This window comes from Cryptotermes secundus, unplaced genomic scaffold (genome assembly GCF_002891405.2).
Source record: "Cryptotermes secundus unplaced genomic scaffold, Csec_1.0 scaffold1323, whole genome shotgun sequence".
Taxonomy (NCBI): Eukaryota; Metazoa; Arthropoda; class Insecta; order Blattodea; family Kalotermitidae; genus Cryptotermes; species Cryptotermes secundus.
Genome location: NW_019727122.1, coordinates 421,243 through 489,715, shown reverse-complemented (window position 1 = coordinate 489,715; position 68,473 = coordinate 421,243). Strand labels below are relative to the sequence as shown.

The following is a 68,473-nucleotide window of genomic DNA, read 5'->3' as shown; positions in this document are numbered from 1 at the left end:
TTCGAACAAATGTATATTTATTGGACAGTCACTTATAAACTCACAGGTACAGTTATTATCAACTTATAAGGTCCTTAGACGTTTGAAGGCAACAATAGGAGTGTAGCGTTTTCTATGCAGTCGGCGCCATGGCCGCTGCTAAGCGATCGCTCGGTAAACACGTTCCAAAAATAGAAAAGGAGAATCCTTATGTTTGGTCACATCCGCAATTTATTTACATTCATGATGCCCCCTTTTTTGGGGGGGGGGGCTTTTTCAATCATTTCCATGATTACTGTCATCGGCCCGTACTGATGGTGTTTATTTAGTATGTGTTGGGCAAATGCTCATTCGTCCTTCTTTAGTCTTATGTTTCTTACGTGTTCTTTGTATCTTGTTAAATTTCTACCGCTTTGGCCAATGTATACTTTTTGGCAACTTTGGCATGTTATTTCCTATATCCCACTTTGTTCGTAGGGGTTTAGTTCTCGTTTTTCATTTACAGTAGAACTTGGTTATAACGTCATCAAAGGGACCTAAAAATAGTGTCGTTATAAACGAATGTCGTTGTAACCGAAATGGGCACTTCCACAGTAGCCTTATGTTAGTCACGTAAAAATCTACCAAAAACCGAGTTAAAATGTTGCATTTTTTAGTGAAATACGTAGTTAAGTACAGACTAACGTAACATTAACGTGGAATTGCCCAAATGTGTAATATCAAAGACATATTACAGCGCTTTTCACTGACAATACACACCGCACTAATACTGTATATTAAAGGTAGGCCTACTCACCAAATTACAGTAGATTACATCAATTGTTGTGCCTTACTGTACCTAGATACGAGTACAGTAATCAGTTATCTTCATCTGTTTCCTGTTACTTGCCCAATACACACTTTCTAAATTACGTTCAATGTCCATATCAGAGAAATTCAGGAATGAAAATGACGTTACATACGAGGTTGATGCATTTGTGCATGTCGTACTAAGCAAGGTATAAAAACAGTTGCTTTATGAGGAATTAGTTCGTACCATTGAATATTTGACGCAATAGACAAGGTGTCGCAGAAACCGATGTTGCTATAACCAAGTTTTACTGTATTAGTTTACCTATTGTGTTGGCTGTTTTGAAGGCTATCTTTATGTTAGTGCATTTGAATAGTTTTGTGATTTTTCGTATGTAATTTCCTGTGTAAGTAGAAGTGACCCATTTTGTTCTTTTTCGTGTTTATTATCCGGGTTACCCATTTTTCGCTTAAGTTTGTTATATAGATGTGTGATGTCTTCCTTTCTATAGCCATTATTTAGTGTTATATTAATAATAGTATTTAATTATTTGTTTTTAGCATTTTCCTCAAGGGGTAGTGTAAGAATTCTGTGTATCCAAATTTTATATGCTGGCAGTTTTTGTTCTTTAGGGTGGCATGATTTACTATTTATTGTTATGTCTGTCGTTGTGGGTTTTCTGTATATTTTCATTTCTATTTGTCCGTGTCTATTAAATATATTTAAGTCCAGGTAAGCTAAATTTTTTTAATACTTTAAAAGTTTTAATACCAGGAAGGCTGCTGTGATTGTGAAATTTGAATATTGTGTACATTGTGTATTCCAGGCATTATGTGTGTATGTAATTTAGCACCCAGAACACCTATTGTGATGGTTTTCGAATAAATATTGATGTTCCCTCTGAAAATGTTCCGTAAGTGTGTGTCTCTCTCTCTTTCTCTCTGTCTCTCTGTCTCTCTCCTTCTCTCTCTCTCTCTCAAGTATCAATTCTGAGACAGTAAAATATGGTCGCGGGTCCCAAGGGACTCGGACCCGAGAAAGCCTGCGCTGGCAAGAGCCAGCAGCATATACAACAGACAGACCCGTCCTCTCGTCAGAGAAGGCGCCCCACAGAAACAAGACCGTAACTGTCAAACGATAATAATTAATATCTGGTCATGAGCCCCAAATGGGGCTCGACACCAAGACTTACTGACTGACTGACCGTCAGTCCCAATGTAACTCTTACTCTCTGGCCACAACCCGTAGTCGTCGACCGCCTGAGTCTTGTCTCACTTTAAATGGACGAAATGTTCCATTTGTAAATAGTGCAAAATATCTAGGTGTAATCTTCGATAAGAGAGTTACATGGAGATTGCACATAGAAATGATCGAAGCCAAGGCCTTCAGAACATTCATTATGGTATATTCCCTATTCAAAATTGAGCGATTGTGAGCTAACATTAAAATAACCCTCCACAAAGCTCTCATTAGATCCGTAATGACTTATGCTAGTCCCGCCTGCGAGTTTGCGGCAGACACACATCTAGTGAAATTGCAGCGCCTGCAAAACAAGGTTCTCCGCACCATTGGCAATTTTCCGAGGCGCACACCGGTCCACGATTTGCACATGGTATTTAAAATCCCGTACGTTTATGACTTTATAACAGAATTATGCAGGAAACAAGCAGAAGGCATACAAAATCATGAAAATGAGAATGTTCGCAACGTCGGACAAGGCGAAGCCCGACACAGAAAGTNGGGGGCGGGTGATGATGTCCTCTACTTCCGAAGCGTAACATTGGTCCAACTGCGAGATTACGTAGCAGAACTTGGTCTGCTCGCTACTGATACCGGCCAAAGTGAACTGTGCTTCTGCTTGAGCGAACCAAACTGCTGGTCTGTCGGCCCAGAACGGCGGAAGCCGCACGGCAATTCTTGGTGTCTCTGTTGGTACTGGTCTGCTAGTAATACCAGCATCATGCTGTTTTTCTTCCATTTTGTCTTCCTGTTCTCGTTTGGTACGTAGTTCGCCTTGTAAATTCTCCATGTGTGTTACGTACTGCTACAGGAGGTCTTCTATTCGACCGCTGTCCATTATTTGTGTTGTAGAAATGCGTGATAATATGTGGTATGTTCCCACAAGAGGCTTAAACTTGGCGGCGGTCAGGCATACGACCGTTCAAGTGACTAGGCTGCCGTAGTAACGAATACTGGTAGAAATAGGGCAAAATCTGCTGTACCGAACCTGGATTGACAGAGGCCCTGTAATAGGAATTAAGATTAAATTGTAAATATATGTAAATACTGACAATGGACTTACTAACACAGGCTATTACTGACAAATGACAGACCCGACCTCTCATCAGAGAGGGCGCCCCAAATGAACAGGGCAGTAACTTTCATATAAAGAAAAAAAATCTGGTCATAAACCCCAGTCGGGGCTCGACACCAAGACAGACAGACTGACTGACCGTCAGTCGGAATGTGACTTTGACTTTGACTGTGGCCATGTCTGGGCTAACTGTAAACAACCTCCACGCTGTGTGTGGTGCGGAGGCGGCCACCTGCATAAGGAATGCCCAGAGAAGGGAAACGCAGCTTCCACCCCAACATGCTGCAACTGCCGGTTGGCAGAGGGAGACAAGCCACATCCCGCCAACTATGGGGGTTGCAGACACGCCAGGGAAGAGCTGCAAAAAAGAAAGGCGAAGAGAACGCCGAAAACTGCTACGGAGAGGGTGTTCTCATTGAACCTCGTCACCCCAGGCGTGTCCTTCTTGGCAGCACTACGAGGCGACGCAGAACAACAGCGACCACAGGCAAACCCCGCTCCAATGGCTTGCCCTACAGTGACAAAACAACAAAATGTACCGGCCCCTGCACTGCAGAAAGATACAGGCCAGTCAGTTCAAGCTCCTCATGCAAATAGTCAACCTCTGGACAATATGTTGAGAGTTGTGACTGCAGTACAGTAGATCATGACAGAGATCAATGGTGCAGTGCGAAGAGAGAAACAGACTGACTGACCATCAGTCGCAATGTGATTTTGACTTGAAGTCCCAGGTGACTCAGACCTGAGTAAGACTGCGCTGGCAAGAGCCAGCAGCATTAATAGAAGACAGACCCGTCTCCTCATCAGAGAGGGCGCCCCAAAAACAAGAACGTAACTGTCAAGCAGTAATAAATATCTGGTCATGAGCCCACGGGGGGGGGGCTCGACACCAAGACTTACTGACTGACTGACCGTCAGTCGCAATGTGACTTTAACTTTGACTTGAAGAGTTTCAGCGGTGGTCTCAGATCTGAGACAGTAAAATATGGTCAGAGTCCAAAGGGAGTCGGACCCGAGAATGACTGTGCTAGCAAGGGCCGGCAGCATATACAGAATACAGACCCATCCTCTCGTCTGAGGGTCACCCACAAAAATAAGACCGTAACTGTCAAACAGAAATAAATATCTGATCATGAATCCCAGACAGGGCTCGACACGAAGACATACTGACTGTCAGTCGCAATGTGACTTTGACTTGATTCTTAAGCTTTAAAACGTAAGTCTATTTTGGCACTGATCTGAATGCTAAACACCCATTTTTTAATAGTGAATTTTCAGACCCCTCCAGGCGAGAAACTCATGGTCTTACTCGATTTGGGCGAATTCCAAATTTCAGTACCACAATGCCCCACTCATTATTCTCATGCATGAAATTGTGACATGCTGAATATTGTGGTCCATCAAAATATCAGAGTGCCAGATATCATTGTCTCTGATATTTTGGATTCAGGTCACCTACCAATAATATTCCACATAGTGGCTCATGTCAAAATTTGGAATCTTTCGGAACCTTTTGAAATATTCACAGATTGGAATCGGTTTCAATTCCTCGCCTTGGAATTAATATCACCCAGAATCGAAATCAACTCGGGGGGTAGAAGCCGATAAAGCGGCGCGCAACTTTAAAGCATCTACTCCTTCAGCATATAGGCTGGCGACAAGCAAAGCGACAGTTTCGGATATAAGCAACGATCTTCCTGGTCTAGAATGACTATTAAAGCATAAGCGGAGGCTAAGAAAATTGTGGAAGGAAACCAGGGAACCAGCATGTAAAACGGCAGTTAATTGGATCGCGAAACCAATCAGACTAAATGAATCGTAAAAAGGCACTTGAACAGTGGCTAACAAAAACAGGCAACAGTGAAGCCAAACCTCAGGCTATTTGGCTCATTGCGAAATCCCTCCTAAAGAGGCATGAACCAAGGGCACAAACTGCTATTCATGGTCACTGAGGGCTTAAATTTCATCCATCCGAGAAAGCCAACGCAATTGCTGACTGCTTGGAAAATTAGTTCACACACCGTGATTTGTGTGACGAAAACCATGAACGGTGGGTGAAGGCTTAGATTTCAAGCTCTGCTCAAAGCTGTAGACAACAAACCCCTGAAAGAACAAGACCATGTAACTTACAGAAAAAATTAATTCCATGAAATTTAGAGAGGCCTGCGGAATTCATGGTATTCCAAATGAATGCCTCAGACACTTTCCAAGGTCATGGTGCACTTGACACATTTATATAGTCACAGCCTTAGGCTGTCCCATTTGCCAAAGTTTTTGAAGGAAGTAAAAGTTATAAAGTTACCAGAACACAGTAAGCGGCCTCCTTAGTCTAGAGGTAACGTTCCCACCTCATGACTCGTAATACGTGGGTTCAAATACCCGGCGGAGGTCATCGAATTTTTAAGGGTGGAAAAATTCAGGGAACAAGTCCTCCAGGAGGGACTTTAAGCCGTGGGTCCCATGTCGTAGCTTTACGGCATGTAAAAGAACCTCATATCTCCTAAGGAGGTCACTGAGCCAAAATTGCGGACGTTTCCCGCCCAACAGCAGTCTCTAATACCTCTGGTAGATGGGGGAAGCATTATAGATACCTCTCAGCCAATAGAGCCGGTCTAACTGGCTGGGAGGGACTGATGGTAAGTACCAATACCGGTAGGATATAGAGACTGGTAGAAATCATAGAGGGAAGCACAATGGACCTATACAGGTCTAAGTGCATGGGGAAACCCACCCTCTCTAAATAACTAACTAACTACCAGAACACGGTAAGGACCCAAAATTCCCTCAACATTTAATTAGTTAAGTGCAAGGAAAATGCTACCTTTAGCTTTTACTTCTTTAAAAGTTCATTTTCCTAACAAGCCGTATGTAGAATTTTGGATGGGCATTGGAGAGGTATTCCTTCACCTCAGCAGAAAAGGTTTTGAATAACCTCTACCTTTTCAGAAAATCTTACCTCAGCAGGACTAATTTTCAGCAGTAGCAGCCATAAAAAGAAAATATAGCTGTATGATGCACCTGGAAAACAACTTCAGGGCGATCCTTGTTATGATACGTTATGTTCAAAGAGGCAACCACATCCATCCCACTAATCCAGGCATGAAGAGTCCTTTAAATTAAATGCACTGAATTGAAAACTATAGCTAAGTGTTAAGTTAAAACTGTTTGCCCATTTGCTGGAAGGGGGTATGAAATTTATGAAATGTTTTAAGGGGGGCACATTGTATAAAAGTTTTGGAACCTATGTTGTAAAATCAGTTTGATATTATCTGCCATTGACCTCCATTCTTTTGGTCATGTATATGCTGTTTGTTCTGAGGCCCATCCTACCGTTAGCCTGTCCTATTCTCCCTTACATCCTCTGACACTGCTTCAAATTTAGCAGGCACGCAGTTGCGTAGTTGGTTGAGGCACTTGACACGTTTTCACAGAGTACTTTGGTTTCTTCTGCCCATCTTCATTCTAACAATTGCTCCACAATCACCGTCCTCTGTCATCTGGGGCTGGTACAATAGGTAGTGGCTGTAGTACCAATTGGACTCAGTTTCACCCCACTCATTTCTGTTAGAGGCTGAGTCGACCCAAGGGCCGTAGTGAGACTGGAAGGATTAGGTCAATTAAAAATTCCAATGGCTACATTAGATATCGAACCCGTGACCTGTCAACTTGTAGCATAGTGCCTCAACAGCTACGCTACTGTGTGCTCCGTTATATTTGGAGATTTAGTTACTACACAAATAAGAAAGAATTAATTGAGTTACTGTTGTTATTATCTTCTATGTGTTTGTACGTTTATAGTCCTTTTTTGCCACATAATGGCATAACTACTGGATATGTGTGTATCTTACTTTTCTCACATATTAATGAAATATTTAATTTTTCATAAAAGTATTAATAATTTATTGCTATTATGTAGCCTGCCTTATTATGTGTTTTGTTTGTTATTTATTTTTGTGTCCATCTTCATATTAGCTGTAACTTTGTAATTGGTCTTTGGGCTGTTATATTTGTATATAAATAAACAAGAATTAAATTGAATTGAATTATTATTATTATTCTTTCTAAGTATTGTGACATATTAAACTGTTGTTGGACAACGAAAAGGGAAGTCTCAAATCTGAGACAGTGAAATATGGTCTCTAGTCCCAAGGGACTCGGACCTGAGAAAGACTGCACTGGCAACGTCCAGGAGCATATACAAAAGACACACCCTTCCTCTCTTCAGAGAGGGCGCCCCACAGAAACAAGACCGTAACTGTCAAACGGTAATAATTAATATCTGGATCATATATTAATTATTACCGACTGACTGACTGACCATCAGTCACAATGTGACTGACTGACTGACTGTCAGTCGCAATGTGACTGACTTTTTGTACAAAAGGTGTTCGTTTTTGGAAGGAAAACTAAAAAAAAATGTTGATTTTTCTGGTAAGAGTATGGTTTTGAATACAAGTCACTCAGTGTTTCACAAGAAAATCGTAACCGCACTGAGCATTTCCTTCGTGGAATAGAAGTTAACTATGTTACCTATAGAGGTACCATTACCACAATTTCACAATAGTTGTAATACCAGAGTGCCTCTGAAAGATGGCAGGACAGGTGATTCAATGTTGCCAACACGAACTATCGAGCTGATTATTTGCCAGTGGTAGTTGGTGCTCGTAATCGGTCGTAATATGCAATTTGATGGCATATTGTAGTGTTGTATAAGTTGTGTAGTTTTGCAGGGTTAAGCTTATTTCTCATCTTTCTAATTAGTGTGAAAGTCTTCGTCAGTTACAAAAATTTGTACTAACAATTTACACATTTTTGACATTGTTTTTTAAACTACAGTAGTAAACAAGCGGAAATGTTCAATGCATTTTCTTGCATGTTGTATTATCAGTGTCTATTAACCATAGTTTATGACACACAGGTACAGAAGTAGACTTAGGCCACAAGACTTGTTCGAAATCCCGTCTTATATACTAATGACTTAACGTGTTTCTTGCAGTGATAGATAGAAATAGTGTCAACTGTGTGTGAATTAGTAGATGTTATTTACAGAACACAATAAATATGCAGAAAAGAGCATTACACTTAGTTTTCAGTTAATCCATTAGGAGTGAGCTGTAACTGAAAAGTTGGTATGTGTAAGAGAGGAGGTAATATTGTTCAACTATTACTTTTTCTTTACTTAAAAGAATAGGAAGCCCAAGGTTATTAACGGTGTACTTGGCCACAGTTCTTCATAGGAGGGAAGATTTATACCATCAATTATCACTGTCATAAAGGATCAATATATGCAAATTACAACATGATGCACCAAGTATATAAGACACTGCCAGATGATAGGCCAATTATGTCTATACATGTCATTGAAGATCCAGATAAATGTCCCACTGGGTTTGTTGTGGTAAGTGTACTTTTAAATAATAGCACATTTTTTAAACCACATTAAATTGCCAAAAATAATTACAGTTCAGTATCCAAGCTACAGAACTTTAATTTTCAATTTTTTTTTTTTTAGAACTTTGCACTTTAAAAATATAGTTTTATGTTTGTGAACCTGCTTGCTATGAATTAAATAATCCTTCATGAGTGTTCTTCATTGAAATCTATCATTTGCACATTGTATTGTTGGAATGTGTGATAATTTTAATTTTTTTGCCTCTTAACATTATAATTCGCTATAATTCTCTTAATTCCATCAACACAATTATCCATATTAATAGCATTTATTATTCCCAAACTTACCCATCACATATGACTGGAAGATTATGGCCAGGTATCTGCGAAGTGACAGGAGATCAGAAAAGACTTCAGCGTTAATTGTTTATTTTACATTATTATTTTTTTGTATTATTTTAATTGCAATGTCTGAACTCTTGCTTCAGTATCACCCCACGTAAAAATTATGCCTTTGAGATGCATCATGATGTCAGCCTTCAGAGTTTATAAAGATGAACCACTTAGTTTTAGTGATTAAAGGATTATTCAGGTTGTAGGAGGAATAGTTTATGCTGTGTTTTACCAGGTGATATAAAATGTAAGGGAGCTGTCACACAGGACTGTTGCAGTATGGTGGCAACATGATGGTGATATGATTGATGATAACACAATATGGGCCTCACACACTGATGACGATCCACTCAGACGAAATACAGTGGTTCAGTATTGAACATGTAATCAAGCAAAGACGTAATATTGGTTTTTGGATGGACAAGGAGAAGACTGAAAACAAAGAAAATTCTTGTTGTACTCACCCTTCAGCAAAAATAGTGGAGTCTGCAGTTTTGTCATATCTGGAGGACTGGACCAGGGCACTGAAAGAATGGAAAGAATGAAATCCTTTTGCAGGATGGCACCAAGGAACCTTTAAATTGTTAGTAGATCTTGTAGGAGATGAAGTAAAGAAACAGTGTGAACAACAATATGCAGTAGTAGGGGATGCATTGACGTATGAACCTGTGCAGTGTGGCAGTTTCAATTGGTGAACACTTGCCTGAAGATGACCTTGTAAGGATGAAACATTTTGCATGTAAATATGATTTTAATGACATTTTGAAATAAAGGAGGGATTGTGAATGGTTTGTGTTGCATTAGAGGCGGAAGTGATTGGATGACTGGTGCATGAGTGCAACAGGATGCCAAAACATAATATTATTAAAGAAACAGGACACTAACTGGAGAACAGCAGTGCATGTTCAGGAAAGGGTTTTAATTGTGTTAGGTAAAATTACATTACTTTTTATAATTTGTGACTTCTTACATTTATTTCTGTTAAATTTAATGACATATAAAATAATGAAATCTCTTTAGGCCAAGCTAATTTTCTGAGTTGGTCTTAACTCGAAAGTCCTCCCATGCAGTATTGAATACCTGTACTTGGAGGCCAGGGTTGGACACACTCTGATCATTGTGTCTGTGGTGAGGTCCTGTGGTCTAGTGGTCAGAATTCCTGGCTACAGATCCAGAGGCCTGGGTTCGATTCCCGGTGCTACCAGATTTTCTGAGCAGTAGTGGGGTTCACTCGGCCTTTTGAGGATAAATGAGGAGCTATTTCAAGGAAATAGTGGCTCTGGTCTAGAAAACCGAAATTAAGGGGCGTGGGGATTCGTTGCACTGACCATGTGACACCCTTTATCCGCTAAAGTTGTTGCTAACTTCGCCAACAAGTGACGGTTGCTCGGTTGGTATAGTTCACTTATGTATTGAAACTATGGTGGTGGTGTTGTCGTCGTCGTCATCACATTGTATTCAGAGGTTGAATTTGATGACCACAGTGGTGTAGAAGGTTCATTGAGACAGTTGTGACTGAGAATTAGAACGTCGTTCTTGAGTTCCCATTTTTGTTGGGGGTTCATGCTTGAGACATCTGGCAGCAAACACGGAGAATTGCCCTCATTTATAAATGCGGTTCTGATGAAAACGTACTCAGTTGGGTCCAATCAATAGAACTAGCCCCTATCTCTGGAAGCTCAAATAGAATTTTCTTTCTTTTAGGTTTCTCGAACACATGATCAAGATTCGGATGCAGATCTGTGGCGAGAGGGAAGTTTCTTTGGGAAGAAGTGTACGCGTTACATCTGTCTGTCAAAGACTGAGGGTATAACAGATTATATTATAGAGTCAGTAGCCATTATTAATGAAAAGGAAGTGCCACCTGATGGATATGCACTTATCACACGTACAGCTGACACTGGTGAGTAATAGTCTCTTCTCATTATAGCATTACTGACACTCAGTTCCTTTCAAAAAATAGACATGACCTGTCTTGATAGATGTGATCAGTATGGTTGTGTCTTCCCAGCAGGAGACTTGCATGCATGTTTATGGCTGTTGTGACGTGGGAGGATTGTACTCTTGGTAGTTATATATCTTGATGCAGATATACCTGCTTTAACCATTATCATTAGTAGTGTCACTTAAAGTTTCATTCCTAGGTGATGGTTGAAAAATACACTCTCCCCTTGCTTGTACTGAAATGTTGTAACATTTTCTTTCAGTATTAGAGAAGTGATGGGGCATGCGGTAGCGTAGTTGGTTGAGGCACTATGCTACAAGCTGGAAGGTCACAGGTTCAAGTCCTGATGAGGTTATTGGATTTTTTTTTTAATTTACCTAATCCTTCCAGCCGCACTATGACCCTATGGTCGACTCAGCCTCTAACAGAAATGAGTACCAGGAATATTCTTGGAATATTCTTAGGGGAAGAGGGCGGCTGGCGCGTAGAGCTGACAACCTTACCACCATCTGTGAGCCAATTGTGTAGGAAATGTGGGAACCTCAACATCTTGCAACCCTATGGGGCTCCAAGGTCTGTTAACAGGGATACCTTTACTTTTCTTTTTTACTTTACTTATTATGGAAGTGATCAAATCCTCTCATGTAATTTCCAGTAAAGTTGTCTGTCCCTAAGTGATGATTATAATCACACCAATAATTATTGGTCACAATTTGGTAGAAAAATGTGTAACTGTTTGCTGGTCTAATGCCACCCTTGTCCCATCTGACCTCTGTTCTTCTTGCAAAATGTGACTTCTGCTTTACTAATTCTCTTGCTGCTGTTTTCAGTGTTCTATCATATGGAGACTCCTTACATTTGAGAGTACCAAATTTTGTGACCCTTCTTTGTTGCTTAGGCTATTACAAAGAATACATCCAAGTCAGAGGCAGTTGGTCACTTTACATAACATGTTCTTTTATGGTTAGGAATTGTTAACACTCAGCCAATCTCCAAACTGGATGACCATTCTTTGTTGGCTGTCCATAACTGCTTATTCAGTATATTTACAGCTAGCCTCCTTATCTGGAGTGTTACATAAATTTTCATTATTGTGTATCAGTTTAGGTCATACATTTTAACACTTTGCTTCTGGCAATTTAAATATTTAAATCACCCTGGGGACCAGCATTTTTAAACCTACTACCCTAACTTGTGCACTGTTCACTTTAAAAATTAATATAAAATCTCCTAATTAATTTTATGAACTAAAATTTTTTGAGAGCACTTACCAATGCTTCTAAAAGTACTTGAGGGTGTGATATTTCTCGAAACATTCCCCTCTGTGAAGTGGCATTACACAAAACTTGCAAATGTAGGCAGTCCTGCTCCTTTTCTTGTGAATTGCACAAACAAGGCATTGCCTAGAAGGCTGCTTCCCCTTGAAATGTTCACTCTTCACAATTTTTGCGAGGGTATGTTTCCGCATATCACCCGAGAGTCGCCCAGGGGGGTCAAAATGAGGCCTGCGTATGGTGGGAGTAGACGGCCCCGGTCGTACTAATACTGTGTCTGCCGCCACCGTGTGGTCTGTAGCCCAGGCTTTTGCCACATTCAGCAGAAATGCCTTGTATTTCAATTTTGAATGAGGTTTTAGATTTTTGAAAACCTAAAATGAATTGCAAATGGCACAATTTATAAGCCACAAGGCAACTTTCTTTGTCCACTTTAATGTTTTCTGAGGAAGAGAATAATAGGCCAAGTACTGATCGGCTCTATCAGCTCCATTCATGAACATATTATACTCAGAAATACAAACAGGCTTCTTTACCTGTTTATGTCTCCTTTGAACATCAACCATGCTCGAATTGTGAATCGTGGAAATCATATTCACAACACGAGTATCCCTCCAGGACTGAAGAAGAATATCCCCCTTCCTCCTGAATGTGGTTTCACCACGTTTCAGGGATTTACATTTCTCTTTCAGATCTGGAGGAAGGCCTCTGTTCACCCTAATTGTTACACAAACACGTACTTTTCTCAAAAATAGGTGTTCTGCAGTTGCCACACTGTTATAATAATTGTCTTGATAGACATGGTAATTTTGATCAAGATATGGTTCCAAAATGGAAAGAATAGTTTCTTGTAATTTCTTGCCTTCACCAGAATTAATTTCTAAATTTCCAGTATAGCCGAAGTGCTTTCAGTAACTACACGAACAAGTAGGCCATACTTTGTAAGTTTCCCACGATTATATGTTCGCATACGAAGCCTTCCCCTACAAGGAATCACAGATTCGTCCAAAGACAGTTGTTGGTTTGGCTTATAAACTGTCTGAAGTTTTTGAACAAAAAAATTCAATAAGGGCTGAATTTTGAAAAGCCTGCTTATTGATTGTGGTTGGAGTTCATTATCATTGAAATGCAAACCACCAAATTTGCTCAAATCTCTTACGGCTCATTAGTTTGCCGAAAATTGGAATTTCTAAAAATGGATCTGTTGACCAATACTCTTTCAGATTATCCCTCCTTGTATGGCCCATTAGAAAGATTTTGCAAAAAAAATTCTCATTTCTTCTGAAGTGACATCCACCCACTTCAGCGCCTTATAACTTCTGTCATAATGTTCACAGTGTTGGAGATAGTACCTGTTAGTTTCCTGACATAGCGTGTCAAAGAAACTATCTCCAAAAAACAGTTCCGCTATTTCAGACACTTGCATTGGGTCCGATGGAATTTGCTTCACCCCTGGATTTCCAGTAAACTGTCCCAAAGCAGGCGTTTTATCTACTTTTCCCCATGTGGCTCTCCCCGCAATGTTGCTACCTGCACTTTCGTTAGAGCTACCGTCACTTTCACTTTCACTGTCTGTGGCCACAATTTTTTGTTCGCCCCTGCCACACTCACTATCAGATTGTGAGTCACTATCACTAGCAGACTCACAAGAGACGTCAGATAGCTCATCGGAGAACAAGTCAGATATTTCTTCTTCTCCGAGAAAACACTTGGACCTCAACCTCTTCCGACCTTGATCCATTTTGCACTAGTAAGTTCCTGCCTGGTGCATGCAGCTGGAAGATGAAGAAAGGCATTTTCTTTTGGAGTGAGAAAGGAAAACAGTTGGGTCATGTTACTAACTACGAAGCAAACATTCAAGAGGTCTGTCATGCACCAGTCATGTGTCTGCCTGGCGCCAGTGCAAGGTATAGTGTGTTTCAACATAACATGTCCTAAAGTCATAATAATATGCCACCGGTCCGCCACGTTTAAACGCACTGGGCATAAAAATGTGCCACTGGTCCACAAAGTGTTAATGTAATTTATTGTGTTTTACATATTGCTGCAGTGCATGGAATAGTATATTTTTAATGTTTTATAGGCTATGTCAGTATTTATGATATAGGTGATATATAGGAAATTGTGATACAGATGAGTAATTTTGAACTGCCATAACACAAGAAGACTGTTGAGCTCAACTCACATTTAGCATCAAGTCACTTCCATAGCAAGCTAATCAGAGTTCTAGGTTCAGGACACTGCTGAGAGTGCTTTACAGTCGCCAGACTTCTAGAAATATTAACATTACTGCATGTAACAGGGGGTCGAAAAGGTTTTTGAAATTTCTATTGGCCAGAAAAAGGTGGACCTGAAGTTGCCAAGTGAGATTGCCCCAGTTCCAAAAGCCAGCTTTTGAAAGCCACGTGGAACTTAGGCCACAACTTCTGTGCGTGCGTTGTGTGTGTGTGTGTGTGCGTGCGTGCGTGCGTGCGCGCGCGCGTGCGTGCCACTAGGTAACCATATCTTAGAACCTCTCTCAATCGTGTATACCAACCAAATGACTGCCGCTTGTTGGTGACATTAGTGCCAACTTGGTTGTTGCATGGTTAGTGCAATGAACCCCAACAGCCGTTGTTCACTTTTGGACTAAACCCATGGAGTTTATTTTTATTTGTCAGGGGTGTATGGTCTGTGAGTCCTGAGGCTCCAACTGAAGCTGGAGATAGAGTCCAGTCTCCAAAACATTGTTTTAAATAAAAATACAGGACAATGGATAATGTCCAAAAACACAGTAACTTTATCACCTATCTTGTTGTGGAATAGAGTCTGGTGAATAAAAGGAAGATGTTCATTACGACTTTCTTCTAATAAAATTCATGATAAGTTAGTGAATGAGTGGATTTACAGGGGCCTTAATGTCCATGGACATGTGTGCCTGAATATAAGTATATATAAGTATAAGTATATATAAGTATAGTATAAGTATAGTCAAATCATCCTTTACTGAATCCAATATAAAATTTAAAAATTCAACACATCACCTCCAACTAGTGCCAAGGTCAGGAAAATGTGGATCTGTACATCCACTCCCCTGTACATCTTCATGGTGTAGCACTTGAATAGTTAAGCACAGGGACAACTTTACCTTACGAAACTGTATAGTGGCCTAACTAACAGTGCATAAAATTGTGAAAAGCAGCAATGATAAGTAGTGGGTTAAACATGGATAGTAAAACAGGTTATATATGGGCCAGCTATCCCTGTAACAGGTCATGGAGACCCATAGGGTTGTGCGATATCGAGGTTCCCGAATTTTCTAGACAGTCAGTTCACAGATGGCGATAAGGTTGTCAGCCTTACACGCTGGCTTCTCTTTACCGAGCAGGAAGATTCCTGGTACTCATTTCTGTTAGAGACTGAATCGACCTCATGGCCATAGTGCGGCTGGAAGGATTAGGTCAATTGAAGATCTCACTCGCCTCATCAAGAATTGAACCCATGACCTTCTGGCTTGTAGCATAATGTCTCAACCAACCTCACTACCACATGCGTTTCTGCCCATTCTCCTCCTCCTTCCAGCACAGGGCATCCATGAAACACAATAACTGGTAGGATTCCTTGGACAGGGTATCAGCCTCTCACAAGGCTGCTACATGTGTGTACGTACATGTGTGTGTGTGTATGTGTGTGGGGGCTACCTAACACAGACCTATACGCTTTCAGTGGGATTCGAACCCACATTCACAGTGTTCGAGCAGGTGAAGACATTAAATGAATGCCAACAGCATGTGGTGTGCCTTTGCGTTCACTGTATTGAACTCAACTACAGTGAACGCAAAGGTCCCCTTGAAACACAATGATGAGCACACCAGCAAAATACAGAAATAGCTGCACTACATAAAATATATGAAGAAAAAAAATATCGAAAAACAAAATGAAAGTAATAAAAGGAATTACATTTGATTAGTGCACAGTGCATTAGGATTCCTCACATAAGTGTTGCCTGAAGATGGCCTTATAAGGCCGAAACATGTAGTATTATAACAATTCATATATATTTGAATATTTTAATAGTTTTATGTAACATTTTATCAACCACTGTGTGGTATTAGAGTGTGAATCAGCATTGATTGTTGCATTACAGATGGAACATTTGATAGACTGTAAGTGTTACCCCACAGAAGGTATGACCATAGACCAGAATCAAGGAAATTTTGAGGCTGAAGAGCCAGCGCCGACCATAAAAGAAGTAGAACTAGCTATAAAAAATTGAAAAATAATAAAGCTACAGGAATGGATCTCATCATGCCAGAATTAGTTAAATTTGCAGGCCAAGGATATGCTAAGCACTTACATCAGCTAATAGTTAAGATATGGATAACTGAAATAATCCAAGAGGAATGGAACCTGAGTATTGTATGCCCTACCCATAAGAAAGGCGATGTCATTGTATGCTCTAACTATAGAGGAATTAGTCTGTTATGCATAGCATATAAAATATTTTCCAACATTCTATTTAACAGACTCTCTCCCTTTGTGGAAGGTGTAATTGGAGATTACCAATGTGGGTTTCATCAAGGAAGATCAACTAACGATCAGATTTCACTGTCCACCAGGTCCTTGAAAAGTGTAATGAATTCCAAATGAAACACATCATCTTTTCATTGACTTCCGATCAGCCTATGACTCCATAGATAGAGATAGTCTTTTTCTGGCAATGGAAGAGATGCACATTCCACAGAAGTTAATCGCCTTAGTCAGAGCCACTATGAGAAAGACCCAATGCCAAATTAAGATTCAGAATATGTTGTCCAGCCCTATAATAACTAGAAATGGAGTTCGACAAAGGGATTCCCTAGCCTGCCTTTCGTTCAGTATAGCATTAGAGAAGGTAGTTAGAGATGCAGGCATCAACACAAGGGGAACTATATTCTCTAAGTCAGTTCAAATTTTGGCATTTGCAGATGATATTGATATAATTGGTAGAACACAAAATTCTATGAAAGAAGCTTTTCTTAAATTGGACAGAGCAGCAAGAAAGATGAATCTAGAAATTAACCAAAATAAAACAAAGTACATGTCGGTAACCAAGAAAGGCTGTGCTAATGGACCTGCATATATTGAAATTGGCTCATACAAATTTGAGGCTGTATGTAGTTTTACTTACCTTGGATCAGAAGTTAACTGTAAAAATGACATCAGTGATGAAATAAAAAAGTGTGTACTTGCGGCAAATAAATATCTCCATGGCCTTAGGAAACACCTGAAATCCCAATTAATACCCAGGAAAACCAAAACTATGATGTATAAAGTACTTATAAGATCAGTGCTATCTTGTGCCTCTGAGACCTGGCCACTGTCAAGATCGGATGAAAGACTCTTAAGTATATTTGAAAGGAGGATCCTGAGATATATCTTTGGACCAGTGGAAGAAAATGGAATATGGAGGAAGAGGTATAACCATGAGCTATACAAACTGTTTAATGAACGAGACATTATTGGATTTATAAAGGTGAAAATGCTTGAATGGGCTGGACACACAATACGTGCCAGCGAGAATAGAACGATTAAGGAAATAATACTAAACCAGAAGGAAATAGGAGAGTGGGAAGACCAAGATTGAGATGGGAAGAATGTGTGTGGCAGGACATAAGAATTTTAGGTGTAAAGAACTGGAGGAATGTAGCATCGAATGGAGAAGAATGGCGAGCAATCCTGAGGAAGGCCAGGGCTCACAAAGGGCTGTCGTGCCAGTGATGATGATGATGATGATGATGATGATGATAGGTGTTACCCCTACAATGTTTAGGATGATGAGGGTGGTGGTGGTGGCAGCATTAATAATGATGATGAATTTGTGGTATTTTCTATTTATTTTCTGTGGATTATTGTAGCAGTAAAGTAATCAGTTCCCACTTTCTGCAGTTGACTAGTAAATTTTCAATAACATTGGTTATTAGCTTGCATGCAAAATATAGTGTTTCTTGGTTCTGAGATACAGAACTATTTTCCCTACAACAGAAATGTTTATAATTATGTTATGTGTAATAATACATTGTTATGTTAATGTTTGCTTCTAGACCAGCGAGCATGGCGCAAACGACAGCTCTGCTACCGACTGGCAAGACGAAATCAAGCTGCCTCTGCAGTAACAGATATCATCGTGATGGGGCGGCTGAAAAAGGCTCCAAATGGTTTCTCTTTAGCTGGGTATTTCTTACATTTATATGTGATTTTTGTTGCACAGTTGAGCAGAGCATGTAGCATGCATGGGAAAAATGTACAAAATCTGTATTGGAAAACCTCTAAAAGAAAGAGACTGCATCAAAATCTGTGTGTGGATGGGAGAATAATTTTTAAGTGGATCGTGGATAGGCTGTGAGTATGTGGATTGTATTCAGGCAGCTCAGAATAAAGTCCATTGTGGTATGATCTTGTAAAAATTATATTAAAACCGAAGTTTACTGAAATTCAGTGATTGCCACGCCATAGCTCAAGCGGTTAGTTGCTGGCTTCCCATCGCAGCGGCCTGGGTTCGATCCCAGGTCTGGTCAAGTGGGATTCGTGGTGGACAAAGTGACGCTGGGGCAGGTTTTCTCTGAGTACTTCGGTTTCCCCTGCCAATCTTCATTCCACCAATTGCTCCACAATCACCCTCACCTATCATCTGGGGCTGGTACAATAGGCCAGAAGTGTCCACAGTACAAGGGACTTAGTCCCACCCCACTAGCAATAAAACAAAAAGGTCTGTGATTTCCTTGACTAGCTGAGTGACTGTCAACTTCTCAGGAAGGACTCTGTTGCATGGAGGTAGTATGGAACTGATGGATGTTTACTGTGTTAGTACCAGCCCCCATGCTGGACCACATTTGAAAGTCTGAAACAACCTCCAGAACAAATGCCTATGTCATATTTCCAACATTACACTGTAGTAAGTTCTTTTACTGTCTTCTTTAAAACACTATGCTAAAAGATGGAAGGTCGCGGGTTCGATTCCCTGTGGAGTCATTGGATTTTTAAATTGATGTAATCCTTCCAGCCATACTATAGCCCTGGGTTTGACTCAGTCTCTAACAGAAATAGTACCAAAAAATCTTCCTGGGGGTAAAGGGTAGCTGGCGTGTAAGGCTGGCAACCTCACCGCCATCTGTGAACCGATTGTCTGTTACAAGGATAGCTTTACCTCCCCTTCCCCCCACTGTAAGAAGCTTTTTTGCTGTCTTTCCAGTATAGTGTTCCCCTCTGTCTCTCTGTCACTTTACACATGCACTGGGCCCTGCTGCAGATATAATGTGAGCCAATGTCCTGAACTAGCAAGAGTGCCTGCAGACTTGTTTGAGATAGTTCTGCTATTTCAGAGCCCATGTTATTTCTTTGAAAACTGGTGTAATTTCAACATTTTGCACACTATGTTAACATTTACCAGTGAAAGATCAGAAAATGAAACAGCTTTTTCCACTGCTTCTCAAGAGTTCCTTCAGAACAAGTGCTGTGACAGTGTTTGAAGTGTAGTATCCTACTTACAAGAGCATCCTGGTAGTCACCTGGCTCCATAAGGTAACGGACCAGATGACAGAATGTTTTAAGCAAGCTATGGCCTCACAGTCACACAGGATATGTGTGGCTGATTCATCATTTTCTAGGCACCTTTCACAAATGGGGCTATCCATCAATCCAGTTTTGAAGAGGTATCCTGTCAGGTGGCAGTGTCCTGTTAGTAGACCTGTCACCCACCACAAATGGTTTTTGTTTGGTTTTAACAGTTCCTTGGTCCTTCTGACAGAGGGTCCTTGGAAGAATCCCTTTGCCTGTGTGAATCCTGTTAGGGACTCCCAGTATTCGTGATGGTCTCTGTCCAGTCCCTGACAGCTGTCTTGGCAACTCATACTGAGAACCTGCAAGGTGGTTCAGGTCCTATAAAGAGTCATTCAGATCCCGGTTTTGCCACTTGATCAGCAGTTTTATTGCCTTCAGTGATGTTGGACCCCTGCACCCATATTAGTTGAACTTGGTTATGTTCAGCCAGTTTCGTGAGGGACTGATGGCAGTCCCAGACCAGTTTTGAATTGATCTGGTAATTGTGAAGTGCTTTAATTGGAGTGTTGTGCCGCAAATTTTGAGACTAGAAATCAAAATCATTGCCTAAACATTACGAGAGCATTTCACAGTAAGTAGAGCAGTGATGGCCACACATAGGCTGTGGAACGCGGTCAACAAACATCGTAGTCAGCGAAGTCTCATACGATCGCTCCACTTTGTAAGTGGCGTTTGTAAACAACTGGAGACCATGAAATTACAAAATGCAAAGAGGGAGGTGCCGCGATTGCCCGTGACGAGTCAAACTTAGCCAATTAGAATTTCCCGTTTTAGAAATTGAGAATGAAGGGAGAAGTTAACCTCCCTCTCTGCTAGCTGCTGTGACAGCGATTTTAATAATATAAAAATGAGGAAAAAGAAATTGAAACGGAGATCTAAAAACAATCTAAAAACGTAACAGTTAGCTGGAGGCTCTCTCTGACATGGGTACTACAAGTGGTGGTGTCGCTGCGTCTGTATCTCAAGTCATGTTTGCTCATACTAGCCATGCTGTTAAACTTTATGGTTGTTGGTAAATTGTTGTTTGTTAAATGTGAAAAGCAATCTCCATTGCGCCCAGCGAGTTTTCAGGTAGAATATGAAAAATGATGTAACAATTAATAGACAAGGTTGCTAGCGTAGTAAATATGGTTAACGTTAGATAATGTGTCATGATTTACTGGTAGTATGCAGAGCACGCATATTTGTTGTTCATAGTAGTGACCATTGATTTGTGATAAATATACGTTGGCTTTTAGTATGTATAACTTCAGGGGCAGATTATTTTAAGGGTGAAGTATGATGATAGAATAGTGTAGAATTGTGTAATGAGTAGTAGGGAAAAGAGAGAGAGAGACAGACTCAAGTCCTGCACCCTAGAAGGGGAGATCATGATGAAGTCATTGCGTGGTCAAGTAAAGACACTATGTCATCCCGACTGAAAGTTGGCTTTGTTAATACTGTAAATAGGATATAAATTAAAGTGTAAATAGATCAGTGACATAGGGTAGGACGGAGATGGTGTATCGAGTAATAGTAATGAAGGAAGTGACAGTCTCAAGACATCGGCTCTAGGCGAGAGATTAGGATGAAATTCAGAACTAATAATGAAAGGATACCATGTGTAAACCGACAGCACATCGGTATTTCTGTATTGTATATAATAGTCTAAATAGACAGTGTAATTAGGGTAGGAAGTACCCAGAGTATGATTCACACTCACAAACTCCACCCTTTTCCCAGTTCCGACGAAAGGCAGAACTGAGCCCAGGCAGCCAACGGCAGCCGGAAGCAACTTGCAGTAAGGGTTATGAGAGTCCTAGTTAAGGGTGAGAGACTAATAGTATACAAGAGGATGCGTCCTGATGGAACAAGGGACGAGTAATTTAGTATCACTTCATTAGCCTCTTCAGGCATAACAAAGTGATGAGAGAAGTGGGGGATTGGCCAATGAGAGGTGGCTGACACAGAGAATTAGTAATTCTGTTTTACTCACCCCTGCCATCACAACATTACCTATAATACGGTGGTGGGACGAGTCAACGCAGGGTTAACTGACGTAGTGAATGGACTAGCCAAAGAGAGATGGCAGCCGTAATGAATTAGTAGTTGTATTTAACCCACCCCCATCACTAAGACATAATAATTGGTGACAGTGGTGAGATATCCAGTCCACCCCTGTCACAGAGGCATAATATATGGTGTGACAGCCAATGGGTAGAGTCGGGTCAGACCCGACATGCCCGCTCTATGCCATTACAAAGAGGCGCCCGTGATGGCGGGGCCAGCCAACAAAGAACGCTCGACTACCGCACTACCGGCACTTAGTATTTTCATCAACCCCCTTTTAAGATGTAATATATGGTGGCAGCTGTATGCAACGGAGGAGGTCCAGAGCCAGGAGAATCCTGAGAGCAATTTATTATTATTTTCATCAACCCCCCCCCCTTACAGCATAATATGTGGTGGCAGTGGAGGGATACCTACACGCCCCCCTGTCACCACGGCGCAACATGGAGGTTGACTATCTGTTAAAATGTAGATGTTTCTGTTGCTGTAGTTCCTTTTCTCAACTGGGCATGTCTTAACAGCATACACTTCTACCTGGAATGTTGTGGCGTATCGTCGAAGGCTGAAGCTAAACTTCTGCCTTGTGCCAGAACCATACCCTAGCCAGCTCCAGTGCCTTTATTGGTCTTGTTTCCATCTGTGTACCAGTGTAACCCTCTTTTCTTAACGGGTTGAAACCTGTCCTTCCATTCATTTCTCTCAGTCCTCATCTGTAGGATGGGTTCATGCCCTGAGTCATGTGTGTGTGTTCAAAACCTTCGAATGTTGGTTTCTGTTGATTGCCACAGTAAAGTCTGTAAATTCCTGCTCTGGTTTCAGCCTCCAACTCTAAGTGCTTTGGGGAGAGTTGAATGAGGACCTCAGTTGCAGCTGTTGGAGCTGTTTGCACTGCTCCAGTAATGCCCAAGCAGGCCATCCTTTGCAGTTAAGTTTGGCCTTCCTTGTTTTGAGTTTGATCCCAGGCCACCACACAGTAGCAGCATAGGTGACTATGGATCTTACAACCATGGTGTATATCCAGTACATCACCTTTGGTTTCAGCCCCCAAGTTTCTCCAGATGTGTCTCTGTGCATCCAGGTCTTGTTGGTTACCCCATGCAGCTGCTTTTTCAGTGTCAGCCCCTTGTCTAAGGTATTTGACCTCACTGGACAGCTGGATAGTTTCATTGAACAGGGTTCGCTCCTTGGGTCCCCTGATGTCTCTCTTCGTAGTAAAAGTTGTTATTACTGTCTAAATGAGGTTGAGAGACCCATTTGTCATATCGCACCACTGTTGATCTGTACCTGTGGCAAGACCTTGGGCAGGGTCCAAGGGATTTTCCGTTAATTAGGATTGCAGTATCATTTGCATATCCTACTGTATTGTTATTAAGCTTCCATAGAGGTTTGTCCACAACCAGACTCCACAGCAGAGGTGAAAGCACACCTCCCTGCAGGCATCCCCTAACCATGAACACCATCAAGGTTTCTCCTGACAAAGTGGTTATTATGATCTTGCTTTCCATCATAGAGCAGATCCACCTGCAAATAGCAGGCTCAATACCATGCCTTCCAGCAGCCTGTGTTATTACATCAAAAGTTTATGTCAAGGAATGCTCATAGGGCTAATTCCTTGTATCCAGTAGCACTTCTTCTGTGTGTTACCACATTGTGAATTGCAGTTTCAGTGGATTTGCCAGTTTGGTAAGTATTGTGACGTGTTGCGCTATGCAGGACACCCCTCCCCCCACCAGTGGTGACATAACACCATCAGAGCACTGTCGTTACTAGGGTAGCAGGCTAGTCAACACTCCTTCCCCTACCCCGCCTCTCCCCGCGGTGACGTAACATGGGATGCCGCCGTTGCTACACAGCAGGAAACAACTCCCGACAGTGTTGCTAGCAACACGGCGCCAGACAACAGTGGTGCCTATTACGTGGCTGTTTTCTGTGTTGTCCGGAACAAGGCTAAATAAGGAGCAGCGAAGACTATTCACGGTTAGTTCTCGAGTTACGAGTTTACGAGTTAGTTCTCAAGTTCTCGAGTTACAAGTTATGAGTCAGCCAGGCAGTCAACCAGCATGTGCAGTGTAGTATTTGTGATACGGCCGATGGCAGTAATTGTCAGACTGTAATTTGTGTGATTGTAAGAGCGAATGTGAAATAAAATTCGCTATATCCAGTAAGGCGTGAAGTTATTTGTCGCGTTATACACCAACATGTGACAGTACGAAGCGGGACCCAAAAATAACCGGAACCGACCTGTTGCACGCGCATGCTTTGTAGTTACGAGTTGTGCTGCTAGGTGGTGTTAGCTGGGGGTCTCCCGTGACTGTTAGTGAGCTGGCGTCAGTCTGAGTTAAGTGGTTTGTCTATGGTGCTCTGTTGTGTGTGTTCCTGTTTCAACCCTTTGGCGATTAGTGAGATGGCCAACCAGAAGGAACAAAGAGTGTATGTGAAATTTTGCTTTCTGTTAGGGAAAACTGCAGCCGAGACTGTTGGGATGCTTCGGCAAGCCTTTAATGATGATGCTTTGGGGAAATCACAGGTCTGCGAGTGGTTTTCCCATTTCAAATCTGGCAACATGTCAACAGAAGACATGCCACGCCCCGGGTGTCCTTCGACAGGAAGAAATGACGAAAACATTGCCAAAATCAAATGTGCAATTGATGAAGATCGTCGAAAGACCATTGACCAACTTTCTGAGGAAACGAACATCTCATGGAGCACGGTCCAGCGAATTTTAACCGAAGGTTTGCACATGAGACGGGTGTCTGCAAAATTTGTTCCTCGCTTGCTCGAAGATGACCAAAGAGAAAACCGCGTGAATGTTTGCCGCGACTTGAAGAGTGAAGTGCAGAACGATCCAGAATTTCTGAAAAGAATAGTGACTGGCGATGAGTCTTGGTGCTACGGGTACGATCTAGAATCAAAGCAATCATCAAGCCAGTGGAAAACTCCAACTTCACCACGACCGAAGAAAGCGCGTCAAGTGCGATCCAATGTGAAAACAATGTTGATTTTTTTTTATGTGAATGGCTAATATACTAATATACAGTTCAATAAAAATGCAAAAATAGAAAATAACAAAAATAAATTCCAGTTATTTTTGGGTCCCCCCTCATATGTTGGTTTCGGTGAGAGGTTGCTCCTTCAGCACACCTTCTGTAATTTGCCTATCCACCAACTTCTCCATCGTCTTCAAGAGGAAAGCCAAACGGCTGATAGGATGATAAGCCTTAGCCTCAGTGTAATCAGATTTCCAGGGGTTTGCTATGAACATCAAAGAAAACGGTCAGCAGTGTCTTTACTCGACTCTTTTGCGTGCGAACTTTCTTTGATTTCGGCTTCTTTGGGCTGAACCATGCTGCATGCTGCACTCTGCTGCTTTATGAGAGGCTCATATTGAAAACACCATGTCTCATCACCAGTAACTATTGATTTTGTAAATTTTGTATCACTTCGGGCCGACCGTAACATGTCTTTGCAGTGTTCCACTCTGGCATGTTTTTCATCGCCTGACAGCGCTTGCAGTACAAGCTGCTCACAGACCTTCCATTTGCTCAAATCCTCAGTCAAAATTTGATGCACAGTACTTTTTGGTATTCCCAAAAGCTCCTCGATGAGTCTTGCAGAAACACATCTGTCTGATGCAAGTATTTCGGTCACTTGTTTCACATTTTCTTCAGTGCGACTTGTTCTTGCTTTGATGCACGTGGACCGTCTTCAGTGTCCTCCCTGCCGTCATCATTTTGTATGCTTCTCTGGCTGTTTTCCCTAACTTCAGACAAAATTTGATGTTGGCTCTCTGTTCAACCACCATTTTCTGTTGAGCGTCAGAACAGTACTGTTACATTCGAGGTCGGAACACCTAATGCAGCAATGCTTGCGCTTTGAAATTATAGATGGCCACAGGTGATACTTCAAGAATCTTAATGCCACAACTTGCCAACAGATGGCATTGCAGGGCAAAATTAAAAGAAATGAGTCCTAACGGATCCTGGACACACCGTGTACGACAGGCAGGCTGTAAATATGCGGCACAGGTATGGGACTAGGTGCTGTACCCTCCTGCAAAAGTGCTCATACAATTTCATATGTTCCTGGTGATTCAAATAGTTTAAAGGTGCCTAATAACCACCTAATTTTATATTATCAGTTATATTCCTGGCCAGGTTCCAGTCAGTCCCTGTTCATTCTGCCTCTTCATAGGTCCAGGTTCTGCTGCCTCATGTCCATAATTTGAATCATCAGTCAGCATTCATTCAGGAAAGTGAACTCTGAAGATTCGGAGTCTTCCTTCATGTCTGAGTGCACTGCACATCAGGTAGTTTGATAGTGCAGACTGGTACTTTCCAGTTATCCTGATAGGGCAAGATAATGGCCTGTTGCAGCTGGCCAGCAGCCAGGAAGTAAAATGGTAAGGCAAAGTTGTCCCTGTGCTTAACTAATTAAGCACTATGTCATGAAGGCGATTGGGGGAGTGGATGTGTAGATCCACATTTTGTGGACCTCGGCACTAGTTGGAGGTGAGTGGTCAGCTTCACGCCCCTGCCGCTTTATCCCCAGGGAAAGAGTCCCTGGTACCAATTCAGTAGGAGGCTGGGTGAGCCCCAGAGCCAGTCTGGACAACTTGGAGAAGAGAAGATTCTTGACTCTACTGGGACTCGAACCCCGACCCCTCTGTCATCCAGTCCATAGCCAGTCTCTATGCCATCTGTACTATCCCTACTCCCAGGAAAGACAAATTTGGATTAATTCTTGGTATCCCTGGATATTCAGATCTGTTTCCTGTTACAATATCTTCTTTCCAGTTATTTTATCTTGCCACATGACATGCCTTCTTTTACCCTTTCGGCTGACACAGTGAAGATGGAGCTAGTTTGGCTCACTGCTGAGCCTGTTGGATGAATGTTCAAAATCTTGAACAGTGTCATCACTTGCCCCACCTTCATACAGCAGTGTGCTTGTGAGATAGTGTTGGAAGCACTGAGATATTTGCAGTTACTTTCATAAGGTGATTTTCTCTTAAGTCATGTGCATCGGTATGATCTCGGGCATTTTGTAAAAATGATATGGTTACTGTTAGTAGAACTGCCAGATTTTAAAGGACCAATGCTTGTGAATATTTTGTTTAAATCAACAAGACAATTTCAACCATTTGAAGCCTGAAATTCCTCTCAATAATATTTCAAAATTCAATTCCCATGTCACAGAAAATACTGCAATCTCCACTTTAATTTTAAAGTATCCGGTACATGTGCTTTAAAGAGTCTTTATGATTTTTCTGACCTTGTTTCTAATTAAGTTAATATCTGCATTAATTGGTTTTAAAAGAAAATATGAAGGTCACAGTTTCTCCACATGAAAGGTTTTATAACATAATGAGCATTACCTGATATACATATATGGTATGTATAGTTCATATATTTTAATTTATGTGGTACAGAAATATAGCATTTAATGATTTCTTTTGGAAGCAGCGGTTTTAACACAAAACTCAGGAAAATCTTAAACAGAGGTGCATTAACTTTAAGTTTATTGACTTGGGATCCTTGAACGGTGGTGTGTTCATTAAAATATTTAAAGTCAACAATGTGTTGGAAGCTGGATGTGCTTCCATCATCAGGCCTACTTTTTCTTTCTTGGGGTGTGGTGAGACTGAGTCCACTTGGTATGTTGGCCACTAATTGTCCTATTATACCAGCCGCCGATGATAGACGAAGATGAATGTTGAGCAGTTGGTCTAATTAGAACTGGCAGTGTAAACTGAAGTACTCAGAGAAAACCTGCCCCAGTGCCACTTTGTCCACTAAAAATCCCACATGATCTTACCTGGGCTCGAGCCTGGGCTGTCATGGTGGGAAAACGGCAACTAACCGCCTGAGCTATGGCACAGCTGTCATCAGGTGTAAGTAGGACAAGTGATCGTACTTAGTTGGGCTTATCAGAAGGAGCCCATTGATTCAGACCAACTCCTAACATGCTCACCTGACTAGGGTCGTCTCCCCACCCCCCATCATCTGGTGTTGGAAGTGAATCCAGCTTCCCAAATGTGTATTTTAAATATACCCAAATTAATAGCAGCATTCATAGTCTAGGGGTAACATTCCCACCTCATGACTCAAGGTACATGGGTTCAAACCCGGCGGAAGTCGTGGAATTTTTAAGGGTGGAAAAATTCAGGGAACAAGTCCTCTGGGAGGGACTTTAAGCCGTGTGTCCCATGTTGTAGATTTACAGCACGTAAAAGAACCTCATGTCTCTAGGAGACCTCTGAGCTAAATTAAGCAACAGTCTCCAGCCCAAGTAGTTTCCAGTGCCTCTGGTAGAAGGGGGAAGTATCAAGGTACTGAGGGCCGACCTCGTTGGCTCAACGGGTCTGATAGCACGCACCAGTACCAGTAAGGTATGGAGACTGGTAGAATATCAAAGGGGGACGTACAATAGATCAACAACTGGTCACGGTGCATGGGGAAACCCACCCCCTCCAATAATAATAATAATAATACCCAAGTTAATGGACAATGTCTGTCTGTATGTTGACTTGGAATCATTGAAATTGTAGGTTAATAAGGAAAACTTCAAATCAGGGAACATTGGGAGGGTTCCACTGTATTTAATATTGGTGTGTAATACAGCTGGAATTCAGAAAATATTCCACAGTTTGCAGAGTTCCATCATGTGGGCAGATTTATACATACTTCTGACATATGAACTATTACTAACATTGAAGAAAGCGGCCTCCGTAGTCTAGAGGTAACGTTCCCACCTCATGACTCGTGGTACGCGGGTTCAAACCCAGCGGAGGTCGTCGAATTTTTAAGGGCGGAAAAATTCAGGGAACAAGTCCTCCGGGAGGGACTTTAAGCCATGTGTCCCGTGTTGTAGCTTTATGGCACGTAAAAGAACCTCATATCTCCAAAGGAGGTCACTGAGCCAAATTCGAGGACGTTTCCCGCCCAACAGTAGTCCCTAACGCCTCTGATAGATGGGGGAAGCATTATAGACACCACCAAGCAAGTGGAGGCTGAACTCGCTTGCTCGGCAGGACTGATGGTACGCACCATTATCGGTAGGGTATAGAGACTGGTAGAATATCATAGAGGGAAGCACAATGGACCAATACGGTCTAAGTGCATGGGGAAAACCCACCTTCTCCAATAACTAACTAACATTGAAGAAAGCAGTCTTCTGGGATTTGGCATCATATATATGTAGTGTTAACCAACGTTTCGGAGGAAGATATCGCCTCCATCTTCATTGTAGAAGGAAAAATATAAGAAATCCGCAAGCGAAGAGACCGTGAGAACCGGTAAAAGCAGACTGGTGTTGGAAATATAAACAGCTATGTGAGAGCAGTGAAGGAAAGGGGGAAGGGCAAGTATACAAGTGAAATCAGTAGTGTTGGAGGGGGGGGAAGGATCTGGGATGAGCAGGGTTTTGTGTTGGGGGAGAGAAAGGCAAGGTTAAAGGCTGGACACTAACCCTTAAGCTGGGGGTGGGGGCTGGGGGTTGTTATGTTAGTCGGTCATGGCCTGTGTAGCCTTCTGGATCTGGCATCATATTACGGGGTTTTTTAAGAGAACAGATGAGAGGCTTCCATGACTTGCTGAGACAGGATGGAGTTCAATCTCAATGGCTTCCCTAATGATGTGATCCATATAGCGGGTCTTGGGGCAAGGATGGAGATATATCCCAGATTAATGCTGTGTTCAACTATGGCTGACTTGTCCAGATGTTCGAGACAGATGTGCTGCTGATGCTCGTTCAACCTCATGTCCATGGAGCGGCCTGTCTGCCCAATATAGACCTTTCCGCAGTCGCATGGGATACTGTATACACCCGGTGTCCTTAGGCCCAGGCTATCTTTAACCGGCCAGAGGAAATTGGATAATTTGTTTGGAGGCAGACCCACTGTTTTGATGTTGTGCCAGGACAGCACTCTGCTGATATGGTTGAATATGGTCCCGACATAGGGAAGGAAGGCGACTGAGCCTTGTTTGTCTTCAGGCCGGCTGATGTTGGGCCGATGGTTGAGAACTCTGGGGATCTGCCAGTTGTTGTATCTGTTCTTCTTGAATACATCCCTCAGGAGCACCAACTCTGCATGTAGGCTGTCTTGATCATACAGTGCTCTAGCCCTGTGCACCAATATGGGAAGTGCAGCTTGCTTGTTGGAAGGGTGGTGGTGGGATACAGTGTTAAGGTAGAGGTTTGTATGGGTGAATTTGCGGTACACTCTATGGCTCAGAGAACCATCGGGTCCCCTGTAAATATCTATATCGAGGAAGGGGAGGTGGTCTTCAGTGGTGGATACTATTTAGGTGGTTCAGGAAGTCCTTGAGCTTGTCGGGCCTGTGTGGCCAGATGATGAAGGCATCGTCCATGTAGCGAAACCAGCAGCGGGGCTTGTGTGGGGCCAAGTCAAGTGTCCTCTCTTCGAAGTCCACCATATAGAGGTTAGAGATGACCAGAGAAAGTGGTGAGCCCATCGCCACACCATCGTTTTGTTCATAGAACTGGCCATTGAAGTTGAAGTATGAGGTTGTCAGGATATGGCAGAAGAGTCTCAAGATGTCTTCTTCGAAATGTTGTCCTAGCAGATCCATCGTATCCTTTATAGGCACCCTGGTGAAGAGTGACACTACATCGAAACTGACCATTATATCGGGATGAACATGGAGAGAGTCCAATGTGTGGACACATTCCATGGAGTTACTTACGTGGTGTGGACCGTTGCCAGTGTATGTGCTCAGTAGGCCAGCCAAGTGTTTGGCCAGGCGATAGGTAGGAGAGCCAATGGTGCTCACATTGGGCCTTAGTGGAACGTCAGGCTTGTGGATTTTCGGCAACCCATAGAGTCTAGGTGGTCTGGACCATTGAGGTCGTAGCTGTTGGCAGACCTCCTCAGCAATCGGGGACTTTTTCATGAGAAGAACAGTCTTGCTCTCTATGGTATCAGAACCATCGGGTCTCCTGTAAATATCTATATCGAGGAAGGGGAGGTGGCCTTCAGTTTCAGTTTCCATTGTGATCTGAATGCACTGGTGGATACTATTTAGGTGGTTCAGGAAGTCCTTGAGCTTGTTGGGCCTGTGTGGCCAGATGACAAAGGTGTCGTCCATGTAGCGAAACCAGCAGTGGGGCTTGTGTGGGGCCAAGTCAAGTGCCCTCTCCTCGAAGTCCACCATATAGAGGTTAGAGATGACCAGAGAAAGTGGTGAGCCCATCGCCACACCATCGTTTTGTTCATAGAACTGGCCATTGAAGTTGAAGTATGAGGTTGTCAGGATATGGCAGAAGAGTCTCAAGATGTCTTCTTCGAAATGTTGTCCTAGCAGATCCATCGTATCCTTTATAGGCACCCTGGTGAAGAGTGACACTACATCGAAACTGACCATTATATCGGGATGAACATGGAGAGAGTCCAATGTGTGGACACATTCCATGGAGTTACTTACGTGGTGTGGACCGTTGCCAGTGTATGTGCTCAGTAGGCCAGCCAAGTGTTTGGCCAGGCGATAGGTAGGAGAGCCAATGGTGCTCACAGTGGGCCTTAGTGGAACGTCAGGCTTGTGGATTTTCGGCAACCCATAGAGTCTAGGTGGTCTGGAACATTGAGGTCGTGGCTGTTGGCAGACCTCCACAGCAATCGGGGACTTTTTCATGAGAAGAACAGTCTTGCGCTCTATGGTATCANGTCCACACATTGGACTCTCTCCATGTTCATCCCGATATAATGGTCAGTTTTGATGTAGTGTCACTCTTCACCAGGGTGACTATAAAGGATACGATGGATCTGCTAGGACATTTCGGATCCTTCTTCAACTTCCTGTAGGCCTTATCCTCCAAGAGAGCAGCGATCTTTCGGTTGTAGTCAGACATATCCAGTACCACGGCCACATTACCCTTGTCAGTNGACAACCTCATACTTCAACTTCAATGGCCAGTTCTATGAACAAAACGATGGTGTGGCGATGGGCTCACCACTTTCTCTGGTCATCTCTAACCTCTATATGGTGGACTTCGAAGAGAGGACACTTGACTTGGCCCCACACAAGCCCCGCTGCTGGTTTCGCTACATGGACGATGCCTTCATCATCTGGCCACACAGTCCCGACAAGCTCAAGGACTTCCTGAACCACCTAAATAGTATCCACCACTGAAGACCACCTCCCCTTCCTCGATATAGATATTTACAGGGGACCCGATGGTTCTCTGAGCCATAGAGTGTACCGCAAATCCACCCATTCAAACCTCTACCTTAACACTGTATCCCACCACCACCCTTCCAACAAGCAAGCTGCACTTCCCATATTGGTGCACAGGGCTAGAGCACTGTATGATCAAGACAGCCTACATGCAGAGTTGGTGCTCCTGAGGGATGTATTCAAGAAGAACAGATACAACAACTGGCAGATCCCCAGAGTTCTCAACCATCGGCCCAACATCAGCCGGCCTGAAGACAAACCGGGCTCAGTCATCTTCCTTCCCTATGTCGGGACCATATTCAACCGTATCAGCAGAGTGCTGTCCCGGCACAACATCAAAGCAGTGGGTCTGCCTCCAAACAAATTATCCAATTTCCTCCAGCCAGTTAAAGATAGCCTGGGCTTAAGGACGCCGGGTGTATACAGTATCCCATGCGAGTGCGGCAGGTCTATATTGGGCAGACAGGCCGCTCCATGGACATGAGGTTGAAGGAGCATCAGTGGCACATCCGTCTTGAACATCCGGACAAGCCAGCCATAGCTGAACACAACATTGATTTAGGACACCGTATTCAGCTTCAGAATACCTCAATCCATGCCACGAAGACCCGCTATATGGATCACATCATTAGGGAAGCCATTCAGATTGAACTTCATCCCGAAAATATGAACAGAGGGGGGGGGGTTGTCTCAGCAAGTCATGGGAGCCTCTCATCTGGTCTCTTAAAAAAACCCCTGTGATATGATGCCAGATCCAGAAGGCTACACAGGCCATGACCGACTAACATAACAACACCCACCTCCCACCCCCAGCTTAAGGGTTAGTGCCCAGCCTTTAACCTTGCCTTTCTCTCCCCCCAGCACAAAACCCTGCTTGTCCCAGCTCATGCCCCCCTCCGACACTACTGATTTCTCTTGTATACTTGCCCTTCCCCCCTTCCTTCACTGCTCTCACATAACTGTGTATATTTCCAACACCAGTCTGCTTTTACCGGTTCTCACGGTCTCTTCGCTTGCAGATTTTGTGTATTTTCCTCCTACCCTGAAGATGGAGGCGATACATTCCTCCGAAACGTTGGTCAACAGCACATATACACGGTGCCAAATCCTAGAAGACTGCTTTCTTCATAATCACCGCTGTGAAAGCCTCAAATCTTACATATTACTAACATTGTCTGTTTCTGATTGCTTCAATCATTGCACTTTTTTTTTTCATTACTTTATTTCAGAGAAATTAATGGGATGACTGTGTGCTTTAAATGTGGACCAAGTTTAGCACCTGTAAATAAACCCAGTGCAACACAACCATCCCAGTTGCTTTACAGGTATGATGTATGTTATCAGTCATAAGATTGTGCGTATAGTCAGTAGTATGAAAGTTAGCTCAAATTTATTTTCAATGATGGTTCAAGTAGAAGTGGACTTGTCAGGTGGTGAACCATTGTGGCTTTCAGAAGGATGAAGTGAATACGCAGGTCTGTTTGTAGATGGAGTGAGTTTGATTGGCACATATACGTTATAAGCATTTCCATATTTACTGTTCTTAGATTTTATATGGCACAAAACACTAATAGAACTTGCAATTATCTCCCTGTTTCTGTTTCTGTTTCCCTTAGAATTTGAATGCTTACACGTCAAGAGACCAAACTGTCGGTTAATTCATTGTGTATTATTCTTACCAGTTCTCATGATGCATTTTATCATGCATGACTTATATTTTGTTGATGGAGGGAGAAACAGAAGAATACAAAACTCTTCTAAATTTTATCAAAGTATAAAAGGAATGTCACAGAATGTGAATATGGAGGGTGGTGTTTGGACCAACTCAATGACCTCTTTTCTCAAGAGGGATTCTGCTTCATGTAGGTGCTGTGTGTGCGTGCATGTGTGTGTAGTTATGTATCAGGTACATAAATTTGAGTGTGTATATTCTGTATATTGTTATCACAGATCACTCTGTACAGGTCAGGCTCACAGTCATTTGATCACTGTATTTGTATAGAAACTGTACTGTTCTGGGCATGAGCATGAGTGGCAGAGATAAATAAGTTTAGAGGGTTAAAAATTCCTCTCCATTATGCAACAACAAATAAAGTCCTTACAGTTTACTGAAATTTATGTTAAAACAATATATTTGTATCCGTCCACACAACAATTCAGGTAAAAGTAATGGCAAAGGTTATATACATTAATGTTAATCACAGCATGTTTCGACCCCTATGGGGTCATCATCGGGTGTATCTCTATGTATTTAGATGCTAAATTTTTGTTCAAATATGGATCCATATTTTCTTCATATTTGACCATGTGATTGCGTGATTATTGCTGAATAGTGAACCTCTGGTTTGTTTACTCTTTGGCTTTAAGCCATATTGGTATAAAATTAAATTAAATTAAATTAAAATTGAAGTTAGTTGAAAATTAATTAATATGAATGTTAAAAGAATTTTAGTACTACACCGTCGTGTGTATGGGTTTGCATTAAATTGCAAAGTTATGTATATGGATAAATAGTTTGAGTTAGTTGTGAATGCCTGTTTGAACATTCTAACAGTACACTGGCTATCCCTGTCTTGATTCTTCTCTGCTGTTGTGGGTATGATGTAGTTGGGGTGCTGGGTTGTGATGTTATGGGTTTCTTACACTGCACATTCATACATAATAATAATAATAATAATAATAATAATAATAATATTCTGTAGTCCTGTCAGGAGCATAAGTTGTCTACAAGCATTTCCCATTTATCCCGATCTGCTGCTAAACACCTCAGCTCACTCTAACTTCTTCCAGTTTCTCTCAGAGCGTATCTCCTCCAGCTGTTTCTTGGTCTCCCCCTTCATCTGTTTCCTTGAGGATTCCACTGGAGTTCAGCGTTTGATGGCTGTTCATCATTCTTCCTCAGCTTGTGGCCAATCCATCTAAATTTTCGTGTCCTTATCTTCATATTTATATCTACTTGTCCAGGTAACTGCCAGAGCCCTCTATTTGAAATTGTTCTAGGCCACCATATTCTTAAAATATATCTCACACATCTATTAATAAACATTTGAATTTTCCTTCTTAATTCATTTGTAACAAGCCAGGCATATAAAAGCACAGATATAACACAAGCATTGAAAACTTCCATCTTTGTGTCTGTTCACAAGGGTAGACTGCCAGACTTTTTGCAGCTTGGCAAAAGCTCCTTGTGTCTTTCAGATTCTCCTGCTAACATCTAGTATGTTCATATGTGCTGCCTCTCTATACCATATCTGAGTGTAGCCTGACATATCTATTGTTGGGCTGTTTTCTTTATGATATGTATTGCAGCTCATGTCTTGCTCTGTATGTGGTTATTGAGACTCTGCCAAAGCTATCTTTATGTTGTTTTGTAATATATATTGTGCAGACTGGTTCTAATTTAAGTAGTGTTGACTGATTGAGGCAAGTAAATAATGAATAATTCAGCACAACTAACTTGACGAAGTACGCTAAACATGAACATTATATTACTCGAAAAGAGAATAAGAAATGGCCCAGGCCACATTTGTCACTGTAAGGACTAAACCTAGGCTAGGCAGAAAAATTCCAGTTATAATTCACTTGGGACAGACACAGTGAGGTCAGGTGTTCACTCAAAGAACAACAACATTCAAGTCCAAACCTATTTTAGAAATATGAAAACCAGAAAGTTACTTAGAAGTGTCTTTTGTGGCACACAGCGAGAAATGATATGTAGTATTATTATACAACCGTCAACATAACAAATTCATAATAAAGAAAGGGATATTACTACATTAATATTCGTTTATTATGTAAGGTTTTTACATGTTTGACCCAGCTGGGTCATCATCAGGCAAATATTCATGGAATTGTGCTACTTGTATTGAATTGCATTCCTGATGTGGATCCATATTCTCATAAATATAAATTTCATTATGATTCTTGTGTTTCATTAAATTTGAATATTAGTCTNCTGAAACACAGAACAACCTTAAATGTGTAATGCATCATAAGTCTCAAAAGATTCAGAACCGGCTACAAAAACCTGCATTCAGCAATTTGCTTCGAATTTTTTCAGCTTGAGTCCGGCTCCGACCTATCTCCCTCATTTTAATAGTCCACAACCTTACTCAGCTGCTGCAGTTGTCAACAAGGCCCCAATAAATGGTGAGGCAGGAGGAGAGTCTCCACATGAATATGAACAGTTAGTCTCGCTCCAACCGTCACGACCAGCTCCCAAACCTCCTGGTGCAAGCACTCATGGAACATATGCCACAATAGCAGCATATAGTGGTAAGGTGTTATTGTGTGATCGTAGTAAGAGTAGTTACGAAAATAAAAGATAAAGCTATTCCTGCAATAGGCTTTGGGGGTCCATAGGGTTGTGAGGCTCCCACATTTTCTAGACAGTTGGCTCACAGATGACGGTGATGTTGTCAGCCTCACATGCCGACCAGCAGCTCTTTACACTGCAGGAAAAATCCTGGTACTCATTTCTGTTAGAGGCTGCGTCAACCCCAGGGACTTAGTGCGGCTGGAAGGATTAGGTCAATTGAAAAATCCAGTGACCTCATTGAGAATCAAACCCGTGACCTTCCATCCTGCAGCATAGTGCCTCAACCAACCATGCTACCACATTCCCCCAGTAAGAGTAGTTCTTCAAACATAAAACAAAAATGTGTGTGAGTACATAATCTAATACAAAAAACACTTAGCACTGGACTCATCCATCTATTTCTTGTAGTTCTCGTATTTAATGACAGCTCATCATATATGCTGGGTCATTCATAAAGATTCTGCTAAACTTTGTGCATAATTAAAACAAGTCCTGTTAACATGGTCCAATTCAGAAAGCTTGCAGTCTGAGAGTAAGACAAGGTTGTATCAAAAGTGTTTTCAGTGACACCTGAATGTAAAATCTAAAATAAATGTTAAGAAGACTCTCTTCTGTGATGTGACACCATGTAGTCAGATAGAAGTTTACCAACAGTTAAGGGAAACAGCACTGCCCCCATTTTCACTGTTGCAGAGTAAGCTGAACTCATTGTCACGTGTAGGGGTGGTTGTGTGACTTAGAAGGCGGGATCTGGATTGGATGATTGGATGTATTAGCACCTTTTATATTCACGCACCAGAACTACCGGCAATTACGATGCTATCACTGATTTACACACGTTATAATTCACCGTTACACATGCACTATGATTCTCAGTCTTCACTAGCCATATTCTGCCAACGGATTTATCACTGTCTCACTGCCACTTCAAATCACACATGAAGTATTCTAAGTAACCTAATTCCTTCCTTGCCATTTCTCTTCAGTCACCTTCAACTACCATCTCCAGAACTCAACCAGTTCTTCCAACTACTGTTCCATACTCCACCCTGTCTTCTCACTGCCTTCTTACAACTCCTCAGCACGGACCTTCACGGAAAGCACCATCTTCTGTTGTCAAGAATGCATGTTTATTGGTTTGTTACCTAGCAATGGATGTCCTTCTGTTAAGGGCGTATGCATCATGGGAATATGTATACTGACCGCTTGCCTAACAGTGGGTATACACGTCACAATATGCATACTCATGATGGGGTTCCCCTATCAGGCCTGTTTAAACTGACCTTTTCAGGGCAGCAGTCCAACTGGTAGGACCTCCAGCCTTTTCATCATCCACCCAAGTCCTGCCATCAGCCCCCATTAGTCTTATTCATGCTCCCACACACATTGGGTCGCTCCTCCTGCTCCTCGTGTGTCATACTTTGCCGTAAGTGCTGGACAGTGCCTTGTTCTGTCCTCTCTCTTGCACTAGGGCTGTCCTGCATTCTCCCATTTCACCTGTCTCTCCCTTGGGATGACAGATGTGCTGTATGAGGGCCCCAATATTCTTACTCTTTCCCTTTATTTTTATGCCTTGGCCTTCCTGTGCAGCCTTTATCCATATCACTTTCCCCCACTCTACTGCTGCTTAGCTTACTCTGTTACCCTGAAAATGAAAGCAGTACATTCTTCTAAAACTTCAGTAAACTTCTATCAGACTACACCTTGTCACATTTCAGAAGCCAATACTCTTCATGTTCACCCTGTAGGAATCTGAAATCTCACATAACATAGGTATTACTTAATAATGGAAACATGTAAAAAGAAGTATTGGTCAGGATGTCCCTTTGTAACTTTAATGTACATTTGGGCAACAAATTTCATGATGTTTACCACAAAGACAAGAAGTTCTAGGAAGTTCTATTTTACTTTTTGATACAGCAGACAGAAACTAACTTCAGCGTGTATGCATAATGAAGTCAATGAATAAATACAGTTTGAGAGGCTTCACTGTTGGTATTACTCTTGAGAGGGATTTATAGAGTACACTGTTGAGATGGCTTGAGGTGGCATGACGTAAATACCAAGTGACATGATGATCAGTTAATTTATTCAGTTTACATGAAGGTTATTACCTCAACAGTTTGAGAGGTCACAGTGTTGGTATTACTGATGCAGGAATTTATGAAGTATACTATTGGGCTGGCCTCAGGTGGCATTATTTTGTGACATGTATGAGTGACTATAGGTGGGATTTTGGAATGGATATTAGATTTATTGATCACTTTTACACACAACTAGGGACTACACATAATTACAGCGCCATTCATAATCTCCACACTTTACAAATCACCACAGAACATGGTAAGTCTTTTCCAGCATGCTGTGTCTTCCCCAACCATTCCCTTGTAATGGCTTCTAACAGTGAGGTTTTGTCAGCTTCACACGCTCAAGTCCTCTCCAGCTGCCTCATTTCCTCACAGATTCCCATACAGAACTGATTCAGTTGCCACAGTTGTTTATTGTTTATTTAATTATGAGTTGTGTATTAGCAGTTGTGGCAATTCTATATACAGTTTCAACTGTTCATGAATTAAAAGAAAAATATGTAGGTATGAATGCTTTTATATTTTATGGAATACAGTTTGATATTTTATGATATATTTTAGTGATTAAATATTTTTATTCGTATTTGTTTAAGCAAGTAACATAATTAATAACAGAATATAAAAAAAAGGTAAGTTGGTGAAAAATAATGCTAAGATTTTAGTATTCAGTTCTTCCAATGTAATTTATTTCTTTTTTCTCATTAGGTGCTGTGACTTTATTAAGAAATGATGAACTAAAAACTGAAAATATCAGACAAAATTGGGATTAATGAAACTGATTTTATTAATACACTGTTTTTACTTGTCTTCCTTATGACCCCTAGGCATATACCACCATAGGAAACACCTTTTTCAACAGTACCTCTATTGTTGCATGCATATCCATTACCACGGGAATGTGTTTGCCGAGCTGTTGCCTAGAAACAGCTCTACATGCCACAGTGTGCATTCCAAGTTTCATGATGAATGGGTCAGGCATTCAAAAATTGTTAGAGAGGATACACATAGAGACAGACACACACACACACACACAGCAAGGTTATAGCATAAGCCTACATTTATTTTTTTTTTCAAAGTGAGGAAAATGGGGTAGGTGATGGCAGGAAGCTTCATCTCAAAGCACATGCAGAGATAAAGATGTGTATATTCATGTCACAGCATCTGTATTCTGGACAGAATTATAATATACAGGTAGCTAATAAGCCGTTTGGAAATGATGAATGATGAAGGTCAGATGTTTGGGAATGAGAGTAACAAGTCAAAATTACGTGCACAGAGAAATTAAGGGCCGCTTAAATTTGGAGAACACTTATTACCAATCATTTCAGAATCTTTTGTCAACTGTGTACACATGTAAATGCAAAATTATAGAAACACAGTCTTTCATTTGCCATCTATGGATCCGAAACTTTGTGTCTCATATTAAGAGAGAGAACATAGTTATAGATAAGTTGAAGGCCACAGTCTTCTGCATTGTAACATCATTTTCATGTGGTAGAAGTTCATTGACGGTTTTGTCATTTCATCAATATATATTTCCTCCAAAATGCAACACAAAATTGTTACAGTCACTTTAATCTTCATTCACAACATGTATCAGCCATATACGGCCATCATCAGGTGTCCTCGTTATACTAAACTGTTCACTGCACTGCTTATCTCAATTTTACAATTCAAATTAAAATAGGTCACCCTAGTAAATATAGTAAAAACAGTTTCAGTCTCCTTGTGGCATCTTTTAACATAATCTGCAGTGGCGCACATGTGTCTCTTTTGTTGTAGGCCCATTAACCTGCTTGTGTAGAGCATTGTTGTTTTTTGTTGTGTGCATGCAGCCAGTATGAAATACAATATTGTGCCTACTGCTAGCCTCTTGGTTGGCTTACTCTTCAGCCCTGAAAATGGAGACGATATGTACCTATAGAAAATGTTACTCTTCATAGTCACTACTGTGAGAACCCCAAATTTAATGTAGATTATTTGAGAACGGGGTTCTTAGCAGAATATTTGGAAGGAAGTAACTGGAGGAAGTGGCATAATTAGGAACTTCATCACCAAGTATTATTATCGTGACCAATCAGGGAGGAGGTTGCGGGCAAGATATATGGAATGCATGGGAGAGACAATAAATGAATTCACTGTTTTAGCCAGAAAATCTGAAAGAAACCATTTGAAAAGTACATAATTTTAATTATCAGAATGAAAATAACTTAACTTCTTATCTATCATTTTCCTTCTTACAAATTTCTGCTATTGTGAAAGTAATCATTCATTTCAGTGATTACCTCTGTTGATTCATTCATTACAATTATTATTGTTGTTGTTGTTATTGTTGTTGTTATTATTATTATTATTATTATTATTATTCAGGTGCAGTTTTAAATGTCTCAGACTTGCATAATTGTATAATTTCATTTTAGGTCTTGATGGAGTGCCATTTATTTTGAATCCATCTTTACAAAATCTTTCCCATCGACATACAGTAAGTGTATGATACGTTTCCTTTGTTGATGTCGTAATGAGCAAGCATATTGTATTTCAGTTATGTCTTGTAGACAGCCAGAAGTAATATTTTAAATTTTTTGTATTACAGCATCAGATTCCTGTAATTAAATCTAAGACGAAACATGAACTCAACAAAGAAGTAAGCAATTACATCTTCCTTTTATTTCATTGTGTGTAAATATTTAACTATATGAGAAGTCTCCATTTAAATGTAATGAAATTGTGTATCCAAATTTGACATTATAAGAAATCTTAAAAATATTTGCTAATGAATGTTGAGAAATATTGTTGAAATACTAATTGTTTCTTTTCATCTTTTTCAGTATGACTATGATTTCCGAGTCGAACGGGAGACATAGGAAATGTAAGAAATGAGTGACTCTATTCATGTAACAAAAGCTTGATGTGATGAGAGCACTGTGCCATAGCAGTTTCCTTTGATTGTTGTTGTCCAAGCTAAATAACATGCCTAAGTTTCTGCATTTTTTGTTAGTGTGGTAAAGTTTGTCAGGTTCATGTAGACTTTTTCAGAAGTGAGAATTTAGATCAGTGGCCTAGGATGATTTCCTGATGTATTCTGACTTCTTGTGCCTTTCCAGTATTTTGATTTCAGGACAATCCAGAAGTCTTCATATATATAAATGTGAGGGTTTTCACAGAGGTGACTGTTAGGATTGTGACACAATATAGTTTTTGTGAGCAGATATGGATGTTTCAGAGAGATTTGCTGCCTCCATCTTTGAGGTATTTCTCTAAAATGTCGGTATCCAACCACAAAACTATATGATATCACAATCCAGAAACCCACCATCATAGTCTTAGTTTGTTAAAGTTGCTAATTTTGTTTTATTGCTAGTGGGGTGGGACTAAGTCCCTTGTACTGCGGGCACTTCTGGCCTATTGTACCAAAGTTACATAGAAAGTTTGGATCAATTCAGAATTTGACTTATATGCACTACCAAAAATGTGAATGTATGAGTAAAGTAGAGCAATAATTTTTTCCCAATTATGAGCCTTGTTTCTTTTAAACATCATCTTTTATGAAAATAATAAACAAACTCTGTGATAACTCCATATCTATTTGAACATACATTACAATGAAAATTATGGGTGTGAATTCATATATTGGTAATAGCTGTTAGTATCCAAACATTTATTTAGAGTGGAACCCACAATTAATGTTCCTCAGTTTAAGGTTTTCATTCGCTTAGTGTTCAATGTAAATTACTCAAAGTCAGTAATCTCAGTGTTAAATTATTTCCTTTTAGGATTTTCCTCAGTTTAGTATTAAAATTCACCCCTCCCCATAGAAACCTTAAATGGTGGGTTCACTGTATTACCTAGTACTTAGAGTTTTTTAAATTTGTTGACTGGTTCACGGCAACTGGTGTGCTGCTTGCCACAAGGCACATGCAGATTTTGCCAATGAATCAGCATGCCTGGGGGCCAATAACGTTGGAATGAAGGGAAGTAATTAACTTGTGGACTGCTTGACAGCATTATGTTTCACAGCGAGCAGTGCACTTCATGCGTGGGAGTTTGTTTATGATTTGTCAGTAGTAGACTACAGTTATCAGCTCCATTAGCTATTTGTTCTCAGTTATGGTTAGTGAGCAGGGTAGTAGTGGTGCAGTATACTTCAGAGCAACGTGTCTTTCTGTATGACACCTATGTGAAATACGGATCTGCTAGAATGTGTCAGTGAAATTTTCGATGTAAATTTTGTGATTGAGTTTGCAGCAGACAAACAATTTACAATTTGACAAATAAACTTAGAACAACAGGACTCTTAACAGACAAGGAGCAAAAACATAAATGCTGAGTGCTTACTGAGGAGAAGTTAGATGGCACAGGGGCCAGACTTGAACATACACCTAGAAAATTACTGAAATGTCTAGCTCAAGAGACTGGAGTGTCAATGTCTAGTGCAAGAATAGCAATACAATTGCAGAAGCTTGGACCCTATAAAACAACAGTAGTCCACGCATGCTTTGCGTGTACAAAATACAACTAGCAGGGTTCATTTTTGCATTTGGTTTCTACAGTCTGTTGTTGAAGATGAGATCGATCTGCAGTTGATGTTGTTTTCTGATTAAGCATGGTTTCACTTGCAGGGATACATAAATACGCAAAATAATCTGGATTTCACAGAATCTGCATCTAACCCATGAAGTCCCACTCCATCCAATAGAAGTAGGTGCGTGGTGTGCTACAAGTAGAAGAAAGATTGTTATATCTCTGTTTTTTAATTAAACAGTTGTAAAAGATGTCTACATACAGAGGAATAGCATTTTCAGCAACTCCTGTGATCTGTGATTTGTAACTGCTTCATTCCCAACATTACAAGCTGTCAGGCATGTGATTCGTCAGCAAAATTCATATGGCTCACAGCTGGCATTGTACAGGTTGCTGTAAGCACAGAGCCATGGAACCAGTCAACAAAGTAAAAATCCTCCCTGTATTTCTCAGTTTTTTTATCTACATGTTCATATGATAATTTTATAGGTTGATTCCTTTTATGCATCATGTGAATTGACCAAATCTTTAAGGTTCCAGTTAGAAAAATTGTAAAATCCAAATGGGTTTTACTAGTCTAATCAACTCCTGCTGCTTGTTTGTCCTATAATAGCATATATTCAAAATCTTCTTTTTGCAAGTTAGTGTTACTGATCACACTTTTTCAAGTTTGCTAACAAAAGTTATGAAACTTTTTGGTTATGCCATTTACCTTGGATACTTCAATATCATTAACATTAGGTAATGATTATTGTTTGTTTAAAATATTAGTAATTAAGGAAATTGGTACCATCATAAGAATTTGGTTCAAGATCAGACTTTTCTGTCTCTAGTGTTCGATGTATTACTGCCTTGAATTGAGCCTGAAGGAACATAAGATTAAACACTTTAGTTTTATATACATTACAGATCCCATGGATCATTTTATCAAGAAACTACTGTTTATAAAAGTAAATGTTGCAAAAGGAACATATGTATTACTGAAGAGAGTGGTCTTGTGGGATGGGACTTTGCATAGTTTGACTGGTGAGTACAAGTATTCCAGAGGACACTTTTGACTCTTCCCATCTTCCAGACTACATGACAACTCATCCAGAAAAGCCATAATCTTGATGCTCAGTTCTGTGAGAACCTCAGATCTCACCATTATTACTGCCATCTGTTGACCATGATAAGAAGAGGCACAGCTGACAGTTTAGTTTTATATAACACTGTACTCTTTATTTATGTTAACAAACTGCTGATTTATATTCAGAGAGAATTTTGGATTTGGTGTGGAATAGGATGTAATTGCTAGGCTGGTAAAATGTTATTGAAAATTATTAACATTTATCAGAAGGAAGAATTTTGTTATGTCTTCCTCATTGGTTGTCAGTTATTAATCTGTGTACCTTCCTGAGAACTAAGTGTTGTATGGCAGTTGCTCACCATTTTCAGGAGTTATGTTCCAGAAAGTCACTGGATTGTCAAGCCCAACACCTTATAGGAAATATGAGGTTAGGTGAACTTTGTTCGGCCTCTGCCATCATTCATAAAACTTCACTTGATCTAAAAACTAAAAGTACTCGTATGTATGACATATTCCAAACTAATGTCTGTTCATGTGACAGCTGCTGCTGCTCCTCTTTTTCCTTCTCCTCCTCCCCTCCCCTTCCTCCTCCTCCTAGAAACAGTTCCCAGTATGTGTATGTTCTGTTTTAGCCTCAAGACTGAAACATGCGAGTATAATGCACTGGAATGTGTGCAACTTTTGAGTCTAGACAGGTTTGCCATTGTGCATCAGTTCTTTGCCCGTTTCCATACCAGCTGAAAAAGCATTTGGTAACATATTAATTGATATTGAAATTGTTAGCTTTATTATTTACTGCGAGATAGGTGACAGTGACATATGATCTTTCAAGTCATCATGACATGTTTCAGTAATCCCCAGTGGGTGAAAGGATATGATTTATGCAAAGCAGAGGTTGGTTGCAGGTTGCAGGTTTTAAGTGATGGAAGTGACTTAGGCACTGGTGGTTTCTCTGCCCCCCCTCCCCCAAGCATTAGATGGGTGGTTGTCTTATTCCCTGTTGTAATCCTGCAACCCCTGCTTCTAAGTGCTGCATTTGTTCATCCAGACCTTGTTTAAAGGTAAGGCTAAGCTTCATACTTAAATTGATTGATTTCCACAAAATGATTGGTCAGACTGGAAGCAGTCAACTTCTGTTTTTTCTCCGCATCCTAATTGCCCTCCTCGTCACTGAAGAATTTCTTAATCTTCTTAGGTCTTCCAAATGTGACCAAAACGGCGGTCGCACACTTGGTATAATTCACTTGTGGACTCAAGCCACGGAGTTTTTGTTTTGTTTTCTATTATTGTACATCTTCAGGATCCTAAATTAAATGTTGCTACTATGGTTCTCAGTTCAGAAGTTTGCATGCCTGTTACATTCCTATGGCTGGTGGTAAGAAATGAAAATTTAGTGACATCTTGGTAGCCACCAGTGGCATAATGTTTCTGCCACATTTTGTGAAGATCGGTCACGTGGCTCAAATGTTGAATAGATGGGCCACATAGACATGCGTACGCGGGTCACGCAGTAATCTCATAATCTGAGTTTGTTTTCCCCTGAGGAAGGGAAGTTTGCTAATTAAGTATCACAAAAGTGTGTGCTGTAATGGTTACGTGGAAGCTATAAAACTGGTGTTATATTTGCTACAGCCCTGTCCCCCACAAATATAAACCCTTTTTCCTGTGTATGCACAAATTACAAGTTGGGATCATAAAATCAAAACCTGGATACAGACAGAAAATCACAGATTCTTGAAATTCATGATTAGTAAGGGATTACTGCTTCTTCATTTTGTTTTGATATCACTTGATGTACTTTACATGACTGTCAGATATATTAATATGAATAGAGATTAATGTAAAAGATTAAATTGAGGCCCTTGTTAATAACAGAAATAAATACAAGTGGATCATAGTTTAAATAGTATAAATCGAAGTTGGGGGGTGGGGGTGTCATGATTTGTATTCTTGCTTAAAATGCATTTGATGCAACAATAAAAATCTTGAAGGAGTGTAGTGTCTCCAGAAACTTCAAAGGCTGGTTAACAGAGCAGCACTAAGTTACCAGTGTATCACAAAAGTAATTTTTTTTTTCCCCAATGGAAACATGATACCTAATGATTTGAAATCCAGATGTGCATCATTGATCCTTTTTAGAGCGGTAACCATGAAATTTTGCTGTGGTGTTACTGCGACTCAATGTTTATTGTAAATACACTTCCCTGTTTTTTATTATTTGCTAATCATGTTCCACACATGCTATTAGCAAAATAAATTACTGGAATTTACCCTGCTATTAAATCTCAGTTGCATATGAAACAAGACTGAAAGTATACGGTGTACATTTAACGGACCCTTTCAGCCAAGGAAATTCAAAATAATGAGCTAAAATCCATGGCCACATATGTATTTACATAAACTCAAAAAGGAGTTATGGTTTTATGTAAATTGTATTTTAATTGGACATATTGTCACGTGTCTGGGGTTCCATTACAAGTAGTAATGGGTTCTGGATTGGGTGATTGAATTTACTGGAGCTTCCTTGCAGTCACTTTTAATTACAATTGATTATGACAGCTCACAATTAATGACTGTCTCAGACTCGCTCCATTCCTTACTGGACTGTGAGTGTCTTCTCTTCTGTGTGACTGACCTGGTTCCGATTTACAAGTCAGTCACTTCTTCAGCTTTCATTGTCCACAGGTTAACACTCCACAGCTGAACACTGAACTCTCTTACAGCTGAATTACAACTCCCTTACAACTGAACTATGACTACCTTACAACTGTACTCTAAACTAACTCTTTTATAACTTCAGGGGGAACCGAATAAAGTTCTTATGTTATTCTATGTTTATCTGTTGCTACGAAATGTGATTGGCGAGCCATTGGCTATCAGTGGACATCCACGTCTGTTCGTATTTGCGGGAACTTTTGTCACTGAACCATTGCCTAGCAATGATGATAATAATTTATGGAAAAGTGAATGGTGTATAAAATGTGTCAATTTATATCTTATGATTCTATTGAGAACATTCTTTCCTCTTATAAATATTTATTGGGTTTTTCTTTTGTTCCATTCTGGTCCGTCACACTAATAATATGATGAACAGTTAAACTAGATGAAACTGTTTAACTTTTCATAATATTATTGGGTTATGCTTTAGATGCATGCTGATATGTATGTGATTCTTTACGTAAAATTCTCTCTTAGTTTCCATATATAGTGTTACAGGTCTCAGTCATCATGATCCTTAAGGTCTTCTCATAAATGTGAACTCTATTTTGATTTTACAGTACTGTATTGTAACTTCTCCAGCACTATCGATGGAATGGATGGAAGGTCTGTGTCCTAGATAAAAGACATGTCTTTTGATTTGTTGACTCTGTATCAAATACAGAAAGAAATACCTCAGTTTTGCAAATGGCTTCTTTTTATGTGTCTGTAAAATTTGCATTTCAGTCTGCATAAATGTAACAGATATTTTTGGAAGAACTTGTTTTTGTTGGGGGCACGCGGTAGCATAGTTGGTTGAGGGGCTATGCTACAAGCCAAAAGGTCGTGGGTTCAAGTCCCGATGAGGTCATTGGATTTTTTCAATTGACCTAATCCTTCCAGCTGCACTATGGCCCTGGGGTTTACTCATCCTCTAACAGAAATGAGTACCAGGAATTAATTAAATAATTTTCCTGGGGAGTAAAGCGTGGCTGGCGCGTAAGGCCACCATCTTTGAGTCAATTATCTAGATAATGTGGGACCCTCAACATCTCAAAACCCTATGGGCCTTCACAGCCTGTTACATGGATAGCTTTACTTTTTTTTTTTTGTTTTTGTTGTTTACATGGTCAACTTCAGTGGAACTTATGAAAATGCAGTATATGTATAACCAGAAGTCTTGATGACTGGAAAACATACTTAACAGTCATTTTTAACAAGATGAGTGTACCAGTGTGTCGATATGTGAATGCCCATATTCATGGATGTTTCTCCTCTGTTTAAATACATCTGCAGCATTTCCATCACTAGTGTACTATACTGTGAGATATATCATGTATTCTGCCCTTCCTGTGTGTGAAGTAAAGTTTAGTTTATTGAGGTGTGTTTTGTTCGATACATAAATCTGTGTCCACCTAACACTTGGTTTTTGTGGTACACAGTTCAAATAAGTTTAACAATTATTGCTTCTGTGAATAGAAAATCAGTTACAAAATATGCCAACCAGGTGAGGTAAAAAAGGGCATAAATGACAATTGTCAACATGTGGCATTAGAAAGCAAGCAACCAAATATTGCTACTGCTTCTAATACTGTGGCTTCCTCTTCTCTCTGGTTCACATAAATTACCAAAGAAATATTTTTGCATGTGTATGGAAAAACATTGTTTTTCTAAATCTTTGTTGTTACACCTTTCATTTATTATCCTTGCTAATATAATCTATGATACCAAGTCTAGAAGATGTGCTGTGACTTTCTATCACACATATTTGCTTAAATTGTTAGAATTGCAGAGGAATATTTTTTTGTTTCTTGTACTAGTTACTTCTCAGTAGATTGTGAATCAGGAGAGTTGTCCCATTTCCCACAACTTTCTTATATTCTTGCTTTTAATATACGAGATTTCCTCCCATCCCCGTTTGACAGTACAAATCATAGTGCGTAACATAAGAAATAATGATTTCCTCTACCTAATCATTTCACAGTTCTTGGATCAGTGCTGTGACTAACATATTGATCAATCAGACGCATAAATTTAATTTACTCGTGCTGTACTTCATTCCTTTCCATTAAATAATTTTGTTCCTTTGATTTTCTATATTCTTTATTCATCACTCTGGTGTCATGAATTTTGGTTGTTACGCTTCCCAACAACTTGTGTTTTCAATACACAACAAATATTTTTTGTCTTCCAAGTTCATCTTTCATTGCATTTAAAACCTTCTGTAAGGTCACTACTGCGTCACTGGGAGTTAACAAGTAGTGCAAGTACATTATGGAGTATGCTTTTCCCAGCCGTCTTCCAAGTCACCTTGGCTCCATTTGCAGTATACATTTCTACTCCTGGCAGCAAATTAAGTGTCACAGAATTGTGAATGAAGCCGAAAGCAGTTACAGTGATTTAAACTTCTCCATGTAGGAGAAGATGGCAAAATTGTATGCTCATTCTTGATTCACATATGTAATCAAAAATTAAACAACCATATCAGTTACATTAAAATTAATTACAACACAAGAAAGTACAAGCTTTTCAGTGATATAAAATATGATTCTAAATTAATGTCCGGTTTGAAAATTATAGGCCACGGAAACTCTGACAGTAATTTTGATGACTCTGTATAACGCACGTTAATAATTTCAGTGATCAAGAAATTATTGCTGGATAATTTACAAACAGAAAATTTGATCCATGTTATGATAATTCAGCAAATGTCTGTTGTGTGAACATACACACTTTTTACAACAACCTCACTAACCACAAATGTCATGGCTGCCAATGGCAAAATTTTGTGCACTTACCTTAGCTCATTAAGGTGCGTACACTGTTGGATGCTTGACTTGTGGCTTAAAAATCGTGGTTTCAAGACTGACCAGATCCACTTAAATTTTTCTGTATTCGTCACTTATGACAAAGCCAAAACTTTGTGTGAAATTGGGAAGTGGATTCGCAATAATCGCCACTGCCCCATCATTACAAGTAAGCATAATTGGGATCTTGTGTATGGATCTATCTTAGAAATGGATTCCTTCAGTCTTGCCACAAAGGTCAGTAGACCATAACTGGAGACAGTGTAAAAAATATGTAAAAAGAAACCTACAACCTAGAATTGCGAATTTTAATAAAATGAAAAAGTGTGTAGCCAAGGAAATTATCATTTGCCATAACATTACAAAATGTTCATTGTACATACTTGTACATGAAATTCTGTTTTAATTTTTGAACTTAAGAGAAAATTCAAGATGTTGGTAACAGCTCTTGAAATGACGCTGTAAGGAATGTGTTTTTCCTTACAATACCTACAAATCAGAAAAACACATGCATTTACTCACTAGTTAAGAACCATGTTTGTTTACATCATGTCATGTACAGATTACTGTCATCTCGGATGTTATGCCATGTAGTCTAATAGATTCTAAAGTAAACCTAGAAAATGAGTATATGTTGCTGTCTCGTCACCAGAATGTGGGGCAAAATCATGACATGAATATAGCTAACAGATGTTTTGAAAATGTTGAACATTGCAGATATTTGGGAATGATAGTAAATAAAAACCTAATTCAGGAGGAAATTAAGAGGAGATTGAATTTGGATACCATTTGTTACCATTTAGACAAGAGCCTTTTGTCTTCTTCTTTGCTGTCTAAAACCATAAAAATTAGAATATACAGAACTATAATTTAGCTTGTAGTTCTGTATGGATGTGAAACTTTGTCTCTGACATTATGGTAGGAACATAGACTGAGAGTGTTGGGGAACAGGATGCTAACAAGTGTATTTGAATTGAACAGGGATGGAGTTGTGGGAGATTGGGAGAAAACTGCATAATGATGAGCTTCATAACTTGTACTCCTCATCAAACATAATTAGAGTGATCAAGTCAAGGAAGATGAGGTGTGCAGGGCATGTACCATGAATGAGGGAGAAGAAGAATGCATATAGGATACTGGTGGGAAAGCCAGAAGGAAAGAGACCACTGGGAGACCTAGGCGTAGGTGGGTGGACAATATTAAAATGGATCATAGAGATATAGAATGGGATGGTGATCTGGCTCAGGACAGGGACCAGCAGAGGGCTTTTGTGAACACAATAATGAACCCTTGTGTTCCATAAAATGCTAGGAAGTTCTTGAGTAGCTGAACAATTGGCAGCTTCTGAAGAAGGGCTCAGCTCCATGAAGTAAGTTAGATAGTCTGATAGGTATTTACTCAACTTTGTGGCATCACATCTCAGAAGACAGTCTTCTTAGTCACCATCATGAGAACTTCCAGTCTCATGTTCATATCTTGTAGTTGCTCAGCCATTTAATTGAATGAATGCACTGTATTTTAATTACACAGTTGATAACAAGGAACAAAGTAGCATATAAACAAATGACTTAAGAGCCAGTGTTTAATAATCATAATTTATAGACTGAATAGTAAATATGTTCATATTTAGAATTACTGAATAATGAATTACAAAATCAAACTCCAACATCTAGAACTATGATACATCTTTCTTTAACTGCTCTGTGGCAGACACTGTTTGGACATAATACCTTCTACTAAATTTTAAAATCATGATATTTTCTTATAAGTTTTTTATCAGTGGCATTCTATATATAGACTGCCTACATAGCATAGGAGTTGGGAAAATGTTCAGTTTACAGTTAGTTATGATGCCTGTTGTTTTATAATTTCATTAAACATAATTTACATTGTAGGATATAATTTTGTTTTCCTTAAGTCTTTTGTCACATGTTTTTTATATATATTAAGCAATATTTGTGGTTACATGCATGCAAACTGTATGAATTGTATGTAAACAGCTCAAAATGTTGAAAGTTTATATAACAGATGTGTCTGTTTTTACATATATTTTGACATGTGAACAGAAGTTTTGAATTTTGTATGTCACAAGCATTATTCATTTGTGTTCATTGCAATTTCAGATGTTGTTTTTTAATGCAATATATCTATTGGATTGTATGTTTTTACTCATAATACTGCTGCCTACACCACTTGCAACATAGCTGGGTCCTCATGATCCCCTCAGACTTCAGTTTTTGACACTTTCAGGCCTGCATGGTAGCATATATTGTTGCAATATGTTCCTCCAAAACGTCAGTTGACTTTTAGTGGACTACGTCATCTTATATCGCAAAAGATATAACTCTTTGTAACCAATTTTTAGTGCTTGTTTCTCCATCTCACATGCAGCTTGTGTTAAAATCTAAAAATTCACTTTGAACTTTAAAGTGTTTTTCACATCTAGAGCTGGGATAGCACAGTTGATATAGTGACTCATTGTGGGCTAGACAACCAAGGGGTCGGAGTTCGAGACCAGGTAGGCTCAAAAATTTTCCCTTCCCCATGTCATCCAAACTGGCTCTAGGGCCTCTCCAGCCTCCTATCCAATGGGTACCAGGGTCTGTTTCTCTGGGGGTAAGTGGCCAGGGCGAGAAGCTGACCACTCACCTCAAACTAGTGGCGAGATCAAGGAAACATGGGTCTGTACACCCACTTCCCCATACGTCTTCAGGTGTAGTGCTTAATTAGTTAAACAGCACCAACTTTACGTTTTTCACAACACTGGTGCACTACGTGTTTTGACCAATATGGTCATCATCAGGTGGTTCGAATATTGCTGTTGAAACCTAATGCTCTTCCATCAATGAATATACTGAATGAATTTAAGATCTGAACACAAGTTGAATGTGAGACGGTGAAATAAGAAGTGGAAATGAGTGATGTGCTGTGAGAACCTGAAATCCAACTTTTTATATCTTGCATGGTGTGATACAGAGAATCGTGCTGTGTAAAATAGGAACATATTGGCCTCTTAATAATGTCTGTTTGATTGTGTCCTGTAGACCTGATTTAAATTTAATTTTTGAAGATGCTGAAGGCTTTGTCTTTGGAATATAATGCAGTGTAGTCTGCTGAAAGTCAACCAATGCAGAAAGGTCTGTTTGCCACCTGCTTCATGCTGGTTTATTGTTTGGCTTATTACTTGACCCATAAGATGGAGACAACATGTTCCTCCGAAACATCACCTGACTTTCAATGGAATACACAGCATTATATCCCAGAAGATAGAACTGTTCGTAGCCACCGCTGATAGATCCTCAAATCTTACATTTGAAGGTCCTTTTCAGTGGCTTTATGTCATTATAATTAATACGTGCTTCACAAACTATAAGTACCAGTTTAAACAGTGATCTTCCATTGCTAAGTGCTGGTGCAGGTGAGCAGCACTTGTTTCTCTTTCTCTATGTGTTATTGCATTCTTGTAAGAGCATATTTCAGCAGACACATTAATTTACATTCATATGATATTTTATTTATAATAAACTTTGTTCTGTTTTTTGCATTTCCTACTTTTGGATCATGAGAATTTTCTTTTAGAAATACGAGGGTCATACTGAAAGCCATGAGCAACAATTTTTTGTGAAATAACATGCTTTATTATTGACAAACCAAATACACCACCTCAGTCTACAGACCTTTCTTTATTTTTCCACATAATCGCCACTTCTTTGTACACATTTCTCCCAGCGTTCTGGGAGTTTGAAAATTCCCCTTCTGTAAAATTCCGTTCCAGCCATCCGTAGACACTGACGCACTGCTTTCTGAATTGCCTCCCTTGTCTCAAAACGTTGTTCATGCATCTGATCCTTCACAAATCCGGAAAGATGGTAGTCGGAGGGTGCCAGATCAGGCCTATAGGAGGGGTGTGGAAGAACTTACCACCCCATCTTTGCAGTTGCTTCCAGTGTGACCTTTGTGGTCTTTGGTCAATAACCGCGGGACCCAATGAGCGCAAACTTTCCTATTGCCCAAGCTTTCAATCATCTCCTGTACTGCACTGTGCCCTATTCTAAGTTTTCAGGCTATTGTGTCCACAGTCACACGCCTGTCATCTTGGATGATCTCATCCACTATTTCCTTGTTGTGTTCAGTTGAGGCTGTTCGAGGACGACCACTCCGAGGCTCATCTTCGATGCTGGTGTTCCCATCTTTAAAATGTTTCACCCATCTTTGAACACTGCTCGCACCCATGCACACACGTCCATAAGCACGCTGAATTCAGAAAGCAGTGCATAAGTGTCTTCGGATGGCTGGAACGGAATTTTCAAAATCCTAGAACACTGGGAAAAATGCATGCAAAGAAGTGGCGATTATGTGGAAAAATAAAGAAAGGTCTGTAGATTGAGGTGGTATATTTGGTTTGTCAATAATAAAGCATGTTATTTTACAAAAAATTGTTGCTCATGACTTTCAGTACAACCTATGTATTTACTGTGATTTTTACTTTTCATTGTGAATTCTTTCAGTTTTCCATAGTAATATTAACATTATTGAATAAACATAGTAGAATATTAGTACTTTTAAGTTTACAAATTGTACTTTTGCTCATGGAAATTACTTGCTTTTTTAATGTAAATATTATACTTGGAATTACAGATTGGAATGTTGTCTGTTTATTCAGTACAAAAAAAAAAAGAAATATGATGACATTAATTTGGACATGAGGGGGTTCTGAATAAATTATAACATAAATGGACACTTGCAGAATTGGTACAGAGTTGAAATCCTCGGATGAGATGACATGCATATGACTTATTCAGAGTATATATGGGATAGTGATTAAGTGAATAAGTAAAGTATGAAAGAAAGTTGTAATAGAATGTAAGTTTTCTTTACGGACACTGGTGAACTTGCTTTTTTCAGTTACGTGATTATGTAAGTCTAGCATTCTGTGTCCTCCACTTCACTCATCACTCCCATCAGTCAAATGCTACTGGGTCTCCAATGAAACCCCATTTGTTTAACATCTTCATTCTGTAATTCAAGAACACTTTGTTCAGATACAAATTCCTGCACATGTGGGCAGTGTTTTCCATATATCAGACAAAATTACTGCATGTGCATATAGTACCAATACTTAGGTTTGCTTCTAAATAGTATTTATTTTAGTTCTAAAGGGTTCTGACGATAGTGTATAGCATTCAGAATTACAGGTTTTTTGGGCTTTGTCCATCATCTGGTATTCTAGAAATGAGAGAACACAGCGTTTTGCAAACTGGATCTATGTCTGTTTGGTCCTTTAGGAAGAGCTAACCTTAATCACTGGACCATTTATGTGTGACTAAGGTTAGATGTTCGTAAAGAACCCAACAGAGTAGGTATCTCCCTCCTGATCTGAAGATGGAAACAGATTCGGTTTCTGAAACATTGTGTTATATAGTTTTTAGAATACCAGATGATGGACAAAGTCGAAAAAACCAGTAATTCTGAGTATTTCTTTTGTTGAAACCTGTCTCACTGTTTGTCTCCTCTCCAGCACTTAACAGATTTCACAAAATTTTCTTGTCAAGACACCAATCATCTTGCAATTCCTTTAGGTGAATAACCAATTCCATGGAATGGAGTCTTTCTTGAGAAACTGATTAGTGTCTCACCTACCTAAGAAATTCCTAGTCTTTTATGGAACGTGAAGGACTGTTGCAGTGTCCACAAGAGCCTGCCACTAGTCCTTGTCGAGCTGGATGAGTCCCAGTCCACATATTCCTGGCATATTTCTTTAAGATCTATTTTTATAAAATCCTAACATATATGCATAGGTTTTCCAAGTAGTTCCTTTCCTTCAAGTTTTCCAACCAAAACTGTGTATACATTTCTATGTTATGTGCCCCATCCATCCTATCTCATTCTCTTTGACTTGATTATTCTAATAATACTTGAAGAATACAAAATACAGAGTTCCTCATTATGCAGGTTTCTCCAGCCTCCTGTCACTTCATCTCTTTTGAAGTCCTAGTTTCACGCATATACAAAACAGTGGGCAAAATTATAGTTTTGTGTATCTTAATCTCTACATTCTAAATATTAGTTGGGAAGATTGAATTTTCTGGACTGAATGGTAGCCAGCATTTCCAAAATGAATCTGCTCTTAACTGTGATGTGAGCCATTTCCAGAGGATTTATTTTCTAGCTTTGTCATGTTCCCCCTTCCCTCCCACCTTCCTTGGTGGGACATCAGTATGTACTGAGTTCGGTCTTTGTATTCTTTTGGTAGTCTCCTTATTACTGCCTTATAGAGCTGTTGGATGATTAACGAAAAGTAATATTTGACTTACTATCCATACTTCCTTTCTAAATTAATACCGGCAACTTCTGCTGGTTTCTTGCCTGGCTTACTCTTCAGCTGTAAAGATGGATAGGATATGTTCTTCCGAAACGTCGGGATACCCTCAAACTGGTCAACATTACAAACCAGAAGACCGTAATCATCATAGCACCGCCGCGAAAGTTTACATTGTTACTAATGCGAAATATAATAATATTTTTCCCATCTATTTATTCATATGGCTCTACGGCCCTTTTTTGTACCTTTAATCTTTTACACAGTCTGTAGGACACCTTGGACGGGGATCAGCCTGTCGTAAGGCCGCTACCTACACAGAGAACAACACAAACACAGAATAAACTCAGACATCAATGCCTCAAGTGGGATTTGAACCCACGATCCCAATGTTTGAGCGGGCGAAGACAGTTCATGCCTTAACCTCGCGGCCACTTTGATCGGCATTCATTTTGCCATTTGTGTTGTTATGTGAATAGCAGGGCGGGGGGTTGGCAGTGTGTAAACATATGTTGGAATTATTCACTCTTATATACGGCAAATGACACTGCTCTGTCCATTGTCGAAACCAGGACACAGAGGTGAACACAAAACTTGTGACCCTTAAAGTCTGAGATCGACATCGAACACAGGCCCTCTTGATGGCCTAATCTTGCTAACTGTACAAAGGCAACACAGAAACCAGCCCCAAGCAGTATCACGCATTTGTGGATCTCGTCGGGATAACATAACCCCTACTTCCTCTGGCAAAAGGCGCAGCATCTCCGAAGTGTGGCTGTTCGAAGCTTCAGCCACCTGTCAAAAGAACATGTTCCCCGAGGTAGTACCACTGGACGGGCGATGTGCATGACTACTACACAAATGTCTTCCCTGAAATGATCTTCGAAAAGCTTTTTTACAACTGGTCACTTTTTTAAAGGAAGATGAAAGCAATGTATTTTGAGGAACGGAAGAACAGTGGGGGGGGGGTACATGTAACTGGGGGTCGCGTGCTGCTATTTGGGCACTACCAAATTTTAGCCTTCTTCAGATTCTGACAGCTGTTTAACATTAAGAGAAGTAATTTTTGCACCACACGGTATATGGGGCTCGTGTGGCTCCTCAAGTAGTTCAGTTTACCCATCCATTGCTTAAGGAGGTCCACTCATCGCATCTTGAAACTGACATAGTAACTGCATATAGCTGAGCCCTTCTTGAGAATCTGGCACTTGTGGAGCTATTCAAGAACTTGCCAGAGTTTTATGGAACACAATGGTTCATTGTCGTGGTCACAAAAGCTATCCACTGGCCCCAATCCAGCCCATCCTATCTCTCTGAGATCCGTTTTAAGATTGTCCACCCACCTCCTTCTGGTTTTCCCACCAATATCATATATTCACTCCTCCCTCGTTCGTGTTACATGCCCTGCCGATCATTCTATGACAAGGTAAGGTTTCTGTCAACACACCATGCTTGTAGTTACTATAGGATTCTGACGATGTTGTGTAACACACTGATATAATGGGTTTTTGGACTTTATCCATCGTCCTGGTTTTTAATATAACTAATAAAAACACGACGTTTCGGAAACTGGATCTTTTTCCGTCCTCAGGTGAAGGAAAACACCTATTCTGTTGGGTCCGTTAGAAAGAGCTAGTTAGCTAGCTTGCTAGCTCTTTCTAACGGAGTTAGAAAGTTCAAATGACTTCAGTTGTACGATCGTAATACTGCCTGATGATGGTTTCATGAGGACCTAATCTTGTAGCGGTAGAAAAAAAAATAAAATCCAGTCTTAGTATTAATTGATTGTAAAATCACGTTTCTTGTGTTGACGAAAACCTTACCTTGCCATATATCTGACACGCAACAGGATGCCCTCTATGAAAATTTACGTAATCCTTCCAGTCGCACTATGTCCCTGCGGTCGACTGAGCCTCTAACAGAAATGTGTAGGAGGGATCTTCCTGGGGGTAAAGAGCTATCATCTGTGAGCCCATTGTCTAGAAAATGTGGGAGCGTCGACATTTCACAACCCCATGGGCCTTCACGATCTGTTACAGGAATGTCCTTACCTTTTTTTGCTTGTTTCGAGATAACTAGCCATTGTCAGGTGTGTAAGATATATGATTGAAGGAACCTACTTTCCTGCTATTACGTTGTCCTGTTTTTCATTTTTGTAGGTAACCTAAAATAACGTAGAATATTCCGAAGCATTTACAAAACTGAAAAGTAGAACAGGGTTAACAGCTGCAGCATAATATTATGTAAAGTATATCTAATGTTGTATTTTAGCGTCCTGTTGCACTGATTTTCGTCGATGATATTTTTGCCGTGTCCGTCTTGTAGTGCACTCAGTTTCACCTGTTATTTCACAACACGTTTCGGCAACATAGTGCCATTATCAGGTGCTCCATTTACGTTAATCTATTGCATTGCTTGCCATTATGTCTTTGTAAAATTATTTAAAAAGTATTTAAAAATATTCGTCAATTATAATAAATTTTTATACACTAAAATCTTTTTAAGATATTCATCTTATATGTCCCAATTCAAGCCCGCGCATGGTTCCTCCACTATGGGAGTCGTTCCTCTTATATTCCGTGTATATCTGCAACGTGAAAAGGGTACTTATTATTATTACTTTCGGCTTCTATCTGTTATGTGTTGTATTATAATGTTTAGTACTCACCGTGTCTCGTGATGTGTGTTCCCTTTTTGGCTGCGGGTGTTGTAATGTTGGATGTGTGTGTGTCTTCGTATTGATTGAGTTATGATGTTGTGGGGGTAAATGTGGTGGGGTTGTGTTATGTTGTTCTGTGTAAATTGTGTGTAGTTCATGAAATATTGGGTTGTATTTCCTTATTTATATTGTTCATATGCGTGTTTTTCTTTGTTGTTCTGTATATATGATAGTTTTCTAATGTGTTTAAATACTGTCCTTTCTTATTCGTTGCTATGATATCCATAGTGTTTTCTATTGTACCGTATGCATGTCCTGTGTTTAATATGTGTTCTGAGTATCCTGTGTTGCTGTTATTGTGTCTTATGTCATGTATGTGTTCTTTATATCTGGTATTAAATTTCCTCCCTGTTTGTCCTATATGTTCCATGGGGCAATCTAGGCATTTCATTCTATATATGCCACTTTTGTTACATTTACTCGTTTGTGTTTTCGAATAGCTTAACAAGATTTTAGTGTATAAAATTTATTATAATTAACGAATATTTTAAAATATTTTTAAAATAATTTTACAATGACACAATGGCAAGTAATGCAATAGATTAACGTAAATGGAGCACCTGATGATGGCACTATGTTGCCGAAACCTGTTGTGAAATTGAGTGCACTACAAGACGGACACGGCATACATATGTCTAATGGTTGAGATTTGAGGGTAAACCATGCTTCTGTCTTTCGTATTAGGCCCTCTGGCCTGCTCTTGTCACAATTAATCTGAAGCTACGGCTCTTACAGACAGTTGGCAGGACTCCTTGGACGGGTGATCAGCCCTGTCTCAAGGCCGCTACTTACACAGGACAACAACCACAGAAGAAATATCCATGTCTTGAGTTGGATTCGAACCCGCTATCAAGAGACATACGCCATACTAGTGAGAACATGTATACGAAGGGGGCACAAACATGGACGCCGCATAAGGAAAATAACGGGGAAGGCAGAGAGAGTTTAGCTCTCTGACAAACACATGCTGATGTGAACAACGATATGCAAAAGCATGCAGTGCAACGATTTCAGAAAGTGAACATTTGCCTGAAGATGGCCAAGTAGGGCCGAAACATGTAGCAAATGATGTGATTATAATGTTATTTTAATTTTTTGTTTTTAACTCCAATAATTATACAATCTATCCATTAAGTGTGGATAATAAGTACATTTTGTGGTTTACATATAGAAAAGGAAAGAGAACTTGTCGTGGTGAGCATGTTCCAATGAACATGCTCAATACTTATTTTAACTGCTTAGTGATATGCAGTTAAGTGTTGAATTATTCAAATCTGGTGGGTAAATCTGATGGTTTAAATCTGTTTAACCTCCTGATTTCTCCTTCGTCGTCGAGCAGTTTTTGTGCCAAGTCGTTCGGATGGGCCTGGAGTCTGATTTTATACTTTTTGCTGTTTTTTTTATTTCCTCTCGTACTGTTGGTACATCTAGGTCCTTGTGTAGTACCGTGTTCGGCACATACCACGGTGCGTTAACTATTATTCGTAATACTTTGCTTTGAAATCGTTGGAGAATTTCTATGTTTGAGTTACTGGCTGATCCCCATAATGGTATCCCGTACGTCCATATCGGTTTGAGCATGGTTTTGTACAGTAAGATCTTGTTTTCTGTCGATAGCTCCGACTGCCTTCCCAGCATCCAATACATCTGTCGGAATTTTATTCCGAGTTGTTTTCTTTTGGTGTGAATGTGTTTTTGCCATGCCAGTCGTTTATCCAGGTGTATACCAAGGTATTTGGCGTCTTCTGCTTGTGGTATCTGAGATATTTTAAATTAAAGATATATTGTGAATACTTTGTAAGGTGCATTAAAGTTGGAGGTGAATGAGTGACTGAACCACTATCCCAGTGTTTTAGCAGGCGAAAATATTTCATGCGCGGCCAATTTGATCGGCGGGTAAATTATAGTGAAGAACAAAAATAAGCGATGTGTGTCTCCCTGCTTGAAAACGAGCCGGAAGAGAAACAGAAGCTATGACCGACCCTCAGGTAACATTGTCTTTGAGAACCGGAAACTTCAGCAGCAGCGTACCATTGTACGCCACTAAGTCACGTGGGTTGATAGAGCGCTGTAATTGGTGCCCGTGTCATCCTCTGCCGTAGAGCTTTGTAATGTCGCTGTTAGGAGCGTGTTCGTGTAGGGGATATGCTGGCGGTCGGTTAGAAGTGTGTACAAATGAATTGGCTGAGTGTTACTGTGGCTCGAGAGAGGAAATTACGTTGTAGATGTGAGTGAGTGATCGTCTCAATGTTATGGTGGTGTTTCTCATATGTGTGTAGAGGTGTGCAGTGATGGAAGAGATGGCGTATTCGGAGTGGTCGGAGAGGATGGATATTGCAGGGACAAATCATTGGCTTCCCGCTTACGGATTCCAGCAACCCACTCAGCTCCAACAAGCTCTGCTACAGCATCAGGACAGTAACGGTACGTTCAGCCACTTAAGCCAAATGCAGTTGCATTCCAGCATGACGTTGCCAGCACTGATGGCGAAGTGCTTTGTCGTGGGGTTACAGCATGTACAGATTTAATGCGTTTCAGAGTGTAAACATAGGCAATCGCTTTCCTCGTTTCATTTTAGCCCGCGTCACGAAATTTGGTATGAACATCATTCCACTGGATGCTACCTTCAGCGTTTTACTTACTGCAGTTTGTAATAATATGACAGACGCACGAACTTGTGAGGTGGGAGTGGCACCGGCGCAGCTTTTTGGACTCAGAAATGCTAATCTTCAGAAAAGTACCCGACATTAGTTCATACAGTTTTTATTTGTAGAATGTAAAACAGCACACGATGGCAGTATGAAGTTCGTAGCATGTTCTGTAGACAGCGCAGCCATGATACGAACGTATTTGTGCTTATGATGATGACGACAACAACCGGCAGCATATTTACAGTTGCAAGCAGTAAAAGAGCCCTTGCTATGCTAAGATTCCGTTGTGTGACCACCTAACATTCGAGAACACCAAACCCACGAGCTGAAATACATTTTTTACTGGATTATAGGTAATAAAGACGTATGGGAGAGTAGATGTACAGATCCACGGGTTCATGACCTCGGCGCTTGTTAGAAGTGAGGTCTGTATATGATATAAGCTTGAATTACCATTTTCATGATTTACGCTCGTGATTGGTAGGCCAAGCCTCTGTAGTAGTAAAGTATTCGTCTGTGAATGCTACCTGGAACTTCCATGTTTCTCACTGGACTGTGGTCGTATGGGTTAAGATATCGTTGTAGCTGCTTATCTGCTTATTGGAGGAAACTGGTTTCTCAATCTTCTGCCCCGAAGATGGAAGTAGAAAGTACATGTGAAACAAGGTGACCATCAGACTACACTATACTGACCAGAAGACCACAATATATATTTACAAAGCTGCGGAAATCGTATATTTCGTCCGTGTTTCGCTTATTTCCTCATACATTTCCGTGTCCCACTTAAAAAAATTGACGCAGCATTCATGTTGTGATGGGTATGGAGGTTGTTGATGTTTGTTTTTTGGTTGTACGGTTGTTTTAACGGAATTGCGTTGTCTGCTGGAGATATGTATATAGCGTCTGTATAGGATGTCTTGACATGTATAGGTGGTAGGACTGGGGACATCTATGAACTGTCTCAGGATAAGCGGAGTTCGGTCGGGAATGAGCTGGATACTTGCAGAATTTGAGCCGGGTACTTTGCGGGTATCTCCGTGCACTTTCCGGATCCACGGGTATATCTGTCCCATAATCTGTGTTTCGTTATGATATGGACCACTGAAACTTGAGAGATTAACAATAATATCTACACGGCGCCACATCCCAGAAGACTGCTTTCTTCTTAACAAAAAGAAGTCTGCAAGATGAGAGGTTCTCAGTGACTATGGAGAATATTGAGCTGTTACGCTATTTACTCTGATAAACTTCTATCAGACTATAAGGCGTCACATCCAAGAAGATATCAGTCTACTCTTTATTCTTCAAGGACAAATATTCTTTAAAAAATACCAGATTTTTGGATTCGAGTTTACTTCATAAACCAAGTGAAACAGCAGTTCTCACGATTTCGAAACGGAAACTTTTTTAGAGTTAAACTGTAGTGGTTCCCAACTTCACATAGCGGCCCAAAATCAGCTGCCCGTTCCAGAGGGAGGGCAAGCCGCTAACAGCCAGTATTATTTTTATTATTAGTGGGGTGAGACTGAGTCCACTCGGTACTGCGGCTACTACTGGCTTATTGAACAGTATCAGCCCCGGATGAGAGGAGATGATTGTGGAGAAATTGGTGGAATGAAGATTGGCAGGGAAAAACCGAAGTGCTCTGAGAAAACCTGCCCACACCACAAGTCCACATGAACACACCTGGGCTCGAACCCGGGCCGCCGCGGTGGGAAGCCAACGACTAACCATTTGAGCTATGGCGCGGCCCTAACGACCAGTAACCTACACACATTTCAGAGTGTTTCAGAGCGTAGGGCGCGTACCCTTCAGCAATTGAGGGCGTTTAATCATCGAGGAAACCGGGAGATCAGCGTGAGTCGGATACGACATTTCTCACAGATTGCTCAATTTTTTCTCATGTAAAATATAAACCACTCTCTTTTTTCGCAGGTCCGTCAGACAAACAGATGAAAATGAGGAACATCGGCCATATAGGATTGGAAGACGTAAAGATGACTGTTGGGTTCATATACACGTTGGCTAGAGAGTTCCTGTCTGTCATATTATTTTGCAAACAATGAGATGATTTGCCCGTAGGTCCAAATTGTCTTCCAAACATCTCTCAGATTGGGGCACTATGCTACAAGCCGGAAGGTCGCGGGTTCCATTCGCGATGAGGTCATCGGATTTTTTATTCGACCTAATCCTTCCAGCTGCACTGTGGCCCTAGAGTTGGCACAGCCTCTTAACAGAAATGAGTACCAGGAATCTTTCTGTGGTAAAGGGCGTTCAGCCGGCGTGTAAGGCTAACCTCACCGTCGCCTGTGAGCTGGTTGTCTAGAAAATGTGGGAGCCTCGACATCTCACAACCCTATGGGCCTCCACGGCCTGTTAATAGCGATAGCTTTACCTTTTAACCTTCTCTGTAACTTCTCTCATGGATTCAGTGTGATTCTACTGTCAGACGTCCTAGCGCGTTTATTGTTGTTTGTGCCGATTAAAAATGAAATGGAACTTATTTGTATTTGGATAAACTAGGTTGGGGTACCTTTGAATGTCGTTACGAGCACGTGGAAACTCTGTTGTGTGAATAAGTACTCGTAAATGTAGTTGTTACATTACAGCACAACTGACATTCGATGATTTCTTTCGATAAGCAGTCTGGTAAAGGCAAAAAAATAAAGCTCTCCCTGTAACAGGCCGTGGAGGCCCAAAGGGTTGTGAGACATCGAGGCTCTCACATTTTCTAGACAATCGGCTCACAGATGGAGGTAAGTTTGTCAGTCTTACGTGCCAGCTGCCCTTTACGTCCCATGAAGATCCCTGGTACTCGTTTCTGTTAGTGGCTGAGTATACCCCAGGGCCATAGTGCGGCTGAAGGATTAAGTCAATTGAAATATACAGTAACCTTATCTGGAATCGAGCCCGCGACCTTCCGGCTTGTAGCATAGTGCCTCAAGCAACTACGAGTTTTGAATATCAGGAAGCGTCTTCAGCGGTCAACTAACTGTTGGTATAAATACTGGTGACATCTTTTCGAAATAAGCGTTGAGAGTAAAAAACACTATTTTCATGCCTTCCCAGACGTTATGAGGAAGACTGAACTGCTGCGCGTTCCTTCTTAATGTGCCCAGCGATATAGGAGAGGTTTACACGTATTGAATATAGATAGCATCATTGTGTGCCACACGCTTGTCCACATGACTCAGAGTTTGTAACGCATGTTTAGACGTGGGTGGCTGTTTGCAACACAGTGCGATGTGCCTGCAGATATAGTTAGACTTCCCGCGGAGGCTAGTACAAATTATATGGTTATTTACTTACTTATGGAGCTGAGCCCTTCCGGAGGAGCCGCCAATTCTGCAGCTACTCAAGAATTCCCCAGCATTTTATGGAACCCGAAGGTTGATTACTGTGTTCACAAGAGCCCTCCACTGGTCCCTATCCTGAGCCAGATCTATCCAATCCATACCATCCCATCCTATATCTCTAAGATCCATTCTAATATTATCCACCCACCTACGCCTTGGTCTTCCCTGTGGTCTCTTTCCTTCTGGCTTTCCCACCAATACCCTATACGCATTCCTCGTCTCCCCCATTCGTGCTACATGACCTGCCCACCGCATTCTCTTCGACTTGATCATTCTAATTATACTTGGAGAAGAGTACAAGTTATGAAGCTCCTCATTATGCAGTTTTCTCCAACCTCCTGTCACTCCATCTCTCTTAGGTAAAAATAGTCGCCGCAACACCCTGTTCTCAAACACCCTCAGTCTGTGTTCCTCCCTTAATGTCAGAGACCAAGTTTCACACCCATACAGAACCACAGGCAAAATTATAGTTTTGTATATTCTAATTTTTATGTTTTTGGACAACAGATGAGAAGACAAAAGGTTCTGGACTGAATGGTAGCAAGCATTACCCAAGTTCAGTCGCCTCTTAATTTCCTCCTGAATCATGTTTCGATCTGTTATTGTTCCCAAATATCTGGACTGTGCCACATTTTCAGAACATCTGTTTCCTATCTTTATGTCATGATTTTGCCCTGCATTTTGGTGACGAGACCGTAACATATACTTAGTTTTCTCTGTCTTTACTTCTAGACCAACCTCTTTACTTGCGTCAGTTAAAGTTTCTGTGTTTTTCTATATGGTATCTACATTGTCACCCAAATAGATTGACAACATCGGCATAGACCAACAGCTGATGTGTGCCCTTTAATTTCAGTCCCACCTGGTTTCCCTGGACCTTCCTAATTGCATATTCTAAGGCAAAGTTGAAAAGGAATGGCGATAAAGCATCTCCTTGTTTTAGACCATTCTGGATAGGAAATTTATCAGACAGATGTTTACCTACACGGACTTTACTATACGTTTCGTTTAAACACATTTTAATCAACCTAACTAGTTTCATGGGTATACCAAACTCTATCACAATACTGTACAATACTTTCCTCCTAACTGAATCGTAGGCTTTCTTGAAGTCTATGAATAGCTGATGTACTGTCTCATCGTACCTCCATTGTTTCTCCAATATCTGACGAATGCAAAAGATCTGATCTCTAGTTCATCTGTTATGTCGAAACCCACACTGATGATCCCCAATAATTTCATCTATATAGAAGAATATTGGACAAAGTTTTATATGAAGTTGATAGCGGTGATATCCCCCGATAATTACTACAGTCAGTTTTATCACCCTTCTTGTGAACTGGTAACAATAATAGGCTCCTTTCACTGATCATGCAATTCTTCCTTATGCCAAGTAGAAGTAATTAGATTGTGGATCTTAGAACGTAATATTTCGCCTCCTGCTTGAATAAGTTCTGCCGGAATTTGATCACTTCCCGGCGATTTATACCGTTTCAATTTTGCAGTAGCAGTTTCAACCTTCAACGCCCAACCCCCAAGATGGAGGGCCACCCCTTGTCGGTTGTCCGTGACTGCTTATTCAGTATATTGACAGCTTCCCTCCAAAACAGGAGGGCGTCTCCTCCATCTGCAACCTGAGGACGCGCTATGCCGTGGTGACAAGGGACCCACCTAACATGGGTATCTGGTTATAACGCACAGTTATGGCAGTAAACGGAATGTGCCCTAAAGGGCAAGGGTATCCAAAGGCCAGATAACCTGAAAATTTATTTAATCAACGGAATGTGCCTTACAGCGCAGGGGCATCCAAATTTTCAAGAGAGTGAATCAGTTTGTAAAATGCCAGAAGTATTGGGGGGGGGGGCGGTCAGTTAAATGTAACAGTAAGGCTCCCTGCACACGAGCGGTGCGGTGACGTACCGTTACCGGCGTGCGGTTGAGAAGTACCAAAGTGCCTTTTGATACGTTTTGGTTGGGAATAAGGAGTGGATACCCGACTCTCTCCAAGATGGCAGTTAATGTGTTATTGCCATTTTCAACTACATATTTGTGTGAATTGGCGTTCTCGACGTTAACTGAAATTAAGACATCAAAGAGGGAGCGGCTCAAATCCGTCGATGAAGAAATGAGACTTGCGTTGTCAACGATTCCACCTCGGATCAGTCGCCTGTGTGCAGCTACGCAGGCGCAAGTATCACATTGAAGTTATGAGTAGAATTACTGTATATACATACTTTAATAGTAATAGAAGTGTATTTTCTACACTCTACAGTGAATTAAAGTTCATTAATTGTTAATAAAAGCACGAATCGATTTCTGTTTAATGATAATCTATATAAATAAAAATGCAACTGTGTAAATGTTCGTTTGTCTCTTAATGAAAATCTCCGAAAGTTCTTCACCGATTGCTTTGAAATTTTGACACAACGTTGCATTCGAATACACGCGTTTTCTTATGTACCTATTATATAGATGTCACACCTGTGACAGGTAAAAACAGGTAAAAACCTGTCACATGTTCCGAATCCAGCAGTCGTTTCCATAGTAACGCAAAACAGTTGCATAGGATAAGAGGTTCCGTTGCGTAACAACGGAGAAACCGGAAAGTATACTTCCATGGAAACGCAATAACGGTGGGCCGTTGCATAGGAATTGCCGAAACAACAAACGCGTTTCCCCGGAGATGAGAGGATAAGAGGTTCCGTTGCGTAGCAACGGATGAAACTAAACACTTCTACAAGGTGTTCTGTCGTCCATCCAATACCAACAGATCGTTGCCTAGGAATAACCGCGGTAACGAGCACAGAACACGTGAAATCGAACCCTGGGGGAAAGTGCCCTCTATTGCGTCCGAAACCAGGTTATAACAGTCCAGCTCCGAGTAGTTTTTAGTGATACTGGACGTGATAATAATTGTTCTCGCTGGTGTAAAAGTGAGCGTTCAATAACTTATGAATCCGAGACGTACGTGGAAGTTATTTGTCGCACTGAATAGGAGACACGTGACCACAACAACGTTACATAGGTAACACGCGACATATTCTTATTATCAAAGTACACGTAAATAATGCAACACTTTAAAGGACATCAAGCATATGTCACTCACTAAATATGTATTTTAAGACTTTATGATGTTAAAATCATGTGTGACAGGTTGGTTGGTTGGTTGTTAAAATATTAATTGTAAGTAAAGTAAAGCTATCCCTGTAACAGGCCATGATGGCCCATAGGGTTGTGAGACGTTAAGGGTCCCACACTATCTAGACAATCGGCTCAAAGATGGCGGTAAGTTTGTCAGCCATACGCGCCGGCCGCGCTTTAGTCCCCAGGAAAATTATTTATTTAATACCGGTATTCACTCAGCCTCTAACAGAAATGAGTACCAGGTATTAAAATATTAATTGTACTCAGTATTAATATACTGTAACGTGTTATACGTCGTTCATTTCGTGAGAGTAGTTTATTTTTCATTGTTTTTCATTTCGTTTTCTTAACTCTTCTCCTTATTTTTCAGTGCAATTGGCGGTGTGATTGAGCTGTGTAGATTGATCTGCGTTTGAATTGAAATATTTCGTTAGTATTTTTTATTTTATTTTTTTTTTGTTTCTCTGTTTTCCACTTCGTGTTCTTTCCTTTTTAATGTTTTGCAATTTCATATGTTTTTGTTATAACTTTCTTTCTTCTTCTTCAGTGCAGTCGATCTGCTTTAGTTCATTCAAATAATGCCTCGCAGAAGATCAAACTTGGGTCATCGTACTCGCGGAGCGGAAGCAATGCGTCGAGTATTTGCAGATCAAACTGGGGAAGAACGGGCATCTGCATATTAGAAACGTGCGCTTTCACTTTTCTTTCTTTTCCATTTAACCAGACTGAGCCACAGCAACGCGTGGCCGGGTACAGCTAGTAAACTAATAATATTATAGTAATAAGTTGATCACGTTACGTATTTATATTAATTGTCTGATATGTGTTTTTGAGGGGAATAACATTTTGGTGTGCCGTGTTGAGTCATGGATACTTCAT

At 40.5% G+C, this 68,473-nt stretch overlaps 2 protein-coding genes across 9 annotated transcripts in view; both read left to right on the top strand.

Annotated features, from left to right (window-relative positions):
- The first annotated feature begins 7,747 nt into the window (after window positions 1-7,747).
- Window positions 7,748-47,459, top strand: LOC111864542 (multivesicular body subunit 12A). Of its 8 annotated transcripts, none has more exons than XM_023851855.2 (9): window positions 7,748-8,001; window positions 8,275-8,481; window positions 10,572-10,770; window positions 18,149-18,278; window positions 33,136-33,231; window positions 35,967-36,181; window positions 40,732-40,793; window positions 40,905-40,955; window positions 41,140-47,459. In XM_023851855.2, the coding sequence occupies exons 2-9, from the start codon at window positions 8,383-8,385 to the stop codon at window positions 41,173-41,175; spliced, it is 888 nt and encodes a 295-aa protein (XP_023707623.1). In that variant the 5' UTR covers window positions 7,748-8,001; window positions 8,275-8,382; the 3' UTR covers window positions 41,176-47,459. The 8 variants fall into 8 exon arrangements, with proteins under 8 accessions (XP_023707623.1, XP_023707621.1, XP_023707624.1 ...); XM_023851853.2 differs by having other exon boundaries at window positions 8,270-8,481; XM_023851856.2 differs by having other exon boundaries at window positions 7,748-8,212; window positions 8,311-8,481.
- A 13,081-nt stretch (window positions 47,460-60,540) lies between these two features.
- LOC111864544 overlaps window positions 60,541-68,473 on the top strand; it is a 203,096-nt gene continuing 195,163 nt past the window's right edge. The window contains exon 1 of the mRNA XM_023851862.2: window positions 60,541-60,867. Within this exon, the coding sequence (XP_023707630.1) occupies window positions 60,735-60,867 (133 nt within the window). The 5' untranslated portion in view covers window positions 60,541-60,734. The remainder of the gene's footprint in view (window positions 60,868-68,473) is intronic.

Coding starts and splice junctions, on each gene's coding strand:
- LOC111864542 (XM_023851855.2), top strand. CDS start 8,383: ATGATGCACCAAGTATATAAGACACTGCCAGATGATAGGCCAATTATG. Junction 33,232..35,966: donor CCATCCCAGTTGCTTTACAG/GTATGATGTATG, acceptor GAATTTTTTCAG/CTTGAGTCCGGCTCCGACCT. Junction 40,794..40,904: donor ATCTTTCCCATCGACATACA/GTAAGTGTATGA, acceptor TTTGTATTACAG/CATCAGATTCCTGTAATTAA.